Here is a 72,089-nt window from a genome sequence, read left to right on the forward strand (position 1 = left end):
TCACATTGATGGAGAAGTTGTTGTCCTGACACCACACTGCCAGGTCTCTGACCTCCTCCCTATAGGCTTCCTCCTCGTTGACCAGTGTCGGTGATCAGTGGAACACAAGTTGAGTTTACTATATTTTCTTGTCTCTAACTGGTCGTTATTCATGTCAAAACGTCTTAAGGGCGTCGTCCACTTCCAAAATGAAGTGAAATCCAGACACACATGCCCTCAACCATGTTCAAAAAGTTAAAAAACTTGCCAATGTTCATTTTTTCATAGCCCCAACCTTCGCAAAAGGAATAAAAACTCCCATTCATGCTGTTAATGCCCTGGCCTTGAGTTATTGAAATGTGAAACTATTTTCTGACTGAGGGAGAACCTGTAGCATCAGTTTTCCTCATTACACATTCCTAGGTCTTAAAGTTGAAGTCAGAAATGCATTGAACAGAGCACAAAGAAGGATTGGTGCCAAATAGGTATGAGAGAGAAATCAGCAGCGTGTGTCTGCATCTGCTCATACGCAGACTATTGTTAAACATGTGTATATTTAACAGTGGCGGCCAACCCCTAACCCAGACGACGCTGGGCCAATTGTGCTTCACCCTATGGGACTCCCAACCAATGCCGGTTGTGATACAGCCTGGAATCAAACCAGGGTCTGTAGTGACGCCGCTAGCACTGAGATGCAGTGCCTTAGACCGCTGCGTTGCTCGGGAGCCAAGTCAAAGCCATCCCCAGCAAATAATACCAGACTTCTGCTTGAATGGCCAGCTCTCCATTTTCTTAAGTCAAATCAACAATTGCAAGTCCATTCAGATGTAATACGTGGCGTTTGTATTAGTAGGGACGGGGAACGTTCAGGCAGCTGCAGAGTCACTACAGAAGCTCTACAGCAGTGCCCAGTTAAATTGTGTTTGATAGCATTTTCTCTAAATGGTTAAATGAGTGAGAACTAGATGTAGTTGTCGCACTAGTTAGTGACATACTTTACACTGTCCTCCAACATTATTTAGCCATATTCAATTATTTTACAAAGCGCTAATATCACCGCGGACAGCTTGTGTTACTACCTTACACAAGCTCACATTTTCACCTCACACAATTGAGTGAAAATAGACATCATTCTTTACCTCAGATTGGTGACATCAATATAAAGGTATATAGTCATCAAGAGGACACTAAATCGATACATCGAACCCCCCTAACCACATTTTCCTCTCCTGTGTGCCTCCCCCTCCTCCCCTCAAGACATCTGACAGAGGATCTGTCTCTCCGTGACTCCCTCAGTACTTTTCAGAGCCACTGTGGTGCTCAGTTTCCATCATGTTATCCACCTCTGTTGCTGTTGTCTTGTGTTGTGTTAGGTCGATGGGGTGAAGTAATTAGGAAAAAAGTGAGTGATTATCGATGGGAGTGTCGCTCTGTCTCACCCCCCCCCCACTGATCAATGGCTTGTCATTACAAATCGTGCTCCTTCGCAAGGGAATTGTGTTGAATCAAATGGAAGGCCAGCGGATTGACTCCTAGTGTAGTTGACTGTCTGGCTGTTTTACTGACTGGATTTGTCGGCATCTGGCTGTTTACATACATTATGTTTCTGGTCGATTGCCAGATAGACCCTGAGGAAGCTGGGCTGGGACTGGTCCATGTGCAGTCCTCCATACAGACATGCCAGTACCTTGACCATCTTTCTCGCAGATCAATGCTCGGCCGTGGCCTCGGGGGCTAAGCAGGGCTTCTTTGGTATTGGTGGTCTGTCAGCACATGCGGAGAAATATGGAATACGGAAATATTTGATCTGAGGGAGGAAGGGAGGGAAGAGGGAGAGTAAGAAGACAGGAAATAGGGCTTTGGACTGGGGGTCTAGTATAGTCTGTAGTAGTAAACAGAATACATAATGGGGGATCTGGTTACCATGGGGATTCTCAATGTGTCTCTACCACTGGTTGGCTAATTAGAACAGTGTGTAATGGGAACATTATGCTGCAGAACACTGGTGACGGGAATGTGCATCCCCTTCTCACAGAAGGGATCGGTCTCTATCCACATCTGTTTATTGTTCTCTGTGCAGTACAGTGGGCTTGTGTGTATGTGTGTCTCTGCATGCCTGTCTGTCTGTCTGTCTGTCTGTCTGTCTGTCTGTCTGTCTGTCTGTCTGTCTGTCTGTCTGTCTGTCTGTCTGTCTGTGTCTGTCTGTCTGTCTGTGTCTGTCTCTCTGTCTGTCTGTCTGCCTGTCTACGAGCATGTGTGTGTCTGCCTGCTCGTCTGCAAGCGTGTGTGTGTCTGCCTGCTCGTCTGCAAGCGTGTGTGTGTCTGCCTGCTCGTCTGCAAGCGTGTGTGTGTATGCCTGCTCGTCTGCAAGCGTGTGTGTGTCTGCCTGCTCGTCTGCAAGCGTGTGTGTGTATGCCTGCTCGTCTGCAAGCGTGTGTGTGTCTGCCTGCTCGTCTGCAAGCGTGTGTGTGTATGCGTGGGAACGAGAACGGGAGAATATGAATATGTGTGTGAACGTTTCTCTTTTCACTGTTTGTATTCAGAATGTGTACTTCCTGTAAGAGTGTGTGAACATGCAAATTCACACAGAGTGTAGCTTTTGATCAGGGCTATGCTTGTCAGTCAGTGTTGACTTTCTAGTGTTGAGCGCACAGTACCCTTCAGCCATTCCACACCAGTGCACTCTTGACAGACATAATAACCATTTGCTGTGTCAGGGAACAGGGAATTTCTCTCAGTGAAAGTGCTTAATTCAGTTCAGTAATAGACCATACAGTGTTATATTTGAATATGTAATACAGTATGTGTAATGCGACAAGGTCTTGTATGTTTGCTTTACGTTCACTCTGAATCCACACGACATGAGAAATTGTGTTTCCCAGGTCGGGTGACATCAGCACCCTAATCCTTTTGTGTCACATCCTGACCTTAGTTCCTTTTTTATGTCTCTATTTTAGTTTGGTCAGGGCGTGAGTTGGGGTGGGCATTCTAAGTTTTGGTTCTGTCTGTTATATTTCTAGGTGTTTGGCCTGGTATGGTTCCCAATCAGAGGCAGCTGTCAAATCAGAGGCAATTGTCTCTGATTGAGAACCATACTTAGGCAGCCTGTTTTCCCACTATGGGTTGTGGGTAGTTGTTTTCCGTTTCAGTGTTTGCACCATACGGGACTGTTCGGTTTTCATTTATTCTCTTGTTCTTTTGTATTTAGTGTTCAGTTAATTAAAGCAAATATGAACACGTACCACGCTGTGCTTTGGTCTACTCCTTCTTCCTCAGACGAACATCGTTACATTTTGCAACCACCGAAATGTCCTATTCGCTTATCTGTGTTTCCATCTACAGCACACATCCAGACACATCAGATGTGCTGCCAACTTGTATCGTCTGGTAATATTTATTCGTAAGGGATCACACGAAAGCCTGTTGGATTGCCATCGAGTGGCAGTTTGATCCTAGAGCTTGCCTAGCGTTTGCTTCTCAAGGTCACGAAGGATGGGAAAACTCTCTTTCCAAAAGTGGTCTGTTTTTGATTGAAATAACAACCTCAACAACCCCCCAGATGACACATCAACATGGCCGCGAGGGAAATAAACAATATTGGGTGAAAAAAATATACAGTTACAGTGTTTACGAGCCATTTGAAGTACAGTAGAGATGTCAATAACCTGACAGTTCCGTGAAAAGGTTCTGAGGAAATGGGCAAACTTTGAAAAAGAACCAGTTTTGCCAGTAATCATTTGCACTGCCTCATTCTGGTTTCTTCTCGTTCCTAAGCTCGTTCCTAAGCTTGCTTCTTCTATCGAAAAGCACAGATGCCGAATGCACATCTACAGTATATTGGCACTCTATACTTTACTTCCCACTTCACTCTAATATGAAAGCTTTCTGGTCGTGCTTTAATGCCAACTCCCTACCTCTCTAGCTGAAGACACCATTGATATTTTTGATCCAACTCAAGAAGCTAAGGGTAAGAGAGCAGGGGTTTAACTGTGATTCAGCCAACGGTTTTAACAAGGCAACATCCTCCTCAGCTTATCTAAATGTCATGCAAAGGGAGATCAGAGTTGATAATGCCTGTTTGTGTGTTCACCTCAGGATCATCCCTAAGGATCTCTGCTTCCATGTACGAAGCACTACAGATGTAGGATTTTAATTCGAGACAGTTTGCTACAGCAGGAAAATATTCCTGCAGCAACAGGGAACGTGAATTATTGTGTGGATCATAATTAATGGGGTGAAAATTAGGGGTTGATACATTTTTCGTAAGGGAAAATCAGGAAATGCAACAGGGTGATCAAATGAAGATCCTACATCTGTACATGAGGCTTCACACACAGTAGGACTCAGAATGTAGTAATGGAGTGGAATATGAGGGACAGCTTTCTTTCCTAGAAAACCTCATGCGTAGCCAACAGTGAGTCATATTCCTTGTCATTTTAATGTCAAGAGACATTTAGGTTTGGCACGTATTTGATTATCATCATAATTACAATATTGTGGTCTTTAAAAAAAAAAAAAAGTACTTCACATTTAGAGCCTCGATGCCACTTCGTATGAATGCTAATTACTTCTCGATGGTGATTAATAAGGTGATTCTACTCTGCTTCGGTCTACCATGAAAGAAAGTCGAAGACTCTGTGCATACAGAGACTCTACGTTTGATGTAAATCCCGACAACTTTCACAAGACTTTGTGGAGAAAAAAAGCAGCGACGAATGACAAGAGTAAAGTGATGAGGTCAGAAGTCGGATCTGAAGCTCAGCCAGGTGTGGTCTGGGATACTGAGAGGCCGGAGAGGAGCAGCAACAGGGGGAGAAGGGGAAAGTGCAGGAGGAGATATTAGAACCAGATGTCTGGAGAAACTCTTGGCAATACAGCCAGGCAGGCTGTTCTTCCTCTGCCTCCCTCCAAACACACATCAGCCTAATAACGGTTTGTTCTTCGAAATGGTAGGACAGGGGAGAGATAGAAGTATCTCTGGAGAAAAGAGACAGAGCTCCTCAGCAACATGCAGAGACTGAAGCCCCATCACTCTACATCTCTACATGTCTCCCTTTCTCTCTCAAGACAGTTCAATTTCCATTCAATTTCAATTCAATTCAAAGGGCTTTATTGGCAATGGGAAACACGTTTACATTTCCAAAGCAAATGAAATAGATAATAAACAAAGTTAGATTAAAAATGAAAAATGAACAGTAAACATTTCTCTCACAAAAGTTCCAAAAGAATAAAGACATTTCAAATGTTATTATGTATTTATACAGTATTGTAACGATGTGCAAGTAGTTAAAGTACAGAAGGGGAAATAAATTAATATAAATATGGGTTGTATTTACAATGGTGTTCGTTCTTCACTGGTAGCCCTTTTCTTGTGGCAACAGGTCACAAATCTTGCTGCTGTGATGGCACACTGTGGTATTTCACCCAATAGATATGGGAGTTTAACAAAATTGGATTTGTTTTCGAATTCTTTGTGGGTCTGTAATCTGAGGGAAATGTTTGTATCTAATATTGTCATACATTTGTCAGGAGGTTAGGAAGTGCAGCTCAGTTTCCACCTCATTGTGTGGGCAGTGTACACATAGCCTGTATTCTCTTGAGAGCCAGGTCTGCCTACGACTGTTTTTCTCAATAGCAAGGCTATGCTCACTGATTTTGTACATAGTCAAAGCTTTCCTTAAGTTTGGGTCAGTCACAGTGGTCAGGAATCTGCATGCAGATTCTCAATTTGGTGTTTGTCCCATTTTGTGAATTCTTGGTTGATGAGCGGACCTCAGACCTCACAACCATAGAGGGAAATTGGTTCTATAACTAATTCAAGTATTTTTAGCCAGATCCTAATTATGTTCCTTTTGATGGCATAGAAGGCCCTTCTTGTCTTGTCTCTCAGATCGTTCACAGCTTTGTGGAAGTTACCTGTGGCGCTGATGTTTAGGCCAAGGTATGTATAGTTTTTGTGTGCTCTAGGGCAATGGTGTCTAGATGGAATTTGTATTTGTGGTCCTGGCAACTGGACCTTTTTTGGAATACTGTTATTTTTTGTCTTACTGAGATTTACATCTGTGCAGAAGATCTAGGTGCTGCTGTAGGACCTCCTTGGTTGGGGACAGAAGCACCAGATCATCAGCAAATAGTAGACATTTTACTTCAGATTCTAGTAGGGTGAGGCCGGGTGCTGCAGACTGTTCTAGTGCCCGCGCCAATTTGTTGATATATACGTTGAAGAGGGTGGGGCTTAAGTTGCATCCCTGTCTCATCCCACAGCCCTGTGGAAAGAAATGTGTGTTTTTTTGCTCATTTTCACATCACACTTGTTGTTTGTGTACATGGATTTTATAATGTCATATGTTTTTCCCCCAACACCACTTTGCATCAATTTGTATAAAGCAGACCCTCATACCAAATTGGGTCAAAAGCATTTTTGAAATCAACAAAGCATGAGAAGACTTTGCCTTGGGGTTGGTTTGGTTTGTTTTTTATATTTTTTATATATTTTTTCAAGGTGTGGATCAGCTAAATACTGCAGAAAGAATATTGGTTCCATCAATGTAATGGCCTGCATCATTTCCAATCCGCCCATATATATTTTTCGGTAAATATATATATCCATACACACATGCATACATATACACATATATACATACACATACCTATATAGACATACATACTTTTTTTAAAGAATATACCTTTATTATTATTTCCTGCAAACCCACAAACCCTACCACCGATTCCCCCAATTGGAGTAAACTAATAAACACTTCGGCTTTTACCTTCAATTTATACATCTTATACACATTTTACATTCACAGTCTATTTTACAATAGTTATATTGTGTTTGTTTTTAGTCCTTCCTCTATTTCTGATGTCCATCCAGGTTGATTTCTATTTGTAACTGTGCTATTTCCCAAAAGTTCTGAACATATATACATTTTACAGACCCCGTGTGTTCTACATGTTTTATCTTGCCATTAGTCCCACCCTTCAGCTCCATTCAACCCCTCCCATCTATCTCTCAACATCATCCAGTCCCACCCTTCAGCTCCATTCAACCCCTCCCATCTATCTCTCAACATCATCCTGTCCCACCCTTCACCTCCATTCAACCTCTCCCATCTATCTCTCAACATCATCCAGTCCCACCCTCCAGCTCCATTCAACCCCTCCCATCTATCTCTCAACATCATCCAGTCCCACCCTCCAGCTCCATTCAACCCCTCCCATCTATCTCTCAACATCATCCAGTCCCACCCTCCAGCTCCATTCAACCTCTCCCATCTATCTCTCAACATCATCCAGTCCCACCCTTCAGCTCCATTCAACCTCTCCCATCTATCTCTCAACATCATCCTGTCCCACCCTTCACCTCCATTCAACCTCTCCCATCTATCTCTCAACATCATCCAGTCCCACCCTCCAGCTCCATTCAACCCCTCCCATCTATCTCTCAACATCATCCAGTCCCACCCTTCAGCTCCATTCAACCTCTCCCATCTATCTCTCAACATCATCCAGTCCCACCCTCCAGCTCCACTCAACCTCTCCCATCTATCTCTCAACATCATCCAGTCCCACCCTCCAGCTCCATTCAACCTCTCCCATCTATCTCTCAACATCATCCATTATGGATGCTCCACAAACAACTTGAACCTTTCTATTCTCATAGCTTCTACAGATTGTACATTAAAAATAAACATTTTTGTTAAAATAATTATTACATTATTGATTGATTGACTATGGCTTTTCAAATCACCCAGTATTGCTGTCTGCAGCGTTAGTTCTAGGCAAATGTTGCAATTCTTCAGCCATTCCTGGACCTGTGACAAAAAACGAGCTACATATGGACAATACCAAAATAAATGATCTAATGACTCTGCCTCCTCACAGCAGAATCTGCAGAGCTGGGAAGATTGTATCCCACATATATATAACATTCTATTAGTTGCAAGAATTTTGTATAGTTTTGCATCCGGCCTTGTTTTGCGTATCAATTCATAAACCATGTGCCATGGAATGGGTACATCGAAAATCTCTTCCCAACTATTTTGCAATTTATATGGCACAGCTGTCAGTTTTTTGGTCTTTAAATGAAATTAGTATATGTTTTTATTTATCACACTTTTCTTTAACCATTTACGTTCTTTAATACAGGGCCGACATACAAGTTCCTTACTTTTTTCCCCTTCTACTTGTCTCTTCCATTTTTGTGGTAATGCTGCAATTAATTGGTTGTAATTTTGGGTAGAGCAGACATTTCAATATGTCTGTGTTAGCTGCATGTGTGACATAACTCCACCAGTCCTATTTATGATATATTTCACAAACATTATACGTTTTTTTTGTTTTGTTTGTTTGTCAATTAGGGTGTGCAGGGTGAATACGTGATCTGCAGTACGGTAATTTGGTAAAAAGCCAATTTGACGTTTGCTCAGTACATTGTTTTCACTGAGGAAATGTACGAGTCTGCTGTTAATGATAATGCAGAGGATTTTCCGAAGGTTGCTGTTGACGCATATCCCACTGTAGTTATTGGGGTCAAATTTGTCTCTACTTGTGGATTAGGGTGATCAGTCCTTGGTCCAAAATATTGGGGAAGATGCCAGAGCTAAGTATGATGTTTAAGAGTTTAAGAATAGCCAATTGGAATTTGTGGTACCCTCAATTTAGGATACCATCAACACCACAAGCCTTTTTGGGTTGGAGGGTTTGCATTTTGTCCTGTAGTTCATTCAACGTAATTGGAGACTACAGTGGGTTCTGGTAGTCTTTAATAGTCGATTCTAAGATTTGTATTTGATCATGTATATGATTTTGCTGTTTGTTCTTTGTTATAGGGACAAAAAGATTATCCATACATGTCCATTTTAGATAGATAAAACATTCACCCCAGCATTTTAGATAGCATTCACCCCAGCTGCCTAACTCTGATTCAGATGACCATCCTACCCATGCTAGATTACGGAGATGTAATATATAGATCGGCAGGTAAGGGTGCTCTCGAGCAGCTAGATGTTCTTTACCACTCTGCCATCAGATTTGCCCCCAATGCTTCCCTTATTGGACACATCACTGCACTCTATACTCCTATGTAAACTGGTCATCTCTGTATACCTGTTTCAAGACCCACTGGTTAATGCTAATTTATAAAACCCTCTTAGGCCTCACACCCTCCTATCTGAGATATTTACTGCAGCCCTCATCCTCCACATACAACACCCGTTCTGCCAGTCACATTCTGTTAAAGGTCCCCAAGCACACACATCCCTGGGTCGCTCCTCTTTTCAGTTTGCTGCAGCTAGCGACTGGAACGAGCTGCAACAAACACTCAAACTGGATGGTTTTATCTCAATCTCTTCATTCAAAGACTCAATCATGGACACTCTTACTGACAGTTGTGGCTGTTTTGCGTGATGTATTGTTGTCTCTACCTTCTTGCCCTTTGTGCTGTTGTCTGTGCCCAATAATGCTTGTGCCATATTTTGTGCTACTACCATGTTGTGCTACTGCCATGTTGTGTTGCTGCCATGTTGTTGTCATGTTGTGTTGCTACCGACAGGTATTAGGTCTCTCTTTATATAGTTTTGTGTTGTCTCTCTTGTCGTGATGTGTGTTTTGTCCTATATTTAAAAATATATATATATATAAACTGGGCCCTGTCCCTGCAGGAGGCCTTTTGCCTATTGGTACCTAACCCTAACCTAACCCTAACCCTAACCCTAACCCTAACCCTAACCCTAACCTTAACCCTAACCCTAACCCTAACCCTAACCCTAACCTAACCCTAACCCTAACCCTAACCTAACCCTAACCCTAACCCTAACCCTAACCCTAACCCTAACCCTAACCCTATTGGTAGGCTGTCATTGTAAATACGAATTTGTTCTTAGCTGACTTATTTAGTTAAATAAAGGTTCAATAAAAATAGATAACTCTTCGTGTTGTTGCTTGTTTAGTTAAATAAAGGTTCAATAAAAATAGATAACTCTTCGTGTTGTTGCTTGTTTAGTGTTTTCCAATTTCCCCAGAAGTGGTTATATTCTATGGATTCTTCATTTAAATTGAGCTGATTTCTGTTCCTTCTTTTTCGTAGTGTATTTCTGTATTATTTTAGTGATTCACCATAGTGAAGGCTCAGGTTTTCTGGGTCTCTATGTTTTTGGTTGGATAGGGTTCTCAATTTCTTTCTAAGACTTTTGCATTCTTCATCAAACCATTTGTTGTTGTTGTTCATTTTCTTAGGTTGTCTGCTTGAAATGTTTAGATTTTATAGGGAAGCTGAAAGGTCAAATATATTGTTTAGGTTTTCTACTGCCAAGTTTACACCTTCACTATTACAGTGAAACATTTTGTCCAGGAAGTTGTGTTAATAGGGATTGAATTTGTTGTTGTCTAATTGCTTTTTGGTAGGTTTCCACGCTACTCTCCTTCCATCTATAGTATTTATTAATATTATTCAGTTCCTTTGGCTTTGATGCCTCATGATTGAGTATTGCTCTGTTCAAGTAGACTGTGATTTTTCTGTGATCTGATAGGGGTGTCAGTGGGCTGACGGTGAACGCTCTGAGTGGCTCTGGGTTGTACATACCCAGCGTGTGACAAAGCTGCAGGAGTTGTGACCCGTTGTTGGTTATGTTGTCGTAGTAGTTGTGCCTAGAGGGATCTCTCTCTCTCTCTCTCTCTCTCTCTCTCTCTCTCTCTCTCTCTCTCTCTCTCTCTCTCTCTCTCTCTCTCTCTCTCTCTCTCTCTCTCTCTCTCTCTCTCTCTCTCTCTCTCTCTCTCTCTCTCTCTCTCTCTCTCTCTCTCTCTCTCTCTCTCTCTCTCTCTCTCTCTCTCTCTCTCTCTCTCTCTCTCTCTCTCTCTCTCTCTCTCTCTCTCTCTCTCTCTCTCTCTCTCTCTCTCTCTCTCTCTCTCTCTCTCTCTCTCTCTCTCTCTCTCTCTCTCTCTCTCTCATCCAGAGAGCTGCATGGAGAAATCATTGGTGCATTTTCCCTCTCTTGCTTTGCTTTTCACCCATCGATGCTCAATTGAATAAAATGAGAACAATTTGTGCCTGGGGTCCCGTACTTCCTAATGCTTCCACCTTAATGTCTGTGGGAAATTGCCTAGGGGAACCCCCGTAGCCAGCATTGTCTTTTCAGAAAAGATACTGCAAACTACAGAGCCCACTGAATGCCAATTAACTGCTCTTAATTTATTTTCCTGCATTTGTGAGCCATTTGTGAACGCTCATCCGTTACGAGCTGTTGTGTCATCACATTGAGAAGTGTCTAGAAATTCTATTAGTTAGTCTGCTTTTCATGCAGAAATCAGAGTCAGTGAAGCCTAAAGCCATAATTACCGAAAAGTAAGCAAAAGTTTCTCTGGAGATTTCTGTCTAGTTTAACTCCACCCCTGTGTTTAAATTCGCTACTTTCGCTTTCTAAGCCCCCTCATCCGAAGCTCTATTTAAAACTAAACTAAACAGACTCAACAACAAAACATCCACCCCTTGACAAGTCATTGGACAGAAAAAAAATAACAAAAAACTACGAAAAGAGTTCAAGCTTTGAACCTTGAAGTACATTTTCACGGGTAGCTTTGACTAGAAGAGAAATCTAAGCTTGCTTTAACGAGGTGAAGGGTTAAGCAACAGTGATGGGACTGAGGAAGGATGGTATATTATAGCATTAGCAGCACCATCCACGTGCCATTTATCTCAATAGGCGCCCCTTGAAGGCAGAGATCTGGTACCTCGCAAACTCCAGCTGAACTGGTTATTTTCTGCAGGTCGAGGGGGTCAGGAGCGTGACTGCTATCAGCTGCAGCCTCAGCCCATCTGTCTTCATTTAGCTCTGGACTTTGTTTAAAACTAGAGACTTAGGGATATCCTCTCCTCTGAGAAAGAGGTCAGGCTTGGGTCCCTGAGTTCTTCCTCCTGACCAGGAAAGACTCTGGGTCCCTGTTATAGACTATGTGGGGCCTGGTCATGTCCTTATTAGTGCTCTAGCTGTATGACTGGTAAGGGTTTAGGGCTCAGACACACCAATAGCTTTTACTGGCCGAGAGAACTTAGCACCTCTGAACAGAGGGCCAGCTGTAATTTGTAAACCGAGTGCACACTGATTTTACATGTACAATCGCATGAAAATGTCAGCAGTCAGACATCTACAGCGGGTGGTCCACAAAACACAGCGCGCTGAACGATTGGCAGATGTAACACTAGTTCCACATTCAGTGCGATGTGTGCCAGCCTTTAGACTTGAATTTACTTTACTGATTAAGTCGATAAGGAAAAATTATGTGAACGCTGATGTCTTTACAGTCAAAGGGAGCTCCAATCCCACGGCAGTCAGGTCTATCCTACCAGGCCAAGATGGGACGACCACTCTTTCATCCTAGTGGCTGATTTAGACTGTGAGTGAAGCGGTGGTATGTAGATTGGAAAAGAGCAATTAGAACTCCACTCTCTCCCGTCCATCAGTGTTCCGTCCATCAGTGTCCCGTCCATCAGCGTTCCGTCCATCAGTGTTCCGTCAATCAGTGTTCCGTCCATCAGTGTCCCGTTCATCGGTGTTCCGTCCATCAATGTCCCGTCCATCAGTGTTCCGTCCATCAGTGTCCCGTCCATCAGTGTCCCGTCCATCAGTGTCCCGTCCATCAGTGTTCTGTCCATCAGCGTCCCGTCCATCAGTGTTCCGTCCATCAGTGTTCCGTCAATCAGTGTTCCGTCCATTAGTGTCCCGTCCATCAGTGTTCCGTACATCAGTGTCCCATCCATTAGTGTCCCGTCCATCAGTGTCCCGTCCATCAGTGTTCCATACATCAGTGTTCCGTACATCAGTGTTCCGTACATGACCAAGTACAATGCTGTTCAGTGTCAGACAGATGAGTGATGGTTCATTATGTGGGGGTTCAGTACATGTAGACCCACCCTCTTTAAGGGTAATTGCTTTGTGTTGTTTCCATGACATGTCAGGTCCATATAGTGTTGAGTCCATGCCTAGAAGAGCTATACGGACAGCCTCATTGACTTTCTGACACTGGGGCTTTACGCCTGTGACCATTGTCATCATGTCCTCCGTCACTTAATCTAAAGACACACCAGACACTGTTTTTGAAACCGTATTTATGTGTGGATAATGATGCAATTATGACCTGAATATGGCTGAATTGAATTTCAACCATTGTCAATGGTAATTGATCATTGTAAGAAGTGTATGGTTTCCATTGGTCAGATGTATGTTGGGTAGTCCTATTTAAGCCCTGTAATTTCCTTGTTTGAGAAACAGGACAGAATAAGGACGGCATGCTGCAGGGTTTTCCAGGATTACTGAGCCTGGGTTTCTCTGTGATATAGCTCTACTCGTTTTGATTCAGTTCAGTTTGTATTTGTTGCAATGACCACTTTGTAATTTTGTTTTGGAAAAACCTGTTCAGTCTCCGGCATTATTCCTCACTCCGGCAAGAACAACCACATCTTCATCATATGCCTTCTCACTGTAAAATCTGCCTTCTCACTGTAAAATCTGCCTTCTCACTGTAAAATCTGCCTTCTCACTGTAAAATCTGCCTTCTCACTGTAAAATCTGCCTTCTCATTGTAAAATCTGCCTTCTCACTGTAAAATCTGCCTTCTCATTGTAAAATCTGCCTTCTCACTGTAAAATCTGCCTTCTCACTGTAAAATCTGCCTTCTCACTGTAAAATCTGCCTTCTCACTGTAAAATCTGCCTTCTCACTGTAAAATCTCCGCCTTGCCAACTGTTGTTTAGTTCCTAGCCGTGTTGCTGATTCAGTCAATGGCGTGTTTTCTCTGGGTCTTCAGGTCAAACATGTGCTTCTGAAACCATCTCTCTCTGTTTATTGTGTTGAAACAGAGAGCCAGGAAGGATGGGTAGGACAATTCCCTGGACTATTAGAAAACGTAGAGCCCCCTCTCTCTCATCCTCCCCTTTGATATCAGGTCAGGCATGTCTTTGGAACGGCTGTGTCTTTGAGGTGAGGGTCCTCAGTTTGTGTTGCTAATCTCCGGATAGAAGACTGGTGCACAATAGCTGCTTCTTAAGACCCCTATGTAGAACCAGATGTGGAGGCTAGCTGGCAAATAAATCCACTTTGAAAATCATCAGCGGTGTGTTGTGTTCTTTATTGCCACCATAAATTGGGATATTGGATATCATCACATCATCCTCATACATGTTTAGGGGGCCAAGGTCAGGTCAAAAGCCAGACGTTTTGTCCAAGTCATGCACATTAAAAATGTATGTTGTTGACTCTTTTACTTTACAGGGGAATCGAAAACCCCTGCTTTAGTTGAAAACTGACAACAAGCTGTTAGTGATGGGGGAAATGTATAGTTACATTACGGGATATTATTTTTGAAAAGACATCATATCGTTTTGACAATATTGCAATATAATTTTTGCCCTAGTTGGCTGTACCTGCACCGAAACAGTATTCTTCCTTCATAGCTTGTTCTCCATTTTCTTTTAAATTGGGATCCAATTTGTTTTCAGCACTTTTATTTCCATGATTGATCAAACTAATTTTCTCATGACTCTCTCTTCTCCCTCTGCAGCAGAAATACGGTGAGCAATATGTTTGGAACAATAAAATCACATTTTTGAAAGGCAATACATATACACTGTAGAATGGTGAGAATGGTGAGAATGGTAAGAATCGCAGTACATATATTGGCACCTAAGTATGGTGATAATATCGTATGCCAAGGTCCTACAAGCTATACTTCCCAACACACTTCCCCACAGCTACCTTAGGGGTTTGATATTACAGTGTTTCCCAAACTTGGTCCTGGGAACCCCAAGGGGAGTATGTTTTGGTTTTTGCCCTAACACTACACAGCTAATTCAAATGATTAAAGCTGGATGATTTGTTGATTATTTGAATGAGCTGTGTAGTGCTACATAAAAAAAAAAAATGTGCGCCCCTTTGGGGTCCAAGGACCGAGTTTCGGCTATTTCAGCCACGCCTGTTGCTGACAAAATCGATCAGACAGCCATGCATTCTCCATGGATACACACTGGCAGTAGAATGGCCTTAATGAAAAGCTCAGTGACATTTGACGTGGTATCGTCATAGGATGCCACCTTTCCAACAAGTCAGTTTGTTAAATTTCTACCCTGCTAGAGCTGCCCCGGTCAACTGTAAGTGCTGTTATTGTGAAAGCATCTAGGAGCAATGGCTCAGCTGTGAAGTGGTAGGTCACACAAGCTCACAGAACTGGACCGCTGCGTGCTGAAGTGCGTGCAACGCTTACTACCGAGTTCCACACTGCCTCCAAAAGCAACGTCAGCACAAAAACTGTTCGTCAGGAGCTTCATGAAATGGGTTTCCATGGCCGAGCAGCCGCACACAAGCCTAAGATCACCATACACAATACCAAGCATCTCCTGGAGAGGTGTAAAACTCGCCGCCAATGGACTCTGGAGCAGTGGAAACGCGCTCTATGGAGTGATGAATCACGCTTCACCATCTGGCAGTCTGACGGACTAATCTGGGGATTGGCAAATGCCAGGAGAACGCTACCTGCCCGAATGCATAAAGCCAACTGTAAAGTTTGGTGGAGAAGGAATAATGTTAGTTAGTTCCAATGAAAGGAAATCGTAACTCTACAGCATTAAATTACATTCTAGACGATTCTGTGCTTCCAACTTTGTGGCAACAGTTAGGGGGGAAGCCCTTTTCTGTTTCAGCATGACAATGCCCCAGTGCACAAAGCGAGGTCCATACAGAAATGGTTTGTCGAGATCTGTGTAGAAGAACTTGACTGGCCTGCGCAGAGCCCTGACCTCAACCCTATCGAACACCTTTGGAATGTATTGGAACGCCGACTGCGAGCCAGGCCTAATCGCCCAACATCAGTGCCCAACCTCACTAACGCTCTTGTGGCTGAATGGAAGCAAGTCCCTACAGCAATGTTCCAACATCTAGTGGAAAGCCTTCCCAGAAGAGTGGCTGTTATAGCAGCAAAAGGGGGACCAACTCCATATTAAAGCCCATAATTTTGGAATGAGATGTTCGGAGAGCAGTTCACATACTTTCGGTCATGTAGTTTAGCTGCTTGGGACTAACTTTAACCTTTAAATAACCTAGAGCCAAAGGATAGTGCTGGGTATATATAGTTGTCTATAACCCAGCACTGTCCTTTTCAAAGTTGGTTTCAGATTATTGGGGGCAAGGAAACGGTTTTTCACAAGCAGCCTCAACTTTTAAGGTCTGCATAATCCCTTTCTGATCCAGAGACCATGTTTCTCTGTCCTTCTAAAGGGCTTCTCTCTCTCTCTCTCTCTCTCTCTCTCTCTCTGCAGTAAGGTTAGTTGCCGTTGTGCAGCAGAACTTTTAATAAACAACTTCCCAGCCACAAGGCTGTAGTCATCATTCAATTCCAGCTCAACCTGTCTGTCTGTCTGGAGGACGCTGGATAATGGTATATTTTTAAACATCTCGAAGGCTCAGCTCTGTTTAAACGTGGTATTGTTGGGTGAAGCACTTTTTTTAATGTGTGCCATCTATTGTGAAGAAGTTCAGTTTGGGTAGAAGATGTACGCACACACATGGTTGGCAGGCAGGCACGCATACACACATATATACACACACACACATTAAGTTGTCTCTCTCTCTCTGGCTGTTTACACAGGCAGCCCAATTCTGATATTTTTTCCACTAATTGGTCTTTTGACCAATCACATTAGATATTTTTCAGAGCTGATCTGATTGGTCTAAAGACCAATTAGTGAAATGAAAGGGTCAGAATCGGGCTCCCTGTCTAAACCTTTTCTCTGAATTAATGAAATCTGTGGAGATCAAACAACCATTGAATATGAGCTCTCAGCGGTGTGTATCCCTCCCTTCACAATACGCTCGCTGTCTCTGCAAACTCTTACAGACTGAGAGGAATATTATACAATTGTGAATCGACATGTGGTATTATACTGTTTAACCCTACAACTTCTCCCTATACAGAGCCTATGTCCCCCTCCTCAGAGTACCTTGGACCTGGATATATGAATGTGAAAGATATGGCACACAGGTGAAAATGCTAAATATCTTTTAACCTCTCTAACCTGACCTCTGAATTATTGTGGTTCCACCGTTCTATAAAAAAGTACAATGGAACAGAATGGGAATGAATGAATACATGAATGAAGAGAGAGGGAACATCTGCATTAAAACAGTGTCTTTCGTCTCCATTGGTGTCATGGAAATATAATCTATTTCTATGATAGGTGGGCTCTGTCATAGAATCTATTATTCTGTACAGTATGTGCGTTCTCTGGGCTGTGTACAATGACCTGCCTCCTCAACGTTTCTATGGATGATCACTATAGCCTAATGTTTCACTCGGCGCCATTGGGGAAAAGTACAGAACAAATTCATTTGAATTTAATTGCATTTCCCAAAGTAGAATAGAATATAAATATATTCCACCAAGAGTGAAAATGTATTTTGTCTTCACTGTACCTTATTACAGTCATATTTCTTCACTTACTGTACATTGACCCTGATCTGGTAGCCTGCAGCACATAAAGTCAGTAGGGGGACGATTCTCACTGCCTTCCATAGCCTGTTCTGCTGACTGTGTTGGTTGGGCTGTGTGTATCTCTAGAGTCTTATTTACCACCACAAAAATGGCAGACTATAAACCACTCAAGAATCCCACTGTTTCAGACTAGAGGGGATGGTTAAATGGGATAATGGTTAGGGGGCTAGTCCACTGGCCCCCATACTGACTCTGCACCCCCTAAGCAGTGTCCTCCTCTCTGTCTCCATGTACATAATGGAGGCTTTATTCATTGGTAGCCTTGTGGTGTAGGCAGGGACTTGGTTAGTGCTCTCTCTATTTTTCCCCTCCCTCAATCTCTTTGTCTCTTTCACTTTACCACCCTATCCCCCTGTGAAAGTGGGAACTGTCTACATAGATGCTCTCTCTCTCTCTCTCTCTCTCTGTCCTATGGCTTTGGTTCGCTCTCTCCCCCCCTATCTTCTGTTTCTCTCCACATCCCCACCACCTCCCACCTCACTGCCTTCTCTGACTATGTAGTGGATATGTCATTACTTTGACTAAGACTCTCTCTCTCTCTCTCTATGTACTGGATATGTTATAATGTTGACTTATAGTATAAGATTACATACATTCCTATACAGTCTAAAGCCATCCTGACCACCGACCCTCCCCAACATAATTATTTTAGGCAGGGACTCAACTTTTGACCCATCTCTTAATACAAGCCTATGACGTTTGTGCCCATAATTACAAAAGACCGTTTCTTAAGCCTTTAATGAATTTAAGATGTCTAAAGGCCATGTGTAAAATATTTACGCAGAGTCTAACAGAAATTGTCACAGCGAGGCATGCTTATATATGGGCTAGCAGTGCTCAGTGACCTTCTAGCCATTTAAAGTAATCTACAGCCTCAGACAGCCTTTTAGTCATGCTGCAGTGAACGTGTTTGATGTGCAGCCAACACTTGTTTAATCACTGGAAGACCCAAACAGCCCCTTAATACAGTACCTCTTAGCAAGGGCGCAACTTTGGTTTTAGAAGTGTGGTGGAGGGCATAATTATCATTATTCATTCTTTTTGTTTATTTTTTATTAAATTTTTACCCATTTTTCTCCACAATTTCGATCTTGTCTCATCGCTGCAACGGGCTCGGGAAGCGAAGGTCGAGTCATGCGTCCTCCCGAAACATGACCTGCTAAACCGCGATTCTTAACACCCGCCTGCACCAATATGTCGGAGGAAACACCGTTCAACTGGCCACCGAGGCCAGACTGCAGGCACCTGGCCCGCCACAAGGAGTCGCTAGAGTGCTCTGAGCACTCTAACGTAAGTAAAGCCCCCCCGGCCAAACCTTCCCCTAACCCGGATGACGCTGGGCCAATTGTGCGCCACCCTATGGGACTCAAGATAACGGCCGGCTGTAACACAGCCCAGGATCGAACCCGGGTCTGTAGTGATGCCTCTAGCATTGCGATGCTGCGCCACTTGGGAGGCCCATTATTGATATTATTTGACTTTTTTTATCCAGTCGGATAAACTCTACAAACAGCCTACCCGACTCCGTGTAAGATAAACTCTACAAACAGTCTACCCGACTCCGTGTAAGATAAACTCTACAAACAGCCTACCCGACTCCGTGTAAGATAAACTCTACAAACAGCCTACCCGACTCCGTGTAAGATAAACTCTACAAACAGCCTACCCGACTCCATGTAAGATAAACTCTACAAACAGCCTACCCGACTCCATGTAAGATAAACTCTACAAACAGCCTACCCGACTCCATGTAAGATAAACTCTACAAACAGTCTACCCGACTCCATGTAAGATAAACTCTACAAACAGCCTACCCGACTCCGTGTAAGATAAACTCTACAAACAGTCTACCCGACTCCGTGTAAGATAAACTCTACAAACAGCCTACCCGACTCCGTGTAAGATAAACTCTACAAACAGCCTACCCGACTCCGTGTAAGATAAACTCTACAAACAGCCTACCTGACTCCATGTAAGATAAACTCTACAAACAGCCTACCCGACTCCGTGTAAGATAAACTCTACAAACAGTCTACCCGACTCCATGTAAGATAAACTCTACAAACAGCCTACCCGACTCCATGTAAGATAAACTCTACAAACAGCCTACCCGACTCCGTGTAAGATAAACTCTACAAACAGTCTACCCGACTCCATGTAAGATAGCTTACACCTTCACAATAAATTCCTTATCTATTTTAGACCTGGAAGCATGATATGAAGAAAAAGTTGTTTATTTCAGAGGAACAGAATAGCATACTCTGAGTTGTTCTTATGTTAGGTCCTGATGTGGCTAAGCCAGATGGCTGTGGGCTACACTAGTTCATTTAGCAGACAAGATTTGCTTATGATTCAGTGGCATTGTTTTAAATTTTAGTATGAAGAATACAATTGAACAAAGCTGAATAAAATATTAATATTTTCTCCAAACTATTTGAGAGAGTGAACACATGCAGCTATTCTGTGTTGAGGGGTAAACAAAGAAACTGGTCCTCCTATATGTTTAATTTAGAGTTAAATCAAATCAAATCAGATTTGATTTGTCACATACACATGGTTAGCAGATGTATTACATAAAGATGGCAAGATGCAGTAGATGATTTAGAGTACAGTATATACATATACATATGAGATGAGTAATGTAGGGTATGTAAACATTATATAAAGTGGCATTGTTTAAAGTGGCTAGTGATACATTTTTTACATCAATTTCTATTATTAAAGTGGCTGGAGTTGAGTCAGTATGTTGGCAGCAGCCACTCAATGTTAGTGGTGGCTGTTTAACAGTCTGATGGTCTTGAGATAGAAGCTGTTTTTCAGTCTCTCGGTCCCTGCTTTGATGCACCTGTACTGACCTCGCCTTCTGGATGATAGCGGGGTGAACAGGCAGTGGCTCGGGTGGTTGTTGTCCTTGATGATCTTTATGGCCTTCCTGTGACATCGGGTGGTGTAGGTGTCCTGGAGGGCAGGTATTTTGCCCCCGGTGATGCGTTGTGCAGACCTCACTACCCTCTGGAGAGCCTTACGGTTGTGGGCGGAGCAGTTTCCATACCAGGCGGTGATACAGCCCGACAGGATGCTCTCGATTGTGCATCTGTAGAAGTTTGTGAGTGCTTATGGTGACAAGCCGAATTTCTTCAGCCTCCTGAGGTTGAAGAGGCGCTGCCGCGCCTCCTTCACCACGCTGTCTGTGTAGGTGGACCAATTCAGTTTGTCTGTGATGTGTACGCCGAGGAACTTAAAACTTACTACCCTCTCCACTACTGTCCCGTCGATGTGGATAGGGGGGTGTTCCCTCTGCTGTTTCCTGAAGTCCACAATCATCTCCTTTGTTTTGTTGATGTTGAGTGTGAGGTTATTTTCCTGACACCACACTCCGAGGGCCCTCCCTCTAGGCCGTCTCGTCGTTTTTGGTAATCAAGCCTACCACTGTAGTGCATGGCCACGCAGTCGTGGGTGAACAGGGAGTACAGGAGAGGGCTCAGAACGCACCCTTGTGGGGCCCCAGTGTTGAGGATCAGCGGGGTGGAGATGTTGTTACCTACCCTCACCACCTGGGGGCGGCCCATCAGGAAGTCCAGTACCCAGTTGCACAGGGCAGGGTCGAGACCCAGGGTCTCGAGCTTGATGACAAGTTTGGAGGTTACTATGGTGTTAAATGCTGAGCTGTAGTCGATGAACAGCATTCTCACATACTGGGATAAGGATTGATTGAATATGTCCGTAAACATACCAGCCAGCTGGTCTGCGCATGCTCTGAGGATGCGGCTGGAGATGCCAACTGGGCCTGCAGCCTTGCAAGGGTTAACACGTTTAAATGTTTTACTCATGTCGGCTCCAGTGAAGGAGAGCCCACAGGTTTTGGTAGCGGGCCGTATCAGTGGCACTGTATTGTCCTCAAAGCGAGCAAAACATTTATTTAGTCTGTCTGGGAGCAAGACATCCTGGTCCGCAACGGGACTGGTTTTCTTTATGTAATCCGCGATTGACTGTAGACCCTGCCACATACCTCTTGTGTGTGAGCCGTTGAATTGCGACTCTACTTTGTCTCTATACTGACGCTTAGCTTGTTTGATAACCTTGCGGAGGGAATAGCTACACTGTTTGTATTCTGTTATGTTTCCGGTCACCTTGCCCTGATTAAAAGCAATGTTTCGTACTTTCAGTTTCGCGCGAATGCTGCCATCAATCCACGGTTTCTGGTTTGGGAATGTTTTAATCGTTGCTGTGGGCATAACATCGCCGATGCACTTTCTAATGAACTCGCTCACCGAATCAGCGTATTCGTCAATGTTGTTGTTGGACGCAATGCGGAACATATCCCAATCCAGTTATTATTGTAACTTCAGTTGTTCTACAAACGTTGGGCTATATGTTTTGATTTATACTACGTTGTTAGACTGCATGATGAGACTCTAATGATGATTTGAAAAAAGACGCTTGAAAGGCATGAGCTCTGCTTTGTTTTTTGCACAGGCTGTACACACTACATCAGTCACTCATTCACCATTTGACAGTCACTTGATAATGCCTAGAATTCCACGGCGGCATCCCCTTAGTGGCTTTAACGCACCCTGAAAAATCCATGCCTTTTGCAGCCCGGAGTGCTGCGTTGTGCCCTTCTCCTTGAGTGTGCTGCGAAATCTCACAGGCTACAAGTTAAGACACATCGGGGACGCAACTGCGTGCATCCTTATCCAATTCCGAGGTGTTTTTTTAAGATATTGGAAGAACTGTTCATATTTACTTTTTGTCAGCCAACAAGATGAGTAGGCCTAACAAACAGCAAAAGCACTAGACTATGTCAATCCACATAGTACAAAGGTCGACCTATTTTATTCTATGCGAGAAATAAATATTCCAAACATAGTCTGGGACAGTTGTGGGATGTGATAGATCCCAAATTAATACAACCACTAGCATCAAAAAATATGTTTTTATGCAATGTGGCAGATGCAACAGATCTTAAAAGGTTGATAAACTATTAGTCTATTTCTTCACATTATAAGTGCAGCAATGCGCACACGGCAGAAGGCAAATGTTCCATTAGTGGGAAACACCATTATCAAAGTGACTGCAAAAGCAATTATGCAATGAATGCTTTTATTATTAAAGTGCATTTCTATGGCAAAAAATGTCATCCCCGAAATTGAAAGTCACACGCTGCTTATGTTTGCCAGTTAGTATGTATGTAAAGCGGATCAATGTGCTTAATTTTAAGAAGTTATTTGTGATACAACCCTTATTAAAACATATAGGCCTATGGGCTAGGCTACATGAGGTGTGCAACTATGAATCGAACAAGTTGCAAAAAAACACACTGTTTCTTATGCTGGGCATAATTCACAAGTGATAGGCTAATATTGTCACCCATCACTGTCACGACTCCCCCGACGAAATTGACTCCCCTGCCTGTTCGGGCGGTGCTCGGCGGTCGTCGTCACCGGCCTACTAGCCGCCACTGATCCCTTTTCTGTTAGTTTAGTCTAATGAGTTGCACCTGTTCCTATTTGTGTTTTCTTGATTTGCTTACCTATTTAAGCTTGTGAAGCCCACCCTTGTTTGTGCGGGATTATATTTAGTTCACGTCTTGTATCGGAGGAGTTATTGTGCTCCGGACCGTTGTTACCCTGTGTTTGTGTTGGTCTGTGTATTCCACCCTGTGTTTTGGGTTGGTCTGTGTTTTCCGCCCTGTGTTTGGGTTGGTCTGTGGTTTCCACCCTGTGTTTGTGTTGGTCTGTGTTTTCCGCCCTGTGTTTGGGTTGGTCTGTGGTTTCCGCCCTGTGTTTGGGTTGGTCTGTGTTTTCCGCCCTGTGTTTGGGTTGGTCTGTGTTTTCCACCCTGTGTTTGGGTTGGTCTGTGGTTTCCGCCCTGTGTTTGGGTTGGTTTGTGTTTTCCGCCCTGTGTTTTGGGTTGGTCTGTGTTTTCCGCCCTGTGTTTTGGGTTGGTCTGTGTTTTCCGCCCTGTGTTTGGGTTGGTCTGTGTTTTCCGCCCTGTGTTTGGGTTGGTCTGTGTTTTCCACCCTGTGTTTGGGTTGGTCTGTGTTTTCCACCCTGTGTTTGGGTTGGTCTGTGTTTTCCGCCCTGTGTTTGGGTTGGTCTGTGTTTTCCGCCCTGTGTTTGGGTTGGTCTGTGTTTTACGCCCTGTGTTTGGGTTGGTCTGTGATTCCACCCTGTGTTTGGGTTGGTTTGTGTTTTCCGCCCTGTGTTTTGGGTTGGTCTGTGTTTTCCACCCTGTGTTTTGGGTTGGTCTGTGTTTTCCGCCCTGTGTTTGGGTTGGTCTCTGTTTTCCGCCCTGTGTTTGGGTTGGTCTGTGTTTTCCACCCTGTGTTTGGGTTGGTCTGTGTTTTCCGCCCTGTGTTTGGGTTGGTCTGTGTTTTCCACCCTGTGTTTGGGTTGGTCTGTGTTTTCCGCCCTGTGTTTTGGGCATGACCATTTTGTGCCGGATTAAAGTGCATTTCTCCGTGAACCCTCTGCTCTCTGCACCTGATTCCTACCTTCCCCTCCTTGTCATCCGTGACAATCACACTGTTCTTGATTTAATCTTGTCTTTATATATACTAAATAATATAGGTGTGACATTAGTTTTGATTTAGAATGGACAATTATCATGCACTTGTATCAAAACAGGGGCAGCTGGGGAAAAAATACATGTCATCTATACACTTAAATAGCGAATGGAGGACACTTCTTCCAGTGGTTCATTTTCATGCCAGCCAGGTAGGCTATACTCCTGTTGTAAAGATAAGTAATGTGCTTAATATTAGGAAAGTTGAGAAATAAATATAGTAGGCCTAGCCTATAGAAAGCTGATGGGATCCTCCTCTTTTTATTAGCAGCCATTACACAGCCTGTAGAAATGTTGTGCAACATGAGCTCATGGGCTCTCATGAAGTGTTTGAATCGATTTTCATTGATGTCAGAGTGATTAGAGGGACAATAGAGTGCTGAGTACCAGGCAGTTAGCAAGTTTGGCAGGCTACTAATGACCAGCAGCAGCATCAGAGCTTGGAGAAGCCTAATTACCAAGACTAAACGGTCATGTGGTATTTGACTACCTTAATAAAGACTTGTGACCGCCCGTGTGACGGTAATACGGTCACCGCAACAGCCCAGGCCACCCCCCCTGTCCCCAGTGAAGGTTGCGCCCCTGCATCTTAGTGTACACTACATGTGTATATGCTTGGAGGGCAATCTGTACTTATTTTGATTCAATGTGGTCTAATCAGTGTTCATCTCATATCCGGTATACGGTCTGATATACCACGGCTGTTAGCCAATCAGCATTCAGGTCTCGAACTACCCAGTTTATAATCAGTGTTCTCCTTTGTTCTGCTTGTTATGCTTTAACTGGGTCATGTGACTAATATGTTTCCTCACATATTTATTAATTGATTGAGAGAATCTGGAAGTAAACAAACTAACCAAACCCGATCAATACTTGAGTTGTGATCCCCTGGAGAGTTGTTGGAAAGGCTGAAAACAACTTCAAATAAATTATGTAACATGTTTTCATCTTAAGGGATGTTTCTTAACTTTTTTGTGAGATATTTCTGTATTGATTAGGGAGATTGTTGGGTTTAGAAGCTGAATTACAATACTTGAGTCTATATTTGTTGTGACCCCATCTTGGAGTTGTCTAAAAGACTGAAAATTACTTAAAAATTGAAAAATATGTTTACTAAAGGGCATTCAGCTGGCTTTAAAGGTAATTGTTATTGAAACCGACCCTTTTCAATTGAATTGAATCATGCGGTTCATATGTAACGTACTTCACATTCTATTGCAGCCTGTCTCTACTTCCATTGTCTACAACGTGAGAGCACCGTGAGAGCACTCTGAACATGACAGTGCATTTGATTTGTGTTTTCCTGCAAGCAGCAATTTGTTACTCTCCTTGTTGTTATTCACTTTCATTGTAGAGCAGTGTGTAACATATGGAAGCTGCCTGGTCTCACAGACTTTAATCTCAACATCAAACAGGGAATCATGCTTCACCATAGATGCATGGGGGCGTAGACCAGATACACAACATAACGGCCATTACATATATAGCTCTACGTCATGTTTATGTAGGCATTATGGCTACACGGCCAGGAGTTTTTCCTGGTCCGGTTACCTGGTTATAAATAACGCCAGGCCTTATTTTCGAGTCATCACTGGATCCATGAGTTTTTCCTAGGCAGATTGCTCAAGATAATTTGGACCTCTATCCATGTCCTGAGGACATCGGGAAATGCCTTCAAAACCTTCCACAAGGGGCAACAGTGAGAGCTATTACCATCAAGTAGGTTGCGTGTTCAATCCCATTGGTGGACATTCGTTTTTAGTTTTGGGGGTTTTATCCCTATCCCAACCGTATCCCTTAACTTAACCATTTGGAATGGTTAACTTAATGCCTAACTTAATGTTTTAACCCTATCCAAAGCCTTAACCCTTAACCTTCTACATTTGACATTAAGAGCAACTTCAAGATTTGACGTTTGGAAAAACAGAATGATATGGGATAACCCAGGTTGTCAGAAACACTTTGAAATGTGACGTTCGGAGCAACTTCGGAGACTGTGAGAGCGTGTTGTTGTTTCCAGGTCATGTGAACTGACCAGGAAAAACTCCTAGTCATAACCTCTGCGTGACATTGTCATAAACTTGACGTAGGGTCCTGATTATGACAGAACACACAGGTGAAGAGTCACTGCGGTGCTTGTCCAAAACGCTGAGGCACTTTATATAGAATCCATTCAAACAGAGCTGGTCTCATTGAATCAGCAGCAAAACTAATCACACGCTAAACGGGGCCATCTGGAGGAGGGATTTAAAGTGTGTGTGTGTGGACAAGGTTTGGCTCTGCTGTCATGGCTTAAATATATAGATTAGATACAGTGATGTCACCTGTTGGATGGAGGAGATAGTGGTAATGTGGATAAAGTTTCCTGATTGGCCATGTCGACCTGTTGGTCCATACCTCACGGGGTTAATCACCAGACACAGTCTCATTCATTCATTGTGACGTCTCCACGGCGATATCATTCCATAAGCGACGCAAGGCAAATCAATTGGACAGACCTCACCGATGATACAGAACCTTGAGAAAATGATTGATTGTACAGATCGGTTGCTGAAATAATGTGTGTGTGTGTGTGTGTACAATTCTTGTTGTAACAGGATAACCGCAGGTCCAAATGGAACATTTATTTCATCTTGGCTATTTACAGTTGTCCCTTTGGGCAGCTTGTCTGAGCTTGTTTGAGCAAGTGAAAGAAACAGAGAACACAGCAACACTCAGAGACTTTTGGCATGAATACTTTTTAACCCCTAGAATGATTCAGAGACTTGACCTCTGTGGCAAATGAGTGTCAGTTATCCAATTATTGTCCATGTACTTAAGCCAAGCACAGGGTTTGGCCTAGTTTAATAAAAAAACTAAACAATATGATAAATATATATAGCAGATACAATAGATTTACAGACAGGCAGACACAGGTCAAACAAACATATGTACTGTAAACTCCAGCTAAAAGACCAATGCAATGTCAAAATCATGAACTCGTCATAGCTGCACCACTTCAATACGAGAAGTCGTTGTCCTGACTTGGCTTTAAGTCAACCAACACACTGACATCTAAAGTCTCCATTTTGTGCGTACATTCTCCTGTGCTATGCGTTGGGATAAACGCTGACGTTCTGTACATTGCCTTGGAAATAATGGATGATGCAGCGGGATGAGGCAGAGGTAATGTACAGAACGGAGGAGTTTATCCCGCTTATACCACAGTTTCCAATAAACAATATTAAAACACACATTTATCGATATAAATAACAATCATGATATTTTCATTTTGGTAAGTGATTTTATACTTTCCTCTTTCCACTAAATCTGGTCGTAGTCCTATCGCTGTTGTTCATTGTTTTTGTATCTATCTATCTATGGACAAGACCCATTGTTATTTGTATTTATTTTTATTTCCATGCTGTCTGTTAACGTTCTTATCCCTTGCTTTCTAGCTAGCCAACCACGGCTAACACAGTCACGTCAACATCTGCAGCCAGAATTAACAGAAAAGTAGCCACATTTGCGTTTAAGCTGTTTTCTACTGACATTCATTTGGATACATCCATAACAATGAGCTGATGATGTGCGATTTTGCCTGGCAGAGAAAAGTTTCCCTTCTCGTAACGGCACTTTTCCTTCTTTTTTTATGAGGAGATCGTATTGGATATCAAACACAAGGCTAGAAGCTAGCTAAATAATTTGTTGCTAGCAAACCTGCCAATATGACAACCTAATTCAATATCAGTGACTGAAAACAGGTCAAACTAGAAACATGTGGATTTGACAGCATAGAAATTCATGTTCATTCCATCACTCACCACGTTAGGTCATCAGATGTCTCTGCAAAAACAAATGAATGCTAGCTAGCTAGGTTCTCGTTGGACCTGCGTTTACAATGTATCCAGTAATCGGTTTGTGTGGTTGCTAGTTTAGCTTTCTGTAACTGTGTAGCATGTGCAGTGCTTTATACTGCGTCTTGATTAGGTATCCCGTATATCTTGTTTAATGCCCAGTCTAGATTGCCCTTCCAGCCGATCAGAAATGAGTATTCAACAATGCTGTGGTATGAAGTTAAATAGTGCTCATATAATGGTCACAGCATATAGTGAGAGAACATAATTTATTTCATATTTTTAATTGGTCCTTATGGCCTCCATCATTGTTCATGTGTGGTTTTATCCGTTGTCATTCGTTGCTTCCCTATCACTCTCAGTGTGGGGTTCCATCCACAACACCTTGTCCCTGTCACAATGTAGTAGTGCGTGAGGTATATGTTCCATTCCGGAACACCATATCAGATGCCAGACATTCTTTAGGGAAATCTTTTTGTCCATTGGTGGCCTGTCTCTTCAGGGCTACAGCACGGTAGTCCACCTGTTCACAGTCCAGCCCAGACTCCAACCAACGGAAACACACAATCCTCTGGAACGACCGGCGGAAGTTATCCGACACAAAGCCATAGAGGATCGGGTTGGCGCCGCTGTTGGCATAACTTAGGATGACGAAGAGCTGGGTGACCATGGGGTTGGGAGGGTGGTGGAACACGCTGACCAGCTGGACGATGTAGAAAGGCATCCAGCAGAGGACAAAAACCGCCACCACACACACCACCATCCGGGTGATCTTTTTCTCAGAGCGTCGCCGCTGCAGCCAACCGGCTTTCAGCCCGACCGCCCGCATGCGCGCCACCATCAGGCAGTAGCAGAGGCAGATTGCGCCCACAGGAAGCAGGAAGCCGAGCAGGAAGGTGTAGACCACGAACGCCTCCGACCACGCTGCCTCAGGCCACAGAAAGTTGCAGTCCACACCGCCGTCCTGCGCCGGGACCGTGTCGGCAAAAATTATAATGGGGAGGATGACGAGGAGCGAGAGGCCCCACACGCAGACGTTGACTACTTTGGCAACAGTCGGTCGGCGGTAGCGGGCAGCCTTGATAGGGTGAACCACGGCCACGTATCGATCCACGCTCAACACCGTCAGACAGAAGATGGACGTAAACATGTTAATGCCGTCCACGCTCAACACCAGACGGCACATGAGCGAGCCAAATGGCCAATGACGTACAGCCGCCGATGTCGCCAGAAACGGCACACTCAACATAAAGAGTTCATCTGCAATGGCCAGATTCAATATATAAATATTGGTGGCGGTTTTCATCTTGGCGTACTTAAGGATAACATAGATAACCATGGTGTTGCCTGTTAAACCCACGCAGCAGACCAGGGCGTAGATGGAGGGGATGATGATCTTGCTGGTGTCAGGTTCCTGGTCGTAGTCCTCATAGTCTAGGCTGGAGTTGTAGGGGAAGTCGGTGGGGTATGCTGGGTAGTTGCTGGTCCCATTGGCGGCCATGTTGTCCATTTTGTCCAGTTTACCTTAATTTTGGGTTTCTCCTACTGGGAGTTAAGATCTGACTTTGTGTATATCATTTTTTATACAACGGCTGGGTCTAATCCTGAATGCTGATTGGTTAAAACCACATTCCAACCGGTGTCTTTTCCCACAAGTTACCACCGGCTAAATCTATGAGTCTCTATGTCACATTATAGAATATAGTACACTTCTCAATGTGCTTAGCTGGCTCTTCGTTATCGCCAAAGTGTTGCTTTAGTGTACAGTACCATGGGTCTCTGTTAAACTCCTTTAAAGGAAGGGGTCAAAAAGGAGGGAGGAAGGAGCAGCAGGAGCAGGGGAGATCCTCATTCTTTGTATACTGTAGGTGCGGCTCTGAAGAGAATGTAATATCTGTACAATGTTATTCTCTTATCTCAGGGTCCATAGATGGGGTTAATCTGAAATAAATCAGAGTCCTTGAGTCTCTCTCAGTTCTCATGTTTCCCAGGGATTTCTAATTATAGAACCCAGCTTCTCAACTAACCGATAAGGGCACTGAAGCAATTTAGGAGGCTGAAACAATGAATTCTTGGCAGCCAAACGCTTAACATTCCATATTCATTCACAAATAAACTCACATCTTATTACCCATCCGTTTGTAAGTGGTTCTTAGGAGTATTTTCTTTAATTAAAATCAGGCAAGGTTTCTGGGTATCACTCAAAACTTGGCCAAGGGAGAACATTCCTTCTGATTGATTACAATGTCCTGTTGGAGAGAATTCAGGAGTGGTTTAGAGTTTTTCTGCCCTGTTCTGTCTGGTCCAATGGCACACTCAGGAGTGGTTTGTGGTAAGAAGTGTTGCGGTGAATTCTGCACCCTCACCATTCCATGTGTCTGTGTGGATAGAGGGGTGATTATTTCATCGTTACACCCAGGCTGAACAAGTCCATGTAAATCACTGGCTTTTGGTTTGAGCTCTTCCCTGCTACACCCCCATTTTTCTTTGAGTCCAGGAAGCCTGTAAGAAAACACAAAGAGCAATCACTGGCATAGTCCCTAAAGGAACTCCAACCAAAACAGCAGAAGAGTTCTGGCTCTAAGAGCTCTGAGGTTTCATTAGATGTAGCTACCCCATGGGGCAGATCAGCGTCAACATTGCAGATAGACCATGGGTTCTTTCAAAGTAATTGTTTGCATTATTTCTAATCCACCTAGTTCTTTAAAAAAAGAAGAAAAAAAAGACATTACCACCCTTCAATTGATTGGAGTAAGCGAATGGATAGACAACAATACGTCTTCTGCTGATACTTACTGCGATTACATATACAGTACACAAATCTTAATTCTAACCCTCTGATGTCTACAGACTAACCAATATTTCCCAGTACACTACCATTTGACCATTTATTTATATTTTTCTGTGATGTCTTACGAGGGTCTTGAACCTCTCCATGTGGACCATTTGTAAAAAAAGAAAATAAACAACTTTATCTAAGAGCATAATCATATTTCCCCATTGATTGATGGTGGTTGTTCAGATCTCCTAACGGTACTGTTTGTAGGTCCATCTGAACACAGACATTATGACTTAACAACCACTCCTGGACCTGACTCCAAAAGCGAGCCGTTGAAGGACATCACCAAAAGAGATCAGTTGATTCTGTTTCCTCATGGCAGAGTCTGAACAGGGCTGACTGTTAAATTCCCCGTGTATTGCGCATTATTTTTGTGGCAAGAATTGTATTTAATAGTTTAAATTGAAAAGACAAGGTTGATGCATCAATTGTTGTTTTGTATAGCTGTTCATCAACCAGTTTGGGATTATTTCATAGACAAGAAAACATTCGGCCTTGAGAGTCTTCCTTCGACAGCTTCTGATTAAATAGAGGTATCACTGTCTCTCTGCACCTCAATGGAACAAAAAGGTCATTGAGGTCACATGATCACGGCAAGCTACAATTCCATGTGGCCTTCGTATTTCCCAGTCGTCACACGGACATGACATTCTATGAATTCCCTGTAGTGTTTGTACAAGACTGAATAGTAATAAGGGGAAATGACATCTGTGTAACCTAGCTTGTTTTTGTTTGAGTGTGTCAGTGCACCTATGTGAGGTCGCCTCTCTCCTCGTCCAATTACAGCCGGATGTGAGAGGCAGAGAGGCTCCTTTGACACCTAGCTGAACAGAATTAAGATGTTCAAAGCTGTCTACACACAAACAGGATAAAGACTGAACAGACACCCCTTCCTCCCTCTCTTTCCACCACCCTCTCCTCCATTCCCCAACCAACAGAACAGCTAACGGGCCCAGTCATAAGAAAGCAGGAATATAATTGCATTTGTGACTGGAATATGACATTCCGTTTGAATGACAGTTCTTCCTTTATTAAAGAAATATAAATGAATATCCCATTTAGCAGATGATTTTATACAAAGCGACTGACAGTCACGTGTGCATTCATACAGAATACAGAGGCTGATATCAAAATAGTGCAAGACTGCGTGTGTGGCTGCATGCGTGCGTGTATGTTCGTATTTGTGTGTGTATGTGTGTGCATGAGTGTGTATATATGTGTGTGTGTGCGCACATTTGTGTGTGTGTGTGTGTGTGTGTGTGAATGTCTGCGCATGTGTGTGTATGTGTGTGTGTGCATGTGTGTATATGTGTGTGCATGTGTGTGTGTGCGTGTACGTGTGTGCATGTGTGTATGTGCATGTGTGTATGTGTGTGTGTTTGTGTATGTGTGCGCGTGTGTGTATGTGTGCATGTGTGTGCTTGTGTGTGCATGTGTATGTGTGAGTGTGTGTATGTGTATATGTGTGAGTGTGTGTATGTGTGCGCGTGTGTGTATGTGTGTGCGTGTGTGTGTGTGTGTGTGTGTGTGTGTGCGTGTGTGCATGTGCATGTGCATGTGTGAGTGTGTGTATATGTGTGAGTGTGTATGTGTATATGTGTGTGTGTATGTGTGAGTATGTGTATATGTGTGAGTGTGTGTGTGTAGCTGGCAGGGCAAGGCAGAACTGTAGAGGTATGAAGTGAGCATTAACACTGTGGCTTGTGATATTGCTGATCTCTATCACCAATCATCCCGTATATTTTATTGTTTCTCTAAGGGTCACCTTCTCCCGTTCCATATTGCCTGAGTCATGGCGCCAATTCTCCTCACAGCGGTACTAGACTACCTGGCATGATAAACAAGACTGAGCTGAAGGTATAGTACAGTGGAAGGCAACTAGATTCAGCCGAGGGCAGATGGTCGGGGGGCTGGAACAGAATCTTAATAATTTGTCATATACTCATTTACCACATCTAAGCCCCACAAGAGGTTGTATTCGAAAATAACAATTTCATATCTTGATTACGTTGAAAAAAAAATCAAGTCTCATTTTGTATTTGTGGGACTACTTGGGAACAGATTTTCTAAATCAAAACAGATTTTGTTTGCTGATATTTACTTTTTTTAAACTAGAAAATAAATGCCAACCTGTTGACCGCTGGTATAGGGTGAAGTTAATAGTTATGGTTAGGATTTGGGGAGAGCAAGCTGATGCTAGATCAGTCCCTGGGGGATTCTTCTACCCAGAGCAGAGAAGGAGAACACAGTGCACCGTCTGTTCCCCCAGGAAGGAAGCATAGAAATAGGTTGTGAAGTAATTAAGTTGCTAATATGAGTCACTCATTTATTTTGATCTCACCGGCTCTTGAGGACAAGAGCTTGGATTAGCAATATAGGCTCCATTTGAGGACGAGAGCTTGGATTAACGATATAGGCTCCTCTTGAGGACGAGAGCTTGGATTAGCGATATAGGCTCCTCTTGAGGACGAGAGCTTGGATTAGCGATATAGGCTCCTCTTGAGGACGAGAGCTCGGATTAGCGATATAGGCTCACCTTGAGGACAAGAGCTTGGATTAGCGAAATAGGCTCACCTTGAGGACAAGAGTTTGGATTAGCGAAATAGGCTCCTCTTGAGGACGAGATTTTGGATTAACGAAATAGGCCCCTCTTGAGGGCGAGAGCTTGGATTAGCGATATAGGCTCCTCTTGAGGACGAGAGCTCGGATTAGCGATATAGGCTCCTCTTGAGGACGAGAGCTCGGATTAGCGATATACTGTAGAGTCCTCTTGAGAACGAGAGCTTTGATTAGAACTATAGGCACTACGTAGGGTTTTGAGGGGGAAGATTGACATAAAGCATTCAAAGGCAATAATAACATTCATGCCACGCTTGTTCTCTGAACACTCAGCGAAACAGATATTGATGAATGTAGGAGGGAGAGAGAAAGAGAGAAAGGGAGGGGAGGAGATGGACAGCTGGATAAGCATCGTCTAGCAATGATAGGAGAGAGAGAGCAAGAGAGAGAGCAAGAGAAACTACAGGAAGAAGACATGGTGTAAATGAATGTATGAGGGAGAGGGCAGAGAGAAAATGACTGTGCGAGAGAAAAGATGCGAGACAAACACAGACAGAGACAGAGGAGACAGACAGAGACAAACAGAGACAGAAGAGACAGAGACAGGAACAGCAGGAGAAAATGACATGCAAAGGGTGTATATCAGAGGGAAAGAAAAAGGCTGTGAACGAGAGCAAAGTAACAGCAGCAGGTCAATATCTCCCATAGAACCCAGTGAATGAAACCTCCGTTTTGAGACACATGACAGTAGACATATCTCCCAGGGGACACCGTCAGACAGGGTTCAACGCCATTACTGCTGACGAATAGAATGTTCTTCTACCCGATCCATGTGTCCTATTATGCTCATTGTATTCCTTGTATTCAGTTACTAATGTATAGTAGTATTTATATGTTTTTGTTGTTGAATATATTGATATCTGTACCGTATTGTTAAAGGGAGTAGACATCATTTATACCTGCTCTATGTATGTGACGAATAAACAGCGATTTTGATTTGATATTGAACGCACCGGCAGGTTTTATTTCAATAGATAAAGAGCTCGGTGATGACTACTGTATTTGAGTGGGAGACAGATAATAGAAGACAATTCCCTACATCAACATAACCAATGATGATTTCTGGCCAACACAAAAAGTCTAATCTTTGTGACTACTCTCAACTAACCACAGTTTACTACAGGGTGTCAATGGGAGCTAGTGCCCCCTGGTGGCCAGTGAGGGAAACCCCAAAACTCAGGCAATGGCAGTCACAGTGAACCTCTAATAAAACATGCAGACTTTATAATTGGCGGAGTGGGAGATGGGGTTGGGGGTCAGAGGGACCAAGGAAATGTAATCAGCCGGAAAGTTTCCCAATCAGGTCTGTCTGTAGTTCTACCCCTGAGCAAGGCACCCACTGTTCCCTGGGCCCTGAAGACTTGGATGTCGATTATGGCAGCCCCCCGCACCGCTCTGATTCAGAGGGTTTGGGTTAAATGCGGAAGACACATTTCAGCTGAAGGTATTCAGTTGTACAACTGACAAGGTATCTCCCTTTCCCATTTCACAATTCCCCTGTGGATGGCAGGGCGACATTAGTCTATGTTGCTGCCATCTCTAGTCAGTCCACCATCCTTTTAAAACACATTGTTGGGACAGCATCGAGGAAGGTGTAGCTTTGTTTGGGTAATGAAGTTTGGAAGGATTTGGGCTGTCTGTAGTGGAGGCTGCTGAGTGAGGGAAGATGGATCATGTCTGGAATGGAGTAAATGGAATTGTATCAAACACAAATGGTTTTCATATGTTCTCTCCATTTCAGCCATTATTATGAGCCATCCTTCCACTCAGCAGACTCCACTGTCTGTCTGTCTCCTCCACTCTCTCTGCCTTGCTCTGATTGTCTCCCTCTAATCATGCCCCCTCACCCGTTACTATTTATTTCTCCATCACTCACCTTGTCACTCTTCCCCTGACAAGTTCAATGCACCTTGATTCATCGGAGACAGGCAGCAGCATTGATAATTCTCTGTCCACCGCAGTGCACTGAGACGACCACCTTTGAAGTTGACAGCAGTGTTTTATGTTGCCGAATGGATATTGTAATATCATACACCATCCATTAGCAGTTCAGGATTTGGTAATGGCCACTCGATCGAGGCACAAATTACACGAATACCATCAAAGTCTATGTTGATTTTTCATTGAGCAACACATTGTTAGTCATGTCTATAGTGCTTTTGAAATGGTAAATAAATCATGGAACCATCATGTAACTACCATTTCTGTTTTTATCTAAAAGGCATTATGCAGACACAGTTATTTTGTTAAGCAGATGCAAAGTACACTGTTCGCCATCACACGCACACACACACACTGGTTCATTACCACACCTCTATAACATCTCTAAAGGCCCATTTCCTTTCACATCCTGTATTCATTTGCTTTGGAAAACAAAAGCCACAGCATAATTCCTGCTTTAATGATTCCATAAGTATTCAAATAGTACATTTGTCACCATGCAATTTAGAACCAAACTGGTTTGTGTCATAGTAGTGTTTACAAAATTGCTTCTTCAGAAATGTTCCCCCTATTTTCATATGATCAGTTGGGTGGATTACAAAGTAGTGGGAAAAGGAACTGTGGGGAGAACCCATCTATAAAAAAAAAGGGGCCGACATTTGTAAGCACTTCATACACTGGGTGGGTCCACTGGCTTAAGGTACTCAGAGCCTGGAGCATTTCCTCATCTCAATGCAATATTGGCATTTCACATAACAGTGAAGTGCTATAGAGAGAGACGGGGATAAGAGAGTCTGACTTGATATATTTAAATATAGAAATAAAGCTGAAGTCAGGCTGTCTTATCCCTGTCTCCCTCTGCAGTGTTTGATGGAAGTGGAATTGATGGAAACACTATCCTCTGATGTCTTCAAAGGGCAATCAGAAAGAGAGAAACTGAATATGTGACATGCGAAAGTCTCTGTGATTGTATTATCTCATCGAAGTGCACTAAATATACAAAAGTATGTGGACACCCCTTCAAATGATTGGATTTTGCTATTTCAGCCACACCCGTTTGCTGACAGGTGTAGAAAATCGAGAACACAGCCATGCAATCTCCATAGACAAACATACACAATAGAATGGCCTTACTGAAGAGCTCAGTGACTTTCAACGTGGCACCGTCATAGGATGCCACCTTTCCAACAAGTCAGTTCATAAAATGTCTGAACTGCTGGAGCTTCCCCGGTCAACAATAAGTGCTGTTGTTGGGAAGTGGAAACGTCTGAGAGCAACAACGGCTCAGCCGTGAAGTGGTAGGCCACACAAGCTCACAGAACGGGACTGCCGAGTGCTGAAGCGCGTAGGGTGTAAAAATTGTTTATCCTCCTTTGCAAAACTCACTACTGAGTTCAAAACTGCCCCCGGAAGCAACGTCAGAGCAATAACTGCTCGTCGGGCTTCATGAAATGGGTTTCGATGGCCGAGCAGCCGCGCACAAGCCTAAGATCACCATGCGCAATGCCAAGCGGCGGCTGGAGTGGTGTAAAGCTCTCTGCCATTGGACTCTGGAGCAGTGAAAACACGTTCTCTGAAGTGATGAATCACGCTTCACCATCTGGCAGTCTGGCGGACTAATCTGGGTTAGGCGGATGCCAGGAGAACGCTTCCTGCTCAAATGTATAGTTCATACTGTAAAGTTTGGTGGAGGAGGAATAATGTTCTGGGGCTGTTTGTCATGGTTTGGGATAGGCCCCTTAGTTTCAGTGAAGGGAGATCTTAACACTACAGCATACAATGACATTCTAGAAAATTCTGTGCTTCCAACTTTGTGGCAAAAGTTTGGGGAAAGCCCTTTCCTGTTTAAACATGACAATGTCCCCATGCACAAAGCAAGGTCCATACAGAAATGGTTTGTCGAGATCATTGTGGAAGATCTTGACTGGCCTGCACAGAGCCCTGACCTCAACCCCATCAAACACATTTGGGATGAATTAGAACGCTGACTGGGAGCCAGAGGCCTAATCGCCCAACATCAGTGCCCAAGTCCCTGCAGCAATGTTCCAACATCTAGTGGAAAGCCTTCCCAGAAGAGAGGAGGCTGTTACAGCAGCAAAGGGTGGACCAACTCCATATTAATGCCCATGATTTCGTAATGAGATGTTCGACGAGCAGATGTCCACATAATTTTGGTCATGTAATGGGGGACCAATTATAGACCCATGGCAGTTTGCTTTTCGGTTTGTGTGTGTGTGTGTGCGCGTGTTTGGAAGTGTATGTCTGTGCACGTGTGTGCATGTTCTGTGTCTGTTGGTTGGCTGTCAGGGCATTGACAAGGAAATGGTGTGCTCTCTTTCATCCTGTGGTCAAATGACAAGTACCAAGAAGACATTGAAAGCTCCAGAGAGCACACGCGGTCCTTACTGAAAGACATGCATTTATTCTAATGACTTGGTGAAGGGAAACAGACACACAACATGACAACATGAGACAGAGAGTCATTGAAGTGGAACTGGTCTGTCGCACAGTGAATTATGTTTAAACTGTCATTGATGATAACGGTCTGCAGCACACCCCCACATGCGGAACAGTCACAACTTGGTGCTTAATTTGCAAGTTTCAGTGAGAATAAGAACAAAGTAACCTTCTCAATAGTGTAGTTTGTGGTATTCATCATTATATGGCATCCTTGAAATTGAATTGAATTCTTGATTTAGTTGTGAGCAATGCTCGCAAAATGTAGGATTTTTTTTTGGTTTCTGTTTTCAGTATATTACGCTTTAGGCTACACATTTTCCGGTGCATCATTTATGAATCTCTGATTCCATAATGACATGACAGGAGGTGAGTTCTCCAGCCGTGCTGGAGAATTCATTAAATGCCTCTTAATTAATTGCATGTTTAATATTTCTGCTCTCCGACAGTTGGTGCACCAGCACCTTCATTACACATCAAACATGACGTTTAGCCTCGCTAACCAACCACATGTTGTGTAGTTCAACATATAGAGAAGCGATGTGTACCGTCAAGTTGATGGTCTGAGAAAAAGGTCCTAAAGACAGATTTAGATACAAGTCTCTGTGCAAAGCATTTCATAACTGTCTAAATAGAGTTTATATATATATATATATATATATATATATATATATTTTTTAAACTTAAGCTATAGGCAGGTCTCACTCAACTCTTTGGGGACATTAATATACAAGACACCATGGATTTATTCTGAGACCCTGAGGAATAGTCTGTCAGAGGGAAGATAGCTTGAGTCCGTCTGGCTGTTTGAGCTGCTGTCTATCTGCCCAGTCAGCCCCTTCACTCGACAGCAGTAATACTGTAACTGTTTCAGCTCCTCACTGAATAAACTACCCACACAGTATCAAACACCACATACTTGTATAGACTCACTAACGTCACAGAAGGCTCAGACTTAGTTTCACACACCATAGACCAGTTCCCCAACTGGCGGCCTGCCGGCCGAAATTGGCCCGCTGGGGGGTTTATTTGGCCACCCTAGTTTTCAGATTATTATTATTTTAATTAAAAATACATATTGTCACTGTTGGACATGAAAGACTAAAAACAACAACAGGAAATCATCTCCAGGTGATTTCTACATTTTGGAAAACTGTTCCCAAGTATTCCAATGCATTAGAGAGAGACATGTGATCTTGAAATTATTATTTTAGTCAAATGTTATATCTGTTTGGGCTTTTTGCGGTCAATTTGCATTCTACAAGTTATTTGTAATTATGTTCCGGCCCCCTGACCATCCGCTCAAGAAAAAAATAAAATAAATTGTCTCGCGGCTGAATCTAGTTGATGATCCCTGCCATAGACTCACTGTAATGTCACAGAAACCAAACTCAACACTAACAGCCATACATTACAATACAAACTACAGTTCTGTCATAAACCATTTCCAATTTACATGGATACTGACACTGAATCAGACATATAATATAGAAATTATTAGTATTATAGGCATAGGTAGACACTAGCAGGAAATAATCAGTAACAGACAACCAACTCGCTATCACTGATCCATGGACCACGACGTCACCTTTTCCACGTTTACTATCAGAACCCATGCAGGTGTAGTCTTGGAACTGCATCCGTAGTCAATAATATAACCATCCACCCACAGAGCTACAATAGGCTACACTACATGATGTATATATAATCATATTCTATGTCGTGGACAGCCCCTTTAGTATTGTGCGTGCTAGAGATTCTCAAATCAAGGATGTGCATAAGGAAGTAAGAAACCTCACCATGTTATACTATGAGGACAGATCCTCTGTTGTTGAGTGAGCTAGTTGGGCTTCTAGTGTATCTAATCAATCAATAACTGTGAGGCGTCAACTGATCAATCATCTTAAAAGGGTCCATTTATGGTTCAGTGTAAAGGGGGTAATTAAGCGGCCTAAAGTGGTGGCAGGGTAGCCTAGTGGTTAGAGTGTTGGACTAGTAACCATAAGGTTGCAAGTTCAAACCCCCGAGCTGACAAGGTACAAATCTGTAATTTTGCCCCTGAACAAATAGGCAGTTAACCCACTGGGGCATCATTGAAAATAAGAATTTGTTCTTAAACTGACTTGCCTAGTTGAAGGTTAGATTTTTTTTAAAGAGCCTAAAACCCACATTAAAGGATCCTCTTAGCTGTGGGTGAAAGACAGATAGTATAGGAGGAATGGGAATACAGAGATGGCCTAACCCAGGGATGGGCAACTGGCATGTGGTCCTCCCCTTTTGTAGGGACCAACTTCCCAAAACACAAAAAAACTATAATACATTTTTAAAAACTGCAAACATTTGTGTAGAATTGCATGAAATTAGGTGTAAAACTGTCAAACAAATTATCAGCCCCATGGCTAAATGAGTAGAATTGCATGAAATTAGGTGTAAAACTGTCAAACAAATTATCAGCCCCATGGCTAAATGAGTAGAATTGCATGAAATTAGGTGTAAAACTGTCAAACAAATTATCAGCCCCATGGCTAAATGAGTAGAATTGCATGAAATGAGTTATAGAATCTTCTCTCCTCCCCATGGCTAAATGAGTAGAATTGGATGAAATGAGTTATAGAATCTTCTCTCCTCCCCATGGCTAAATGAGTAGAATTGGATGAAATGAGTTATAGAATCTTCTCTCCTCCCCATGGCTAAATGAGTAGAATTGGATGAAATTAGTTATATAATCTTCTCTCCTCCCCGTGGCTAAATGAGTAGAATTGCATGAAATTAGTTATAGAATCTTCTCTCCTCCCCGTGGCTAAATGAGTAGAATTGCATGAAATTAGTTATAGAATCTTCTCTCCTCCCCATGGCTAAATGAGTAGAATTGCATGAAATGAGTTATAGAATATTCTCTCCTCCCCATGGCTAAATGAGTAGAATTGCATGAAATGAGTTATAGAATCTTCTCTCCTCCCCATGGCTAAATGTGTAGAATTGCATGAAATGAGTTATAGAATCTTCTCTCCTCCCCATGGCTAAATGAGTAGAATTGCATGAAATTAGTTATAGAATCTTCTCTCCTCCCCATGGCTAAATGAGTAGAATTGCATGAAATTAGTTATAGAATCTTCTCTCCTCCCCATGGCTAAATGTGTAGAATTGCATGAAATTAGTTATAGAATCTTCTCTCCTCCCCATGGCTAAATGTGTAGAATTGCATGAAATTAGTTATAGAATATTCTCTCCTCCCCATGGCTAAATGTGTAGAATTGCATGAAATGAGTTATAGAATCTTCTCTCCTCCCCATGGCTAAATGAGTAGAATTGCAGCAAACTTGCTTTCAACTTCAACATTAAAAATACTCTGTCTCTTTCTCTCTCTCTTTCTCTTCTCCTCCATTCCTTTTTGAAAACATCCATGCAGATTTTCCTGATTCACTTGAATTCACAGGATTTTAAATGATTAATTATTCAAAGAAATAAACTATTTGCTCTTTGGCCCAGTCCATAACTAGCAGCAAAGCAGGGAAGCTCTTACAATGGCATGCATTGCATTCAAGGCAGAAGGGACCACTCCATGTGTGAAAAAGACATGACCACTTCTCCAAGCAGCACCAGAATACACAAAGTCCAATTAACTGTCAACAGACTGTCATGGGCCTCAAACCCACTGGACAAAAACTGGTTGAAAATCAAAAATGTCCCAAGTCATTTCGAGGCCAAGAATCTATGTAATGACGTTGAATAAACGTGGGAAACTAATTTGATTTGCAAAATGCCATCACTGTAAGAGCTTTGTGTGTCTTTGACAACCAACTTTCAACCTACAGTGACTTGCAAAAGTATTCATCCCAAATCAAATCAAATTGTATTGGTCACATACACATGGTTAGCAGATGGAAATGTGAGTGTAGTGAAATGCTTGTGCTTCTAGTTCCGACCATGCAGTAATATCTAACAGGTAATCTAACAATTTCACAACAACTACCTTATACACACAAGTGTAAAGGATATGTACATAAAAATATATATGGTTGAGCGATGGCCGAACGGCATAGGCAAGATGCAGTAGATGGTATAGAGTACAGTATATACAGTACATATGAGATGAGTAATGTAGGGTATGTAAACATTGAAGAAAAAATAAGCAAACACGTTTGGTGTTTGCGAAAAGGCATGTGGGAGACTCCTCAAACATATGGAAGAAGGTCTTCTGGTCAGATGAGACTAAAATGTAGCTTTTTGCCCATCAAGGAAAACGCTATGTCTGGCGCAAACACCAACACCTCTCATCACCCCTAGAACATCATGCCCACAGTGAAGCATGGTGGTGGCATCATCATGCTGTGGGGATGCTTTTCATCGGCAGGGACTGGGAAACTGGTCAGAATTGAAGGAATGATGGATGGAGCCAAATACAGAGAATTTTTAGAGGGAAACCTGTTTCAGTCTCCCAGAGATTTGAGACTGGGATGGAGGTTCACCTTCCAGCAGGACAATGACCCTAAGCATAGTGCTAAAGCAACACTCCAGTGATTTAAGGGGAAACATTTACATGCTTGGAATGGCCTAGTCAAAGCCCAGACCTCAATCCAATTGAGAATATGTGGTATGACTTAAAGATTGCTGTACACCAGCAGAACCCAGGAGCTGGATCGGTTTTGCCTTGAAGAATGGGAAAAAAATCCCAGTTGCTAGATGTGCCAAGCTTATAGAGACATACCCCAAGAAACTTGCAGCTGTGATTGTTGCAAAAAGGTGGCTCTACAAAGTATTGACTTTGGGCGGGGTGAATAGTTATGCACGCTCAAGTTCTTTGTTTTTTTTGTCTTATTTCGTGTTTGTTTCAAAATAAAAAATATTTTGCATCTTCAAAGTGGTAGGCATGTTGTATAAATCAAATGATACCAACCCCCCCAAAATGTATTTTAATTCCAGGTTGTAAGGCAACAAAATAGGAAAAATGCCAAGGGGTATGAATACTTTCGTAAGCCACTGTAAATCCAATGTCATGGTGAAATGTTTTGTTGATTTCACGTTGAGATCACATTACTTGACAACTCCTTCTGAGTGGTGCAGCGGTCTAAGGCACTCCATCTCAGTGCACGAGGCATTGCTGCAGTCTCTTGTTCAAATCCAGGCAGCGCACAATTGGCGCTGGGGTAGGCCGTCATTGTAAATAAGAATTTGTTCTTAACTGACCTGCCTAGTTAAATAAAGGTTAAAAAAATGAACTCAACCAAATGTAAATCCAAACTAGATGTTGAACTGAAGTCTGTGGGAAGGTGTGTTTGTACAAAAAAAGAATCTGAACCTGCCAGTTTCTACTGTAAAGGTTAGCATTTATCCATTTTGAACTTGACGCGAAATTGTGTGTATCTCCAAGCATAGCTCAGACTATGCGTACACACAACTTCTAGTGGTTGATCAATTGTATTACAAGAAAATATTGTTATTTGGGGGGAAAGGGAGTGTTTGACGCATGTAATAATGGTTGACTTACAAACAAAAAAAATTGGTAGCCTACAGTATTGATCTGAGAGGCACGACATCACAATTAATCTCAAAGACAGAAGACAATCATAATCAACAATAATCAAACATAGTCATCTATTGATAAACAAAATATTGAACAACAATTCGTCTTTTGCATAGAACTGTGGGCTGTCGAATTTACATATACATTGTTTGAATAGACAATAAATCATGCACAATAGCCCCATATCATCATGGATCCACCACCATATTTGACCATGGGCATGACGTACTTTTCTGCAGACGCTTCTGTTTTTCAACGCCAAACTCACTACAGGTGTGCGTGGCCAAAGAGCTCTATGTTCATCATCTAACCGTAGAGCCGGTTCCAAACCAAGCGCCAATGGCGTTGATCAAACTCCAGGCGGTGCTATGGTCAGATGACATGAACATAGCGCTCTTTGACCACGCACACCTGTAGTGAGTTTGGCGTTGCAAAACAGAAGCGTATGCAGAAAAGTACCTCATACCTACAGTAATATATGGTGATGATCTTATTTATTTCATACAGTCTTATTTGCTCCTCTTTATCAAGGGCGCCAATAATTATAGACCTTACTGTACATAATGTAACTGCCATATAGTGAAAATATAATATTTTCCTGGAAGCATAGGAGAGGAGACTCACCGTATCCAGGTAACTGAGTACTGTCAGAGTCCCATCCCAGTCAGCCTGTTCAAGTCCTCCGTTCTCTCCTTCTCCCTCTCCAGGATGGATGGATAGATAAAAATGTGATAGACCTGTGGAGAACTGTCTTTCGTCTCACTTTGTCCATTATCTGCTATCTTTTAACAGTCCACTTACCCATAGCACTCACAATTTCTCAGTGTTGCTGTTCTCTACCGCTCTCTGCTCTCTCTTTCTCTCTCTGAGGATCGAGGCTTGCACACTCACTCGCTCTTCTCACACTCTCTCTCTCTCTCTCTCTCTGTCGCTCACCATCCCTCAAGTCTCTATTCCTTTATCTCTCTCTCTCTTTCTCTCTTTGGCTCTCTTTCTCTTGCTCTCTTTTTTTCCTCTCTCTCTCTCTGTCGATCACCATCCCTCAAGTCTCTCTCTCTCTCTCTCTCTCTCTCTCTCAAGTCTCTACTCCTGTATCTCACTCTCTCTCTTTCTATCTCTTTTTCTTTAGTGGGGCTTTCAGCACCTCAGTGGGTATTTTTGCCACTGGCAGCATCCGTTGGAGTGAGCTCACTCTCTATCTCTATCTCTCTGTCTGTCTTTCTTTACCCCTGTGTGTTTGTCTTTTTTTTTGCTGCAAGATTGATTCCTCCCCAAGCATTCAGGTGGACCAGAAGGAGATAGTGATGAGGGAGCCTACCACTGTACTGTGTCGCTTAGACTCAGATCCCCTGCTATTTGTGTTAGAATGATCCAGAGCCAGTAAATAGCTAACAAGTGTGTGTGTGAAGTGAAGTCAGAATATTGGCACGAGGCATCCTTGAGTTGGGTTCTTTTGCTTTCCAAGGGGCCCCTAAACGAAAGTGAATCTCTGTGATCTACATACATGTATGTGTACTTCTGAGAAGGGGAGAAAAACATCTCGCTTGATTTTCTGGGTTTGAAGAGGGCTCTCTCTCTCTCTACTCTACTCTACTCTACTCTACTCTACTCTACTCTACTCTACACCCCTCTGTCCTCTTTAGCCTAGACTCTATTCTCACTGTGCCTCAGCCTCCCCGAGTGGCGCAGCGGTCTAAGGCACCGCAGTGCTTGAGGCATCACTACAGATTTGGATTCGATCCCGGGCTGTGTCGCAGCCGGTCATGACCGGGAGACCCATGAGGTGACACACAATTGGCCCAGTCTCGTCCGGGTTAGAGGAGGGTTTGGCGTGGATGTCCTTGTCCCATCGTGCTCTAGCAACTCCTGTGGCGGGCCGGGCGCATGCATGATGACATGGTCACCAGTTGTACGGTGTTTCTTCCTACACATTGGTGCAGTTGGCTTCCGGGTTAAGATAGCAGCGTGTCACGAAGCAGTGAGGCTTGGCAGGGTTGTGTTTTGGAGGACGCACGGCTCTCGACCTTCGCCTCTGCCGAGTCAGTACGGGAGTTGCAGCGATGGGACAAGACTGTACAGTAACTACCAATTGGAAGCCACTGCATCCACAGAATATAATTCTGGGCTTAACTATGAGGGGTGCTTTTGATTCTAAATTAGCGTAAAACCAAAAAAGAGGTAGATTTGCATATTTTAATCAAATGTGCCTTGTGTCCTAATGAGATGTGTCTTCTGTTTTAATGAATTAGATTTTTTTGTTAAATGTCACCTTTATTTAACCAAGTAGGCCAGTTGAGAACAAGTTCTCATTTACAACTGCGACCTGGCCAAGATAAAGCAAAGCACATGGGACACAAACAACAACACAGAGTTACACATGGGATAAACAAGCGTGCAGTCAATGACACAATTGAAAAATCAGTATACAGTGTGTGCAAATGAAGTGAGATAAGGCAATCAATAGGCCAATAGTGGGGAAGTAATTACAATTTAGAAATTTACACTGGAGTGATATATGTGCAGATGAGGATATGTAGGAGGCTGAAGAAATTCGGCTTGTCACCAAAAACACTCACAAACCTTTACATATGCACAATCGAGAGCATCCTGTCGGGCTGTATCACCGCCTGGTACGGCAACTGCTCCGCCCACAACCGTAAGGCTCTCCAGAGGGTAGTGAGGTCTGCACAACGCATTACCGGGGGCAAACTACCTGCCCTCCAGGACACCTACACCACCCGATGTCACAGGAAGGCCATAAAGATCATCAAGGACAACAACCACCTGAGCCACTGTCTGTTCACCCCGCTATCATCCAGAAGGCGAGGTCAGTACAGGTGCATCAAAGCAGGGACCGAGAGACTGAAAAACAGCTTCTATCTCAAGGCCATCAGACTGTCAAACAGCCATCACTAACATTAAGTGGCTGCTGCCAACATACTGAAATCTCTAGCCACTTTAATAATTAAAAATTGGATGTAATAAATGTATCACTACCCACTTAAAAACAATGCCACTTTATATAATGTTTACATACCCTACATTACTTATCTCATATGTATATACTGTACTCTATACCATCTACTGCATCTTGCCTATGCCGTTCGGCCATCACTCAGCCATATATTTATATGTACATATTCATTCCTTTACACTTGTGTGTATAAGGTAGTTTTTGTGAAATTGTTAGATTACTTGTTAGATATTACTGCACGGTCGGAACTAGAAGCACAAGCATTTCGCTACACTCGTATTAACATCTGCTAACCATGTGTATGTGACCAATACAATTAGATTTGATTTGATTTGATACCGGTGTGCAAAAGAGCAGAAAAACAAAAACAAATATGGGGATGAGAAGAGGAAATGTGTCTATTTGGTGACAATTTTGTCACTTGCAAAAAAAAAAAGAAAGAAAAGTTGACTGACTATCAAAGTTTCTGTCATGTTCATGACGTTTGTTTGAAAGATAAAACCTTTATCCGCGCTGACTCACCTCTCCCTGTGAATCCACATCACACACTAGGTGTGCTAACACCACCTTGAAAGTGTCAAAGAATGTCTACTCTTTTGAAATGCTATTTATTTTGGGGAGTTACATTTCACTATGACTGGCATTTCAAATTTTCTTGGGTTGGACATATGGGTTCTCGGTATGGGTCGAACCCCCCCCGACCCCCCCACCCGCCCACCCGCCCGCCCACTCTAGTCTATCCACTTTGTAGGAGTAGCACCCCATTCACATCTAACAGCAGGAACACTTCCATCAGTATACAGTTTTAAGTAGCAGTAGAGAGAGCGTTCAGAAACAACTCAGACACACACACCCACACACACACACATGCACACACACACACACACACACACACACACACACACACACACACACACACACACACTCCAGGAATAAGGGCCTTCATCCGGTCCCATTCTTCCTGACTGGATCCTCAGTGGCTGGTGACTCAGAGATAATACTGGAGCCCAGTGGACCAGCCAGGTGAGACCAGGTGAGACGACGAAACAAGATCAATACGAATTGAGCTGAAGTGGCCTGGCCAGAGAGGGGGAGAACCGCAGTGCAGTAAAGTAGTCCTCCTCAACAACCCACCCAGCAACATCCAATTACAGTGCACGAGCACCAGAGCAGAAATGCTGAGTGACAAGATGGGAGTCCAGAATGCTAAGTCGAAGCTGTGTGTCATCGTTACGCCACCGTCGGAGTCAGGACCTACTCTCTCGCTAATGATGCAGTCTCAGAGTGCCGCCACATTAGAGGAACGGTCTCGCTCAGTTAGTAGCAGACCTTTCCTGGAGGATCATACCGCCCACCCCCAGGTCTCGGCTATTTTCAACTCATGCATACTATATTTCAGTCCGGCGGAATCTTTACAGAGTATCGTTTGAGGTTCTGGACTCGACCGGCTTTGAAGTTTGGTTTAGACTTAAAAGTCGCCGTGGGAGTGATGTCATGTCTCAACCACTTAACCCTTAGATTCAAGTTAAAGGCCTTCCATTTTGTGTGGGATCGAAAGGAATAGAGCAGCAGCTGCCATATCAAATCAAATCAAATGTTATTGGCCACATACACGTGATTAGCAGATGTTATTGCGGGTGTAGCGAAATGCTTGTGCTTCTAGCGCCGACAGTGCAGTAATATCTAACAAGTAACATTTAACAAATTACACAACATACAGTGGGGCAAAAAAGTCAGCGACCAATTGTGCAAGTTCTCCCACTTAAAAAGATGAGAGAGGCCTGTAATTTTCATCATAGGTACACTTCAACTATGACAGACAAAATGAGAAAAAGTGTTAACCTGTTGTGACTAGGGGGCAGTATTTTCATTTATGGAACACTATGGTACACTTTTTAACACTATGGAACACTAGTGTTAAATAGTGTTCCATAGTGTACCATAGTGTTCCATAGTGTTCCATAGTGTACCATAGTGTTCCATAGTGTTCCATAGTGTACCATAGTGTTAAAAATTGTTCCATAGTGCCCCATAGTGTTCCATAGTGTTAAAAAGTGTTCCATAGTGCACCAGTGTTAAACAGTGTATAGAAAGAGTGTGTGTGTGAGTGTGTGTGTGTGTGATTTTCAGGATTTTTGTTTTAGATTCCGTCTCTCACAGTTGAAGTGTACCTATGATAAAATGACAGACTTCTACATGCTTTGCAAGTAGGAAAACATGCAAAATCGTTATTTTATCAAATACTTGTTCTCCCCATTGTATTATGGAGGTAATTGCCGTGGGGCGACGCTTGTGCGACATCTGAATGGCAATTATCTAGCCTACTTAGTGCCTTGCGTATACATGGTTTGTATCATTCACAGCTACATACACGCTGTTCCTTTGTTGATGTTATTTTTACCTCGTCTTCACACATGCATGATGAGCAGCATGAACCACTGTCCCAAAAATAATATATCTTGTTTTGCACATTGTGTATGTGTACACCCGACTGGACATCCCGCTTCAGACTTCCAGTGCTATTTTCATATAACTGGGAAGAATAACGCTCATAATATTGATAAATGCCATTTGTTTATCAATTTTCATGCAAGAAATTGCTGACCAAAGTGCTATACAAATGAACACTGAAGAAAGCATGTGTCCAATTGGGGTTGAAAATGACTTCTTGCTGATTTAGTTTGTACCCTTCCACTTTGAACTGTTGCTAACCCAGTACAGGAGAGGCTGAGAAATGTCAGCAGTCCATTTCTCTTTGACTACGTTAATTTGAAGACAAACGCAAAAAGCCACTTCACTTTTCACAACACAGCTCTGTTCTTATTATGTCACTGACAGATATAAATGGTCCCATTAACACTCGATCTCAGCAGAGGAAGAATTAACTGAACGTTGTTAGAGATTTCATGGTAGTGGGAAGTTTTACTCTGAATTTCATGCAAGCCCCTTTTGTCTAACTACCCTTCAACTGTTTTTCTTGAGCACTCAAGTTACTTGAGTGCACAGATTATGTTTGATTTCGTGGTAGTGGAAAGCTATGTTCGGAATTCCATACAAGACCCTTTTGTATAGCAATTCTTCAACGTTTATTCTTGAGGACTCAATTTACTTGAGTGCACAACTACTGGTCTTTTTTTCTGCGGGCACTCCAAAGTTAGGAATGCACAAATCTGGTGGATTTTTTGTTGTTGTTGTTGCCATCCAGAGTTCAAGACCTTTCTAGCAATCAACTGAGCGCTCTGACTAGGTCATTACAGGTCAAAGGATGTTCCACTTCTGCCACCAACGCACCCACCTAGACCAGCCATGACGGACACTAAGTCTAACTGCATAGATTCTGTGAAATATTGACATTTCTCCAACACCATGAGAGATGTGGTCGGAAGGACACCAAACATAACATCCTTGTGTGTGAGAGAAGTATGACAGACTATATCTTTGAACTTGGTTGTTGATCTAATGCAGAAAATAAAGCCTGATGGACCACTATCTCTCTGTCCCTTTCAAGTCCATCATTGTTCCATTTTTGTAGTATCTTGAGGTATATTTGAAAAAGCTTGAGAGAAATTGCTGGGTTCAGACAACATGGTTGTTGATCTGCGTGGACAGAAAGCACGCTCCATCTCCTTGATCAAAAGAAATGCTCCCTCTCTCTGCACTCCTTGACAAACGTTGCTTGTCGGTTGACAAGGTAATGAATGGTTGCTATGGGTCAGTCGATCCGATAAGGCATTTCCATTTAGATGTATTGTGAGCATATGTAACCACAACTGATGTGTTGTGAGCAAACCTGGGTTCAAATACATGTGTATTAGAGTATAAGGCATTTAGAATATGTTTTCTGTGTATTTGAGTATCTGGCATTTACAATATGTTTTCTGTGTATTTGAGTATTTTCAAATCAAGTACTTTTATTTGAGTGACCAAATTGTACTAATAAATACTAATTTCAAATACCTGGATTAAAAGCATGGAACTACTTTTCTTTTTTCTTTTTTACCCCTTTTTCTCCCCAATTTTGTGGTATCCAATTGTTTAGTAGCTACTATCTTGTCTCATCGCTACAACTCCCGTATGGGCTCGGGAGAGACGAAGGTTGAAAGTCATGCGTCCTCCGATACACAACCAACCAAGCCGCTGCTTCTTTAACACAGCGCACATCCAACCCGGAAGCCAGCCGCACCAATGCGCCGGAGGAAACACCGTGCACCTGGCCACCTTGGCTAGCGTACACTGCGCCCAGCCCAGCCCGCCACAGGAATCGCTGGTGCGCGATGAGACAAGGACACCCCTACCGACACCGGGCGACGCTAGGCCAATTGTGCGTCGCCCCTTGGACCTCCCGGTCGCGGCCGGTTACGACAGAGCCTGGGCGCGAACCCAGGGCTCTGATGGCACAGCTGGCGCTGCAGTACAGCACCCTTAACCACTGCGCCACCCGGGAGGCCCTAACTACTTTTCTTTTAAATAAAACATATGTACAGTTGAAGTCGGAAGTTTACATACACTTAGGTTAGTGTCATTAAAACTCGTTTTTTTCCCAAAAACAACAAAAGACAGATTATTTCACTGTATCACAATTTCAGTGGGTCACACACTAAATTGACTGTGCCTTTAAACAAGCTTGGAAAAATCCAGAAAGTTATGCCATGGCTTTAGAAGTTTCTAACCACAAATCTGGTTCATCCTTGGGAGCAATTTCCAAATGCCTGAAGGTACCACGTTCATCTGTACAAACAATAGTACGCAAGTATAAACACCATGGGACCACGCAGCCGTCATATCGCTCAGGAAGGAGTCGCATTCTGTCTCCTAGAGATGAACGTACTTTGGTGCGAAAAGTGCAAATCAATCCCAGAACAACCGCGAAGTACCTTGTAAAGTTGCTGGAGGAAACAGATACAAAATAATCTATGTCCACAGTAAAAACGAGTCCTATATCGACATAACCTGAAAGGCCAATCAGCAAGGAAGAAGTCACTGCTTTGCTGCAGGAGGGACTAGTGCACTTCACAAAATAGATGGCTTCATGAGGCAGGAAAATGATGTGGATATGTTGAAGCAACAGCTCAAGACATCAGTCAGGAAGTTAAAGCTTGGTCGTAAATGGCTCTTCCAAATGAACAATGACCCCAAGCTTACTTCTAAAGTTGTGGCAAAATGGCATTAAGGACAACAAAGTCAAGGTATTGGAGTGGCCATCACAGAGCTCTGACCTCAATCCCACAGAAAATGTGTGGTCAGAACTGAAAAAGCGTGTGCGAGCAAGGAGGCCTACAAACGTGACTCAGTTACACCAGCTCTATCAGGAGGAATGGGCCAAAATTCACCCAACCTATTGTTGGAAGCTTGTGGAAGGCTACCCGAAACATTTGACCCAAGTTAAACAATTTAAAGGCAATGCTACCAAATACTATTTTAGTGTATGTAAACTTCTGACACACTGGGAATGTGATGAAAGAAATAAAAGCTGAAATAAATCCTTCTCTCTACTATTATTCTGACATTTCACATTCTTCAAATAAAGTGGTGATCCTAACTGACCTAAGACAGGGAATTTTTACTGGGATTAAATGTCAGGAATTGTGAAAAACTGAGTTTAAATGTATGTAAACTTCCAACTTCAACTGTAAATACTTAGGGTCCAAAGTCATTGACACCCTTGATTAGATCAGCAAAAATGTCTGTATAAAATAAATAATCCAAAATACTGAGCTATATTGTATGCAAACATTTTTCGGGAAATTATATTATTACATATTATTATACTAATACAATTGCTCCGAGAAAGATATTTTGTTTAACAATTAATAAAAAAGGTTGGGTTAAAATGATTGACACCCCTGTTTCAATACTTTTCCTTACCCCACCTTGCGAGGATAATGGTTATAGAATATTTTATGAGTTGGATAACACATTCCTCCATACAGAATCTGTCCAGATCCTTCATACCCTTCATCTGCACTTATGGACTGCCCTCTTCAAAACACAGGTTTTCAATGGGTTTCATGTCCAGAGACTGAGATGGTTGTTGGCAAATGTTGATGTTTGTGGTCTATTACCAGTTCTTTGTGGATTTTGATGTGTGCTTGGGGTCATTGTTTTGCTGGAAGATCCACTTGCGGCCAAGTTTCAGCCTCCTGTCAGAGGCAACCAGGTTATTGGCTAAAGTATCCTGATACTGGGTCAAGTTAATGATGCTGTTGGCCTTAACAAGGGCCTCAGGACCAGTGGAAGCAAAATAGCCCCATAACATCAAAGATCCAGAACCCTATTTTACAGTTGGTGTACTCTGAGTCGGAATTCATGTCATATGAAGGAATTCCTCTCAACAACACCCACAAATTGGGGAAAACAAAGATTGTTTCCCATTGACCACCATTGTAAAAAAGGCAACCTCTTCATCGATTTTTTGTTATGCAGAAGTAACAAAAAAAGGCCAAAAGGCTGCAGTGTTGTTCAATGTACAGTGGAGCAAAAAAGCAAAATAAATTCATTAAAAATCCTACAATGTGATTTTCTGGATTTTTTTTCTCATTTTGTCTGTCATAGTTGAAGTGTACCTATGATGACAATTACAGGCCTCTCTCATCTTTTTAAGTGGGAGAACTTGCACAATTGGTGGCTGACTAAATACTTTTTTTGCCCCATTGTAGCTGACACTAACGTTAGCACCGTCATGAAAAGGGGCATGAGGGAAGTACAATATTAGATTTTTCTAAGCAGTGATAACGCTTGGGAGCAGGCAATGTTGTACTTTTCTCAAATGTAGTTTTGTAACAAGCAGAAAACAAAAAAATTGCATCTGAAAATTGTCAAGTTTTTGCTGTGAGTCAATTGTGTAACCACGGTAACCACGGGTTGTATTCACCACGACTAGGACTATGGGGTTCTTTTCTGCATATGCATCAATGATGGACTTGAAAGGGAGAGAGATACAGTGCCTCATCAGGCTTTATTTTCTGCATTAGAGCTACAACCAAGTTCAAAGATATAGCCTACTTGTTAAACAAAATATCTTTCTCTGACCAATTGTATTAGTATAAAATAATTTCCCAATTTTTTTTTAGCATACAATATAGCTCAGATTTTTGAATTATTTATTTCATACAGTCATTTCTCCTTATCTTTATCAAGGGCGTCAATAATTTCAGACACCACTGTATGTGAAAGTAATTTAGTTATTTTAAATAGTATTTTAACCCAGCTCACATTGTAAATTATCCCAGGATGGTTCCTCATCTCCTCGGTTGTGATTATCTTCTAGATACTTGGAATAGAGAAAAATAGTAATGCCGTCTTTTTGTAGGCACTGAGTTGGACAAAGACGAGGAAAATGAATTGCGTTTGTTAGGGTTTTTGGATAAATGCCGGAAATACGGTCTGTGGTAAACACAGGCTTAAGAGATCTTGGCAGTATTGAAATGTGCGAGTGTGAGTGTGTGTGTCTGGACACGTGCATGCGTGTGTTCTGGAGTTAAGACTCAGAAGGGAAGGGAAAGAACAATGGCTGATGTGTGTGTAGCAGTGTCCATACCGTCTGCATCCCTCCCTCTCCGCATCGCCGGAGTGATGCCCTCAATTAAGTGGTGCCCTCGTTGCCGCGGCAACTACCAACTGATAAGAGAAGCATCATCCTTGGGTACAGTAAATATAGACATTTGTTCCAGCCAGGTCCTTTCCAGCCCCACAACGATAACCTGACCTAACTTGAAGATAGGCACGTCTAAATGCCATCTCCCGCATTCACCTTGAAGAACGTATTAACGTATTAAGGCTTCGCCAAAGGTTTTCAGATAAAGGTGAACCTGGCACCTGGGCATCTCTGTCTGTGTCAGGGGTTTGGAAGTCGTGCTATGGAAGAAAGCGTTTACTAACCTATAACCCTCAGGTATTTTTCATAATTATCAGTATCAGTGCCTTAGACCACTGCTAGTAATTTGAGGAGGTTTACTACAGCAGGAAAATAATCCTGCAGCAACAGGAAATGTGAATTACTATGTGGATTATTATGGGGATTATAATGTGGATTATAATGTGGATTATTATGTGGATTATTATGTGGATTATTATGTGGATTATTATGTGGATTATTATGTGGATTATTATGTGGATTATTATGTGGATTATTATGTGGATTATAATTAATGGAATTTTTTTTGTAATGGTTGATACATTTTTCATTAGGGCAAATGAAGTCTGACATTTTAAAGTGGAAATTACAAATTTAGAAGCCTTTTTAAACCTTGGATATGCCACAAGTTTGCATTACCGGCTAGGCAGAAGATATCTCAACACCAAAAGAGTGATCAAATTAAGATCCTACATCTGCAAGGAGGAAACCCGCCTCAATCAACACCAATGTGTGATGCACGGCAACCATTTTGCGCTCACCACACATCAGCCAGCATGGTGTAAAAGTGAGGAGTATCATAACACAACAAAGCACAGCCCAGTTCATCGGGACAATGCTACTGGGACATCCCTGGTAGACCTTTGAGATGTAAATGAGAGTTCATGACTACAACCCCGTACATGCTTGTTGAATAACAATGCCTTCATCTGTATCCTCTCACCTACAGACCCGTACCCAGTGTCCATCTGACATGGCATACACTGCACGCACTGGCAGGTGCGAGTTTCACAAGAAATTCTGCCATTACCATGTGAATGCAGTGTGACCAACCTCCTGATACAGGATCTGACACGCCTCACACGTCATCATCACAGCACACAGGGAAAGCTATCCGGGGCCAGGTTAGGCTTCTCATCATGAGTGGTTAATGTCGCCAGCCTGCCTTAGGAAACACACACCAGGCAATGGGGTTCAAATGCAAAAGCAGAAACCTTCAAAATGCAAAACAGAAAGAAGCCTTTGAAAATGACAGTTGAAAATCGATGGTGGAGAAAGGGAGGAGAGGGAGGACACGGGGAGGGGTGATGGCTTTCAGAAAGGCCCAGGGTAGACAGGCATTTAAAGGTTATCATTACCGTGGCTAGAGTCGCACTGATGATGAGGTCTCTACACCCGTCCTTATGTACAGCACCTCATGTTCCCTGTTGTTATGGTGTTATAGCCTCCTGCATAGTGATGATGAATGAAAGAGCGAGGAGGGTAGATGGAAACAGAGAGAAGAGGAGCAAGAGAGAGAAAGAAATAGAGTAGATGGAAAGGGGGGTCAGAGAGGGAGAAACAGGGAAGGAGAGAGAGGGACAGAAAAATAGAGATAGAAAGTAAAGTGGAAGGGGATGAAGATATATAGAAAATTAGAAGAAAGACAGAGAGAGAGAGAGAAAGGGGGAAATATAAGGCTGTATATACAGTTGAAGTCAGAAGTTTACATGCACCTTAGCAAAATACATTTAAACTCAGTTTTTCACAATTCCTGACATTTAATCCTAGTAAAATTCCCTGTCTTAGGTCAGTTAGGATCACCACTTTATTTTAAGAATGTGAAATGTCAGAATAATAGTAGAGAGAATTATTTATTTAATATTTTATTTCTTTCATCACATTCCCAGTGGGTCAGAAGTTTACATACACTCAATTAGCATTTGGTAACATTGCCTTTAAATGATTTAACTTGGGTTAAATGTTTCGGGTAGCCTTCCACAAGTTTCCCACTTTAGGTTGGGTAAATTTTGGCCCATTCCTCCTGACAGAGCTGGTGTAACTGAGTCAGGTTTGTAGGCTTCCTTGCTCGCACACGCTTTTTCAGTTTTGCCCACAAATTTTCTACAGGATAGAGGTCGGGGCTTTGTGATGGCCACTCCAATACCTTGACTTTGTTGTCCTTAATGACATTGTTTGTGTCTCAGTGCAGTGTTTCAGTGTGGAGTCTCAGTGTCTCAGTGTGGTGTCTCAGTGTGGTGTCTCAGTGTGGTGTCTCAGTGTGGTGTCTCAGTGTGTTAGTGCGGTGTCTCAGTGTGGTGCCTCAGTGTGGTGTCTCGGTGACTCAGTGTGGTGTCTCAGTGTCTCAGTGTGGTGTCTCCTCTAGTGTGTCTCCTCTAGCAGAGGGAGAGCTGATTCATGGCTAGTCTCAGTGATTGATGGAAATCCTTAAGTGTATAATTTCTGAAATACAGCACACTACTCTGGAGGATTCAATTGCGTGTGTGTGTGTGTGTGGGGGGGGGGGGGGGGGGGGGCATGATAGAGGGAGATAGAGAAAGTGAAAAGAGCGAGAGAGAAATGTATATTTGCTGCATGTTGATTGCAGTCCAAGTAGAAGAGTACTTGAGTGCAGCTATGGCGCAATCATGTCCATTCTGTGTCTGCACAGCTGTGTGGATGAGACATAGAAATAGAGCTCTCATCTTTGTATCCGTGCCATTACGTTGTCTCCATTTTAAAGTAGTCCATTTTCTTCTTCTTTCATATGTGAAAAAAGCATAGAGCTAATATTGGTGATTTACCACCTGCATTGCTGGAGTCCGAAAGCAAATCTTGTGTCTTTCGTCTATTGTAACCTCTAGAGGGCAGTGATATAGCTTAACACCATTTACAAATCAGAGGCAGCCCAATCTGAAGAAGACAATGCTCTGATCATTGACTGATCGCTCCCAACCCGTAGGAATCTCTACCCAGTTGACTACCGTAGTGGTGAAGCCCTCAATGGCAATGCCCATGTTAAAATGGGTTGCATCCATCTAGAGACCTCTATCTATGTCTGTGGGCTGAGCAGACGTTTTCAGAGAGTGTTAGACACACACACACAGAGTGGGCTGGTTAATAGTAGAGCAGAAGTTCAGCTCCTCCTACAGGCTGTGTGTGAAACGACCTGCAGAGTTAAGGCGTCCCCACACTAGGTTCGGTTTGGCCCTGGCAGAACTCAGCTAGGCGAAGCAAATGTCTGCGCCTCCCTTAAAATACCTACTGTTTGACCCTCTTGAGACGCCGTAGCAACAAATATACACATCGTCAAAATAGTCTGAATTAATCTCAAATAAATCAGCAAACTGGAATACATGTTGATGTTTTTGCAGAGTCTTAGCCGCGCAATTTTACATCTAACTAAAATGTTTGGTACAGTATTTTGCAAGTGAACGAAATTTGCATAAAAACGAGTCATATCTCGTTGAATAACAACAAACACTTAATTGAATAATCCCTACTGTCGACTAATCACTGACGAAGGGGCGTAGCTTTCGGCTACCGAACTTCGACTCAAACAGCTGAAATATCTCAGCCGAACGCTGACGAACAAAAACATCACATCAACTCGTTTTTCAACCACTCCACAAATGTCTTGTTAACAAACTATAGTTTTGGCAAGTCGGTTAGGACATCTACTTTGTGCATGACACAAGTAATTTGTCCAACAATTGTTAACAGACAGATTGTTTCACTTATAATTCACTGCATCACAATTCTAGTGGGTCAGAAGTTTACAAACACTAAGTTGACTGTGCCTTTTAAACAGCTTGGAAAATTCCAGAAAATCATGTCATGGCTTTAGAAGCTTCTGACAGGCTAATTGACATAATTTGAGTCAATTGGAGGTGTACCTGTGGATGTATTTCAAGGCCTACCTTCAAACTCAGTGCCTCTTTGTTTGACATCATGTGAAAATCAAAAGAAATCAGCCAAGACCTCAGAAAAAAAACACCTACACAAGTCTGGTTCATCCTTGGGAGCAATTTCCAAATGCCTGAAGGTTCCACGTTCATCTGTACAAGCAATAGCACGCAAGAATAAACACCATGGGACCACGCAGCCGTCATACCGCTCAGGAAGGAGACGAGTTCTGTCTCCTAGAGATGAATGAACTTTGGTGCGAAAAGTGCAAATCAATCCCAGAACAACCGCAAAGGACCTTGTGAAGATGCTGGAGGAAACAGGTACAAAAGTATCTATATCCACAGTAAAACGAGTCCTATATCGACATAACCTGAAAGGCCGCTCAGCAAGGAAGAAGCCACTGCTCAAAAACCGCCATAAAAAAGCCAGACTACGGTTTGCAACTGCACATGGGGACAAAGATCGTACTTTCTGGAGACATGTCCTCTGGTCTGATGAAACAAAAATAGAACTGTTTGGCCGTAATGACCATCGTTATGCTTGGAGGAAAAAGGGGGAGGCTTGCAAGCCGACGAACACCATCACAACCATGAAGCACGGGGTGGCAGCATCATGTTGTGGGGGTACTTTGCTGCAGGAGGGACTGGTGCACTTCACAAAATAGATGGCGTCATGAGGAAGGACAATTATGTGGATATATTGAAGCAACATCTCAAGACATCAGTCAGGAAGTTGAAGCTTGGTCGCAAATGGGTCTTCCAAATGGACAATGACCCCAAGCATACTTCCAAAGTTGTGGCAAAATGGCTTAAGGACAACAAATTCAAGGTATTGGAGTGGCCATCACAAAGCCCTGACCTCAATCCTATAGAAAATTACACCAGCTCTGTCAGGAGGAATGGGGCAACATTTACTCAATTTATTGTGGGAAGCTTGTCGAAGGCTACCCAAAACGTTTGACCCAAGTTAAACAATTTAAAGGCAATGTTACCAAATACTAATTGAGTATATGTAAACTTTTGACCTACTGGGAATGTGATGAAAGAAATAAAAGCTGAAATAAATCACTCTCTACTACTATTCTGACATTTCACATTCTTAAAATAAAGTGGTGATCCTAACTGACCTAAAACAGGGAATTGTTACTAGGATTAAATGTCAGGAATTGTGAAAACTGAGTTTAAATGTATTTTGCTATGGTGTGTAAACTTCCGACTTCAACTGTAACATAGCACATTGATGTGAATCACACTGCTGCTCTCTCATTTAGCTATTTGCGCCTTACGGATTGTGGTTGTTGTGGATACCTGTTCACAAATCTAAAGGTGTATTTGAACCCAATAATGGTTGAATTCAATAAGTTTTTAGCTGCCTATCAATCATTGTTTTTGAAACTAGTGGACAGCCAGTGAAAAATGCGCTCTTGCAACAACTGCATAGTGAGGATCCCAGCCTATGGAACAACAGCTGCATAGTGAGGATCCCAGCCTATGGAACAACAACTGCATAGTGAGGATCCCAGCCTATGGAACAACAGCTGCATAGTGAGGATCCCAGCCTATGGAACAACAGCTGCATAGTGCAGATCCCAGCCTATGGAACAACAGCTGCATAGTGAGGATCCCAGCCTATGGAACAACAACTGCATAGTGAGGATCCCAGCCTATGGAACAACAACTGCATAGTGAGGATCCCAGCCTATGGAACAACAGCTGCATAGTGAGGATCCCAGCCTATGGAACAACAACTGCATAGTGAGGATCCCAGCCTATGGAACAACAACTGCATAGTGAGGATCCCAGCCTATGGAACAACAGCTGCATAGTGAGGATCCCAGTCTATGGAACAACAGCTGCATAGTGAGGATCCCAGCCTATGGAACAACAGCTGCATAGTGAGGATCCCAGCCTATGGAACAACAGCTGCATAGTGAGAATCCCAGTCTATAGAATAACAGCTGCATAGTGAGGATCCCAGCCTATGGAACAACAGCTGCATAGTGAGGATCCCAGCCTATGGAACAACAACTGCATAGTGAGGATCCCAGCCTATGGAACAACAACTGCATAGTGAGGATCCCAGCCTATGGAACAACAGCTGCATAGTGAGGATCCCAGTCTATGGAACAACAGCTGCATAGTGAGGATCCCAGCCTATGGAACAACAGCTGCATAGTGAGGATCCCAGCCTATGGAACAACAGCTGCATAGTGAGAATCCCAGTCTATAGAATAACAGCTGCATAGTGAGGATCCCAGCCTATGGAACAACAGCTGCATAGTGAGGATCCCAGCCTATGGAACAACAGCTGCATAGTGAGAATCCCAGCCTATGGAACAGCTGCATAGTGAGGATCCCAGCCTATGGAACAACAGCTGCATAGTGAGGATCCCAGCCTATGGAACAACAGCTGCATAGTGAGAATCCCAGCCTATGGAACAGCTGCATAGTGAGGATCCCAGCCTATGGAACAACAGCTGCATAGTGCAGATCCCAGCCTATAGAATAACAGCTGCATAGTGAGGATCCCAGCCTATGGAACAACAGCTGCATAGTGAGGATCCCAGCCTATGGAACAACAGCTGCATAGTGAGGATCCCAGCCTATGGAACAACAGGCATAGTGTAGATCCCAGCCTATGGAACAACAGCTGCATAGTGAGAATCCCAGTCTATAGAATAACAGCTGCATAGTGAGGATCCCAGCCTATGGAACAACAGCTGCATAGTGAGGATCCCAGCCTATGGAACAACAACTGCATAGTGAGGATCCCAGCCTATGGAACAACAGCTGCATAGTGCAGATCCCAGCCTATAGAATAACAGCTGCATAGTGAGGATCCCAGCCTATGGAACAACAACTGCATAGTGAGGATCCCAGTCTATGGAACAACTGCTGCATAGTGAGGATCCCAGCCTATGGAACAACAGCTGCATAGTGAGGATCCCAGCCTATGGAACAACAGCTGCATAGTGAGGATCCCAGCCTATGGAACAACAGCTGCATAGTGAGGATCCCAGCCTATGGAACAACAGCTGCATAGTGCAGATCCCAGCCTATGGAATAAAAGTGGGGCTTTTATTGCTCAATCTAATTCATGCTGATAAAAAATAATAAATCCATAGGCCTAATAGACACATGTTCAAACTTGCACACTTTTGATAGACTTAAAGGGGCAGTCTGTAGTTGCTATAACCATTTTTTGGACTCATAAATGATATATATTATTATAAAGATATAATTTATTATTGTATGTAGTAGAAAGAGATGGCTAAGAAGAAGCCTACATAACCAACCCATAATGTAACATTTAACATCCATATATGGCCAGCTATGTAAACTTTAACATTGATTTATCCTGCAATAGATGTCGTTCAATTGGTAACATACATTTTTGTCTTCTTCTAATGCCTCTTAAAGAGAAAGTTATCAAAAATGAACTGAATGTAATCAGATTACATTACTGAGTTTGGGTAATCTAAAAGGTACGTTACTGATTACAATTTTGGACAGTAACTGGAACGGATTACACTTAGAAAGTAACCTACCTACCCAAGCCTGTGTGTAACTTTCTCACTTTCATTAGTCACGATTCATTCAGGATGATCCGTAACCATGGTAGCATCCACATTAATGTAGAATATTACATATTCTTATTTACAGTGCCTTGCGAAAGTATTCGGCCCCCTTGAACTTTGCGACCTTTTGCCACATTTCAGGCTTCAAACATAAAGATATAAAACTGTATTTTTTTGTGAAGAATCAACAACAAGTGGGACACAATCATGAAGTGGAACGACATTTATTGGATATTTCAAACCTTTTTAACAAATCAAAAACTGAAAAATTGAAAAATTGGGCGTGCAAAATTATTCAGCCCCCTTAAGTTAATACGTTGTAACGCCACCTTTTCGTTTGGGGTATGTCTCTATCAGTTTTGCACATCGAGAGACTGACCTTTTTTCCCATTCCTCCTTGCAAAACAGCTCGAGCTCAGTGAGGTTGGATGGAGAGCATTTGTGAACAGCAGTTTTCAGTTCTTTCCACAGATTCTCGATTGGATTCAGGTCTGGACTTTGACTTGGCCATTCTAACACCTGGATATGTTTATTTTTGAACCATTCCATTGTAGATTTTGCTTTATGTTTTGGATCATTGTCTTGTTGGAAGACAAATCTCCGTCCCAGTCTCAGGTCTTTTGCAGACTCCATCAGGTTTTCTTCCAGAATGGTCCTGTATTTGGCTCCATCCATCTTCCCATCAATTTTAACCATCTTCCCTGTCCCTGCTGAAGAAAAGCAGGCCCAAACCATGATGCTGGCACCACCATGTTTGACAGTGGGGATGGTGTGTTCAGCTGTGTTGCTTTTACGCCAAACATAACGTTTTGCATTGTTGCCAAAAAGTTCAATTTTGGTTTCATCTGACCAGAGCACCTTCTTCCACATGTTTGGTGTGTCTCCCAGGTGGCTTGTGGCAAACTTTAAATGACACTTTTTATGGATATCTTTAAGAAATGGCTCCAGATTTACACAGATCTACACCTCAGCTGCATCTCTGATCAGTCTTCTCCTTGTATGAGCTGAAAGTAAAGAGGGACGGCCAGGTCTTGGTAGATTTGCAGTGGTCTGATACTCCTTCCATTTCAATATTATCGCTTGCACAGTGCTCCTTGGGATGTTTAAAGCTTGGGAAATATTTTTGTATCCAAATCCGGCTTTAAACTTCTTCACAACAGTATCTCGGACCTGCCTGGTGTGTTCCTTGTTCTTCATGATGCTCTCTGCGCTTTTAACGGACCTCTGAGACTATCACAGTGCAGGTGCATTTAAACGGAGACTTGATTACAGATTACATTTATACGGAGACTTGATGTCAGGACGTCTTCGTCAATGGAGGAAGTGATGCGGAAAAGTACATCCACAACACAAGCGCCGCATAAGAATGTTTATTAGAACGCAGCCGGCCAATGATTAGCATTTCTCCATCTACCATTTTTATATTCATTGTTTACCGAAACAGTTTGAAAAGTTGGTGATTCTTTATGTGTTCAACATTCACATACAATATTGGGAATACTTTTAGCCAGCCATATATATATATATATATATATATATATACATATACAGTGGGGAGAACAAGTAAAATCATGTATTCTAAAAATCATACAATGTAATTTTCTGGATTTTTGTTTTAGATTCCGTCTCTCACAGTTGAAGTGTACCTATGATAAAAAGTACAGACCTCTACATGCTTTGTAAGTAGGAAAACCTGCAAAATCGGCAGTGTATCAAATACTTGTTCTCCCCACTGTGTATATATATATAGAGAGAGAGATGGGACAACTTTTTGAATGTTTAATATTGTTCTTTGCATAGCATTATTGAAATATTCCCCATATTGTAATAATGGTGGGCTAACATGACCGTGGTAGTGTCTTGTAAATGCATCATAATGCAGAAAACTCCATGTCCCTACTCTCTAAACACCTGACTGCTTTTAGCTAAACAACTAGAGTGAATAGAGAAAAGCGGGGTCATTATTTACTGGTATATCTTTGCCCTTGAAATGAACGTTTTCCTGAACCTCTGTAGATAACTAGCCTGTTAACCGAGGGGTGAATTTAAAAGGGGTAGATTACTGATATCAGATCACAAAAGCGAATTACATATCATCATCATGCAGGTGGACATACCAACAACGTGGACATACCAACAACGTGTAAAGAATATAATGTCAGTAATACAGGTTACAGCATAGTTATTACAAATGATAAAATGCCAACTCATCTGCTCTGAACAGAAGTCATTGGTAGGTGAGGTTAAAACGTAGTCAGCCCTCGACAGAGCCACCATGAAGCTTCATTTGTGCAGTAACATAGAAAGTCCACATGGTGGCAGCAGTCACACTGTTCTGTTAGTGTGCGTCCTCTTCCCAAAAGGCTATACTACTAAAATGCATCCTTCCTTCCTCAAAGTAATCACAGATCTGACATGTCAGAGTTCCGGGGTTGCCATGGTGCCGTGAGGTCGCCTAAGCAGAGAGCTCTGTAAATATGAATGTGGACTGCGGTGTGAGGGAATGGCAGAAACTCACCTCTTGTTCCAGACTATTGTTGAGGTGCGTTGGTCTTTTCTGGTGCTTTTATAGCCACCAAAGCATCACCCAGGTGGGTGTTACTCTTTGACAGTGGATGATCCAGCCTAGCTACTTACAGAGGAGACGACATGCCTCTTGCTCTTTCTCCCATCACAGAGGGCCGGATCCCTAGCACCATGCCTCAGGACTACCTGGGCTGACGACGTCTCTATCTGTTCCGGTCCCTAGTCCACCTAGTCGTGCTGCTGATCCAGTTTCAACTGTTGACGAATTGACCTCGTCCCGTACCTGCTGTTTTGACTCCCTCTCTCACACCTGCTATCTCGGCCTCTTAATGCTCGGCTATGAAAAGTCAACTGGCATTTACTCCCGAGGTGCTGACCTGTTGCACCCTCTATAACCACTGTGATTATTATTTTACCCTGCTGGTCATCTATGAACGACTGAACATCTTGAAGAACGATCTGGTCTTAATGGCCATGTACATATATTCTAATATAATCTCCAACCGGCACAGCCAGAAGAGCCTGGTTCCTCTCTAGGTTCCTGCCTTTCTAGGGAGTGTTTCCTAGCCACGTGCTTCTAAATCTGCATTGCTTGCTGTTTGGGGTTTTCGGCAGGGTTTCTGTATAAGCACTTTGTGGCATCTGCTGATGTAAAAAGGGCTTTATAAATACATTTGTGACCGATGAAGAGCTCCAGGCCTGTCTACCAGTATCTGACTGACGTTTCTCCCTCTCTGATGAAGAGCTCCAGGCCTGTCTACCAGTATCTGACTGACGTTTCTCCCTCTCTGATGAAGAGCTCCAGGCCTGTCTACCAGTATCTGACTGACGTTTCTCCCTCTCTGATGAAGAGCTTTGGGCCTGTCTACCAGTATCTGACTGATGTTTCTCCCTCTCTGATGAAGAGCTCCAGGCCTGTCTACCAGTATCTGACTGACATTTCTCCCTGACTCTCTGATGAAGAGCTCTGGGCCTGTCTACCAGTATCTGACTGACGTTTCTCCCTCTCTGATGAAGAGCTCCAGGCCTGTCTACCAGTATCTGACTGACATTTCTCCCTGACTCTCTGATGAAGAGCTCTGGGCCTGTCTATCAGTATCTGACTGACATTTCTCCCTGACTCTCTGATGAAGAGCTCTGGGCCTGTCTACCAGTATCTGACTGACGTTTCTCCCTCTCTGATGAAGAGCTTTGGGCCTGTCTACCAGTATCTGACTGACATTTCTCCCTCTCTGATGAAGAGCTCCAGGCCTGTCTACCAGTATCTGACTGACATTTCTCCCTGACTCTCTGATGAAGAGCTCTGGGCCTGTCTACCAGTATCTGACTGACGTTTCTCCCTCTCTGATGAAGAGCTCCAGGCCTGTCTACCAGTATCTGACTGACATTTCTCCCTGACTCTCTGATGAAGAGCTCTGGGCCTGTCTACCAGTATCTGACTGACGTTTCTCCCTCTCTGATGAAGAGCTCTGGGCCTGTCTACCAGTATCTGACTGACATTTCTCCCTGACTCTCTGATGAAGAGTCTCCAAGCCTGTCTACCAGTATCGGACTGACATTTCTCCCTCTCTGATAAAGAGCTCCGGGCCTGTCTACCAGTATCTGACTGACATTTCTCCCTGACTCTCTGATTAAGAGTCTCCGGGCCTGTCTACCAGTATCTGACTGATGTTTCTCCCTCTCTGATGAAGAGCTCCAGGCCTGTCTACCAGTATCTGACTGACGTTTCTCCCTGACTCTCTGATGAAGAGTTCTGGGCCTGTCCACCAGTATCTGACTGATGATTCTCCCTGACTCTCTGATGAAGAGCTCCAGGCCTGTCTACCAATATCTGACTGATGTTTCTCTATGCCTGTCTTTATCATCGACACTCCTGCCACTTAAGCTACTGCTACCAGTTGCCTTTCTGACCTGCCTAGACATCTGAAGCTGTGGAAGACCATCAAACAGGAACTGCCAGATCCCTACATATGTTTTTGTTTTCAAAGCAACTTGGAGATTCTTGTTTGTAATGAAAAGCGCTATATAAATTAAAATTATTATTATTAGATGAGTGATTACTTCAAGGAAGGGAGCCGAAGAGGGAATTATGTGTTTTGTACTATTTGAACGAGGCCATGGCTTTCATCAGGATGCCCTTTGACCTCTTCTTCATCATGGCACAGTCTCCCTCTCTTTTAAGTCCATATGAGGCTTGTCTTTAGACTCAGACAATGTTCCTGCCTCAGTTAACAGCATATCAATAGGCTCCTGTGATGGCTAGGCTAGACTTAGCAGTTAGCCAGTCTAGCTTTAAGGTAACGGCGTAGAATGTCACTGTCACTGTGTAGGGGTGCAGCGGTGGCTCTTGTAGGTGCCCAGGTGGCGGAAGCTCCTCCCACACTGCTGGCAGCAGTAGGGTGTGGCACCACTGTGAATCCTCTGGTGGGTGTACAGGTTACCCAGCTCCTTGAAGCGCCGCCCACACTGCTGGCACGCGTAGGGACTCTCCCCCGTATGTACCCGCTGGTGTCTCTTTAAGCCGGAGAGCACCGGGAAGCCCTTCCCACACTGGGGGCAGGGGAAGGGGCTCTGGCCTCCGTTGTGCCCCAGCCGGTGACTCTTCAATCGGGCAGCGTGCCGGAACTTCTCCCCACACTCTGGGCATATGAAGGGCTTCTCCCCCGTGTGAATGCGCTGGTGCTGCCGCAGGTTTCCCAGGTAGTTGAAATGGCGGCCGCAATCTCCACACTCGTAACCCCCTTCCACTTTCTTCTCCCTCGTCCCTACTCCTCCCCCGACTCCTCCTCCTCTTGCTAGGCCCATCCCCCTAGCTCCAGACGGAATGCTCCCTCCTTCAAGCCCCGCCAACCCCCACTTGGAGTCACTGCTACCCTCTCCCAGAGAGAGGGGAGCAATGGAGGTGGACTGCAGGGCGCTGTGGGTGCCGGTGGTGTCGCCGTGTATCAGTTTGAGGTGCTCCTCTAGGAACAAGGAGTCGGGGCAGAAGGTTCCACACAGTGGGCAGAGGTATGTGTGGGAGGTAAACTGCTGACCTGTGAACAGAGTAGACAGATGTAATGATTATGGTTATTGCACTCTGTCCTCTAGGTCACCAGCGTGCAATAGGAACATGCAGCCAAAGACAATAAGGATGGGTCAGAAGGCTGCACAAAATAACTAAAACAATCAGCAAAACGCACCGCACAAAGAAAGACGATGATGAGATCAAAAATGAACGATGTATAGGATGCAAATGTTTACGCGTGTCAACTAGGACATCTATCTCCTCTCTCACCCGGTTCTAGTCGATCCACATGGGCCTCCAAAGAACTGTCCCCCTCCCCTCCTGGAGAGCCCTGGGGGTGCAGGGGAAAGTCGGGGCTGTTTGTGTCATGGGAGAGAGGGGCTGGGGGATGCTCCAATCCATCATTCCTTTCTTCTTTTGACTCGTCACCCTCTTCATCATCTTCCTCATCTGGTGTTTTGGCACTCTCCGATTTAGGCTCCCTCATACCTCAGAAAACAAACATATGGTTTGTGTTTAATCACGCCCATTTATAGAAAAGTAAAGAGGATCTATACAGCCTCTACATAGAAACATAGACACATGCAAAGTGGTGTCTGGATAACATCAGCATATAAATCCCAAAGTTCGCCCCTACTCCATTGCCAATGTTAATATTAGCAGTGATTGATTGGTACAGTGGGTGATTGATGAGGTTAGTGATTAATTGGTGCATTGAATTGTTGATGAGGTTACCTTTCAAATCCGACGTGTACTCCACCCCAGTCATCCACTCATAGTCGTGGATCCGCTTGCTTCCTGATGGTAGCGACATGTCAAATATGTCATCCGTGGCCGAGTCCGATTCCCCGTCCCCATGCCCCGCGTCAGGAATGCCACTGTCCGGCCACAGATGGTTGAGGGAATGCGGCTGGGGATCGTGGCGGCTGTCCCTGTCGCTACCAGAAGAAGGATTGCTCGGGTCGCTGTCCGTTTCAGCACCCCGTGAATTCTTATCTTTCATCAGATAGTCGCAAATGGCATTGATGTTTTCTTTCTTCACACCAGGCATGGCTGGTTTGGCTTTCTTGTGGTCGTTGTTGTTGTGTTTGCTTCCTGAATGGAAGTCTGCTTTCCTGAATACAGATGCAACCTCGGTGGTCATTCCTCCATGATACGGGTCCCTACCGTCTATTTGCACCTCTAGTCTCGTTTTTAAGACTTCGATTTCGTCCGTTTTCTCCCGAAGCTCCATTTTCAGAACCCGTATCCTGACGCTGACCATTTTCCTGATTTCGGACAACGCAGTCTCGAGCACCACTGTTATGTTTCTCCCAAGGTGTTCGGTGATGTCGCTCACCGAGCAGAGTAGCTCCTCGTCGGGCTCGAATTCCAATACATCTTCATCGGGTCGCGCTGCAGACACCGGAGTGTCCATAAATGCGTTTTTGGGGTCGGGAGAAAGGCTTGTTTCGGTAAAAGTGTGGTCTCTTTTGCGGCTCATATCTTTTGAAGCTCTAGCTAACAGGCTAGCTACTGTGTTCTGAAGATGCTGAAAGACATCCAGCAATGCGCCACAGAGAAGAGTTTCAAGCGCAGATTTCCGTGCAAACGGGTGGTGGATTTGAGAAGTAGCGCCACCCTCCATACACTCCACGAACTACCATGTTTTAGGCATTGATCACACCGACAGTACTATTGCGCAAATGGTGCGCAGCATCATCTGGATTTGTGTGCAACCATTTCTGTCAAGCAATGTAGACATGCAGTTTGATGCATACGTTTGATAAATCCGACGTATGAACCACACTGCAACTGCCTCTGCAACACAATGCTACAAGGCAAAGGCAGCTTCTGGTGTAACACAATGCAACAATACTGTTGGTGTGATCGAGGCGTTGGTCTTTTGTTGTTGTATTTTCATCGAGCCTGCAGCAGGGGTCAGAATTGACCAAATAGCCACACAATGTGGACCTATTGAATCCATTAGTCTTTCACAGCCGCTCTAAATTCTACGACTTAATACTAGACTCGTCCTTCCTGTCAGAAACGTTATTTAGGTTAATCTACCACATAATTCTATGATGTAACTGTCCATGCCATGAAAGGGAGTTATGGAGGCATATAGGTCGTTCTATATCAGGAGGTCTTTGCCAGAGTACCCCACCCCACCCCCCTGCCCCAAAACCCCTCTGAACTAGCCACCAGGCGAAAGTGAGGAGAGGTCTAATACATACACATACACAGCCTGGTGGTTGGCTAAAGGCCTACACAGTTTAAACGAGATGGGTGTATGGTGTTGCTGCAGTTGGAAGTTGTCCTTGTTAAACTCTTATATGTGTTCTACAGTTCAATGAGTGAGTGCCCACTGAATAGCAATATGAAATGCAATATGCTCATTAAGATACAGTTGTTGACAGATCAGGTTTATATTTGCATATGCCTCCTGAGTTTGAGATTGAGTTGCACTTTTCAAATCTGTCCATCTGTTTAGGCCTATTAAATGAAGTCATGAATTTCACAGGTTGGCCAATGCGCAAGGTAACGAGCTAGCCACTCCTCCTCCATTCTGGTGACGTCGACAGTTGGTGCGTGCTTCTCTAATGACAGGTAAAAAGCGGGAATAGGTACTGACTGTCACGCCCTGATCTGTTTCACCTATCTTTGTGATTGTCTCCACCCCCTCCAGGTGTCGCCCATCTTCCCCATTATCCCCTGTGTATTTATACCTGTGTTTTCGGTCTGTCTGTCTGTTGCCAGTTTGTCTTGTTTTTTTCAAGCCTACCAGTGGTTTGTGTCGCAGCTCCTGCTTTTTCCAGTTTCTCGTCCTCCTGGTTTTTGACCCTTTCCTGTCCTGTCCTGACCCTGTACCTGACCACTCTGCCTGTCCCTGAACCTGCCTGCTGTCCTGTACCTTGGCCTCTATTCTGGATTATTGACCCCTGTCGTTTGCCTGCCCCTGTTACAATAAACATTGTTACTTCACACAGTCTGCACTTGGGTCTTACCTTGGTACCTGATACTGACAAGATAAGATAGCAATTCATGCTTTTGTTTACCTGCCCACTGTCTCCAAACCAGTATGTTACTTTGTAATTTGGGTGAACTATCCCTTTAAGGATAAGAAGTGACTAACAGATATTTTGGAGCTTTTGGGATAGCAGGGGGTTAAGAATTTAAATATCATGCTGAATGACAAATCAGTGTGATTAGATTTAATTCGCTGAAGCGTCTCGTTAAGGTTTGACTGATACTCTGTGGTTATAGATTGGATCCTAAACCGCGTAGTGAGAAGTGCAATGTATTGATCCAATCCCATAAGTCACACTTTAGAACCTACAATAGCCTTCATGTGATTGGTCCATTGATAATGTAAGAGAAATGAATCCAAATGGTTTTCCTCAGGGCATCTGTGGGTGGAGATGTCCCATTGAAAGGATGACACGTAATTGATGTTAATTGCATCACTTTGCTTTCACCAATAAGATATAAAGAAGATATTGTGACTCATCCTGGTTGTGGTAGTTACATTTTGGAAGCACAGCACTCATCTGGAAAACGATATCTTTGAGAGAGGGTTTGTAATACCGGAATCAATCCTCTACATATCAAATAGATCAGTGCTTTCAACTCATGAATCAAAGTATGCTTACATAAAGCTGAGCTTGGAGTTTTTGAGTTGAAATATTCAGCGAGATGTTACTGTAGGGCTCTCAATTTAACACATTGAGTGACTGATGCACATAGCCACAGTCGGCGAGAGCGAGAGAGAGCAACAGAGTGAGAGAGAGAAAGAGAGCGACAGAGCGAGAGCGACAGAGAGAGAGAGAAAGAGAGAGAGTGTGTGTGTCCAGGGGTGATTCTGATTTGACACCGTTCTGTGACAGGAACAACCACACATGTCCTCTGTCAAAGTCAGATCCACTGTGGAAGGAGAGAGAAGGTGACTCTGTCCACTGTGAGTGACAGGTCAGTCTGCTCCTGTCCTGTGACATTCTCCCTGAGAGGATAGTTTTCCACCCAGCTAGCCACTGTAAGTGTGACACACAATCCTAACGTCAACCAATGATGGTGGATAAATTAAGATATTTCACTCAGGCTGTTTACCATTGAAAAGAAATGGTCAGTTCGTGGCTGCTTAACGGGGTGGATCTCTTATAGACACCAATGCGATGGCAACTGGGTCTAAACCAGAAACAAAACATACGGACACATTCCTCACACACACTGGAAAGGAAGCGTCACATGATCAGGGGGTGGTACAGTTAAGAAAAAAGGGTTCCAAAAGGGTTCTTCAACTGTCCCCATAGGATAACCCTTTTTGGTTCCAGGGAGAATTTTTTTGGTTCCACGTAGAACCCTTTCTTGTTCCATGTAGAACCCTCTATGGAAAGAGAAGAGCTACTAGCTGATAAATCATTTCGGAAAAAGGTGAGAGAAAAAAGTACATTTATAATTTACAACCACTGTCTTGGCATCTCAAGCCATTATAAATAATAACACAGTACAAAATATACATTATGTGTTGAATTCCATTTGGGACAATGACAAATGGGGAGAAAGCACAACAGTTCTGTGTAGCTTAGTTGGCAGAGCATGGTGCTTGCCATGCCAGGGTTGTGGGTTCAATTCCCATGGGGGACCAGTATTAACATGTATGCACTCACTACTGTAAGTTGCTAGGTGTGAGAAAGGTCTGTTAAACGATGTAAATGTATGACGTCTGGTATGTGCTGACGTTCCATAAAATGACTGTGTGTTACATTTAGACCTGCTGTGTACCAGCATGTGTTGAAAGGTGGCTCTGTTCATAAAGACAACCTAGTCATGTTGCAAAAGCCTGTGGTATATGTTACCTTACTGCATACGTTCAAGTGCTGCTTTTATGGACAGCACATAACTCAACATGAAGTCAGACAAATAATTGCTGGATTTGGTTAATATATCATTTATATGCACATAGTTAAAATGAGAAAGGTGCATTAGCAGCAGGGTTAATGCAGTGTACCACACGGTTATTTATTTGTTCGTCACACTCTGTTTCTCTGTCCGAGGCTATGAGTAGAGAGGCACAAATCAGACAGTAGTGTCAGTTCCACTCAAATTGAAATGTTTTACTGTCAAGCTGTGAGATAATGACAGGTAGCCATAGCGATGTGGAATCAAGTGAGAAGTCTTAATGGTTTGGTATTTCAGGCCATCACTGAC

The 72,089-nt window shown here is 43.2% G+C and overlaps 2 protein-coding genes across 3 annotated transcripts; both read right to left on the minus strand.

Moving 5' to 3' along the window:
* Positions 1-28,173: 28,173 nt before the first annotated feature.
* sstr1b (somatostatin receptor 1a) lies at positions 28,174-44,191 on the minus strand. 2 transcript variants are annotated; one of them, XM_021576740.2, is made up of 2 exons: positions 43,922-44,191; positions 28,174-30,419 (listed from the first exon to the last, which is right to left on the minus strand). In XM_021576740.2, exon 2 carries the CDS (start codon positions 29,425-29,427, stop codon positions 28,312-28,314), a length of 1,116 nt encoding a protein of 371 aa, XP_021432415.1. In that variant the 5' UTR covers positions 29,428-30,419; positions 43,922-44,191; the 3' UTR covers positions 28,174-28,311.
* An 18,534-nt stretch (positions 44,192-62,725) lies between these two features.
* On the minus strand, positions 62,726-68,514 carry LOC110500726 (zinc finger protein 16-like). Its single transcript, XM_021578250.2, has 3 exons — positions 67,638-68,514; positions 67,173-67,391; positions 62,726-66,930 (listed from the first exon to the last, which is right to left on the minus strand). The coding sequence occupies exons 1-3, from the start codon at positions 68,383-68,385 to the stop codon at positions 66,215-66,217; spliced, it is 1,683 nt and encodes a 560-aa protein (XP_021433925.2). The 5' UTR covers positions 68,386-68,514; the 3' UTR covers positions 62,726-66,214.
* Positions 68,515-72,089: the final 3,575 nt, after the last annotated feature.

Source organism: Oncorhynchus mykiss, chromosome 21, assembly GCF_013265735.2.
Source record: "Oncorhynchus mykiss isolate Arlee chromosome 21, USDA_OmykA_1.1, whole genome shotgun sequence".
In the NCBI taxonomy this organism is placed as follows: Eukaryota; Metazoa; Chordata; class Actinopteri; order Salmoniformes; family Salmonidae; genus Oncorhynchus; species Oncorhynchus mykiss.

Coding starts and splice junctions, on each gene's coding strand:
- sstr1b (XM_021576740.2), bottom strand. CDS start 29,427: ATGGACAACATGGCCGCCAATGGGACCAGCAACTACCCAGCATACCCC.
- LOC110500726 (XM_021578250.2), bottom strand. CDS start 68,385: ATGAGCCGCAAAAGAGACCACACTTTTACCGAAACAAGCCTTTCTCCC. Junction 67,392..67,637: donor GTACACGTCGGATTTGAAAG/GTAACCTCATCA, acceptor TTGTTTTCTGAG/GTATGAGGGAGCCTAAATCG. Junction 66,931..67,172: donor TGTGGATCGACTAGAACCGG/GTGAGAGAGGAG, acceptor CTCTGTTCACAG/GTCAGCAGTTTACCTCCCAC.